The 66,190-nt window shown below is 43.1% G+C and overlaps 1 protein-coding gene across 1 annotated transcript; it reads left to right on the top strand.

The window, feature by feature from the left end:
• Nucleotides 1–19,205: 19,205 nt before the first annotated feature.
• On the top strand, nt 19,206–26,676 carry pgap3 (post-GPI attachment to proteins phospholipase 3). Its single transcript, XM_084163394.1, has 8 exons — nt 19,206–19,661; nt 20,131–20,228; nt 22,652–22,804; nt 23,040–23,102; nt 23,647–23,708; nt 24,064–24,200; nt 24,424–24,628; nt 24,952–26,676. The coding sequence occupies exons 1-8, from the start codon at nt 19,409–19,411 to the stop codon at nt 25,013–25,015; spliced, it is 1,035 nt and encodes a 344-aa protein (XP_084019520.1). The 5' UTR covers nt 19,206–19,408; the 3' UTR covers nt 25,016–26,676.
• The last annotated feature ends 39,514 nt before the right edge of the window (nt 26,677–66,190 follow it).

Below are 66,190 nucleotides of genomic sequence, written 5' to 3'. Positions count from 1 at the left end.
AGCTAATTGGCCAGATTTGTTGCCACTCAAGACCGTTTCGCGTAGCTGATTGGGCTGCACTACGAGTCGATAAGCCGGCGACCAGTGCACGGTGATGTATCGCGGTGCCTGCCAACCTGAGGCACTTCCCACTGGACAGCTGTATCATGATGTCGCCGGCGGTAACTAACGTGGCCATTTTTTCCCCCTCCCATGATTTTATTTCAAGGAGGATAGCAGCCTACACAATAAATAACAAATACTGATAACCTAGATGACACCTTGATACATACAGTCTACTCAATGGGGAGGGCATGAACGGCAACAACACCGGGACACAGTGTCCTTCGCCAAGCACTACTGTCCCGCAAGGCGTGGGAAGTAGCTACCTAGTAGCCAATATCAGGGTGACCGTCACAGTAAACACGTGCATACAACGAATACAAGCAACAGTACACCCATCATCAGTACTTTCATCAAAAAGAAACAATCGTCAGTTTGATAGGCTAACTGAAAATGTACAATTATTTTTGTAATACTAACAGTGAAATACGACTCAGACTCCTCCTCTGGCTTCAAAACAGAAGTCCAAACTCTTGCAGTATGGTAGTTGCATGGCAAGAAACGGAAGAAAAAAAACACTGCTCAACCCAATCCTTTCAACACACCCACTCCTTTCCGCCCATACTCCTTCTCAATGCTTCTGGAGTAGTGGACAGCAGAGGACGCTATACTCAACTCAACACTGATGCATATGATGTGACACTGACACCTCTGGGGGCAGAAGTTAAACAACCAGACTGGCCACCACATGGGATATAAGACAATTTCAGAATTGGGTAATAAGGCAAAATAGCAAAGCTTTGGACATTATGTTGGGCAATGGGCATTGTGGTCCAAAAGCTCACACTGACCAATTCAACTTCAACTCTAATCATTGTTAATGACACTAAAATGTTGACATGACTATCACCTACACAAAACTTTAGGAAAAATACACATCATACTTGTTAGAGAATGTCCAATATTTTGTACCTCAGACCAAGGTCATCAACACATTCTCAAACAATGTGAAGATATGGCCTACCTTTGTCCTGTAACAATCAGGCAGACTATGGGGCTTTATCTAGGGCCAGCCATATATTACGCCTAGTGAAATCCTCCTCATAGTAAAGATCTGTATTTGCCAGAACGAGGCTTATGAAATGTCACTTGACCATGAGTACTGTGCTGTTTAGGCAGCCATATCTATCCAACACACTTACTTCTTTGCACAACTTTTAGGGCAGGGTATTTAAGTGTATTTAGAAAATGTATTTTGGAGAGAAAAAAAGTATTTAAAAAAAGTTTCTTTCAAATAGCATTTGGTAGAGCATTTGGTTTTACAAGAAGACATTTACATACCTTGAATAGGCAGTGTATTAGAATATATTTATACTGAACAAAAATATAAACGCAACATGTAAAGTGTTGGTCCCATGTTTCATGAGCTGAAATAAAAGATCCCTGAAATGTTCCATATGCACAAAAAAGCTTATTTCTCTCAAATTGTGTGCACAAATTTGTTTACATCGCTGTTAGTGAGCATTTCTCATTTGCCAAGATAATCCATCCACCTGACAGCTGTGGCATATCAAGAAGCTGATTAAACAGCATGATCATTACAAAGGTGCACCTTGTGCTGGGGACAATAAAAGGCCACTAAAGTTTTGTCACGCAACACAATGCCACAGATTTCTCAAGTTGAGGGACTGTGCAATTGGCATGCTGACTGCAGGAATGTCCACCAGAGCTGTTGCCAGAGAATTTAATGTTAACTTCTCTACCATAAGCCGCCTCAACATTGTTTTAGAGAATTTGGCAGTACGTCCAACCGGCCTCACAACCGCAGACCACGTGTAACCACGCCAGCCCAGGAGCTCCACATCCGGCTTCTTCACCAGCGGGATTGTCTAAAACCAGCCACCCGGACAGCTGATGAAACTGTGGGTTTGCACAACTGAAGAATTTCTGCACAAACTGTCAGACGCCATCTCAGGGAAGCTCATCTGTATGCTCGACGTCCTCACCAGGGTCTTGACCAGACTGCAGTTTGGCGTCTTAACCGACTTCAGTGGGCAAATGCTCAACTTCAATGGCCACTGGCAAGCTGGAGAAGTGTGCTCTTCATGGTTGAATCCCGGTTTCAACTGTACCGGGAAGATGGCATTGTGTGGGCGAGCGGTTTACTGATGTCAACTTAGTGAACAGGTTGCCCCATGGTGGCGGTGGGGTTATGGTATGGGCAGGCATAAGCTATGGACAAGGAACACAATTGCATTTTATCAATGGCAATTTGAATGCACAGAGACACCGTGAAGAGATCCTGAGGCCCATTGTCGTGCCATTTATCCGCCGCCATCACTTCATGTTTCAGCATGATAATACACGGCCCGATGTCGCAAGGATCTGTACACAATTCCTGGAAGCTGAAAATGTCCCAGTTCTTCCTTGGCCTGCATACTCACCAGATTTGCCACCCATTGAGCATGTTTGGGATGCTCTGGATCGACGTGTACGACAGCGTATTCCAGTTCTCGCCAATATCCAGCAACTTCGCACAGCCATTGAAGAGGAGTGGGACAACATTCCACAAGCCACAATCAACAGCCTGATCAACTTTATGTGAAGGAGATGTGTCGCGCTGCATGAGGCATATGGTGGTCACATCAGATATTGACTGGTTTTCTGATCCACGCCTCTACTTTTTTTTTTAAAGGTATTTATTTTTTCATTTGGAGTAGTTCGTAGATTGACTTCGCGATTCTTGAGAAGTCCTGTATATAAGTGCGGTAGTAACTTAAGAATCCGAGTAGTTTGCGAACGTTTCCAACAGTACCAGGCTTTTTGTCTCTCAAGGCAAAGACTGCTTCCAGGTCCTTAAGGTCGATCTGAACTCCATCTGCAGAGACCAGACGTCCAACGTACCTGACTTTTCTCCAGAACAGTTCACACCAAGTTGGTCTCAGCTTCACTTCGTGGCGTTGAAGGGCTTTCAGTACTCTTCGGAGTCCTTGCACATGCTTTTCGAACAACTTGGCATAACAGAGGACATCGTCCAGGTAAGGAATGCAACATTCGTCTTGCAGGGTATCTAGTATCTCCTCCATGCTCCTCTGGAATGCTGCAGGGGCATTTGATAAACCAAACAGGATTCTCATTCATACAGTCCCCAAGGGGTGATGAACGTGGTCAAGTGTCGTGATCCTTCAGCCACGAACCCTTGGTGGTAAGCTTTGCCTTGGTCCAGGATTGAGAACCAGCTATAACCGCCTAGAGTGTCCGTGAGGTCCTGAATCCGAGGCAGTGGGTGCCTATCTGGGACAGTCTTCTGGTTCAGCAACCTGTAATCGATGCATAGTCTGAGTGTCCCATCTTTCTTGTGGACGCATACGACTGGTGCAGAGTAAGGCAACTTGGACTTGACGAACCACCGTCTAGCCAGCAGGTCTTGGACGTATTCTTTCACCTCCTTGTAGAGCGGCTTCAGGACAGAGGTGTAGGTTCTCTAGACAGGGATGTCATCCTTAAGGTTGATGGTCATCTGTAGGCTCGGGATACATCCAATGTCGTCATCATCACGGGCGAATGAAGCACATTCTTCATAGAGCATCTGTCTCACCATCTTCTGTTGTTCCTCCTCGAGGTAACTGCCATCAACTTGGGGGTGCCACAAAGAAGCTGCGTCACCTCCGATACTTTTTGGGTTTCCTGCAGAGTCCACACTGTTGACTCCCACGCCTGGTTTTCTCTGGTGGTCTGCTTGGTCTGTTTCAACTATTTTTGCAATGGGATGGATGATGCCGATGGCAGTTTTCCGAGGCATGGTAACTTCATGCTTGGTGTGATTTCCGATAGGAACTTCAACGTAAGGGTTCTCGGTTTTGTAGATCTTAATCAGCCCCTCTCCAACATCCAGCTGCTCCAGCTGTGTGCTCACTTTGTTTGGTTCAAACAGAACCACTTGGTTAGATAAATCAAAACTGACTGGCACCTTACACTTGACATGAGTGACTTGGCCTGGGCGGATGGCAACATCCTGGAACCCTACTTTCACCTCAGCATGTTCATCGTCAGTGTTCTGGGTCTGTATGAAACTTACTATTGCATTAGCTTGTTCTCCCTGGATCTCCAGAGCTGCACCGAGCAGGCTGGCTATTGTAAGCAGCACCTGTGCTCCACTATGTTGTCCCTTTATCAGCTATTGGATGACATTTAACCTTAGGAGTGGTCTCTCTAGTGTCATGTGACTAACCAGAAACGGTACCTGTATTGACAGATCTGGATCACCATTTCCCGGTAGGTCCATCCTCACCTTGACCCAACCATCGAAAGGAATAGCATCTCCGTTGACAGCTATGACATCAAGGGGCTTTGTTCCCATGAGTTCGGTCAGCGGTCAGTTTTTTTGATCAGGTAAGTATTTTTCCTTCCATTTGTGGAAGTACTCTAGTAGAACGTTTACAGAATAGCCATTCATGTAACACTTGAGTATGCATTTTTCCCCCCAACTAGCTGAGCTACTCCTTTACAGGAGATGATTTGTCTGGTGTGGCAGGTATTACTTTACACTGAAGGAGTTTTCTGCCTAGCTCCTCATAACTGGTCAAAAACTCCTGTGTTTCAGTATCAGCAGTACAGTGGGGAAAAAAAGTATTTAGTCAGCCACCCATTGTGCAAGTTCTCCCACTTAAAAAGATGAGAGAGGCCTGTAATTTTCATCATAGGTACACGTCAACTATGACAGACAAAATGAGGAAAAAAAATCCAGAAAATCACATTGTAGGATTTTTAATGAATTTATTTGCAAATTATGGTGGAAAATAAGTATTTGGTCAATAACAAAAGTTTCTCAATACTTTGTTATATACCCTTTGTTGGCAATGACACAGGTCAAACGTTTTCTGTAAGTCTTCACAAGGTTTTCACACACTGTTGCTGGTATTTTGGCCCATTCCTCCATGCAGATCTCCTCTAGAGCAGTGATGTTTTGGGGCTGTCGCTGGGCAACACGGACTTTCAACTCCCTCCAAAGATTTTCTATGGGGTTGAGATCTGGAGACTGGCTAGGCCACCCCAGGACCTTGAAATGCTTCTTACGAAGCCACTCCTTCGTTTCCCGGGCGGTGTGTTTGGGATCATTGTCATGCTGAAAGACCCAGCCACGTTTCATCTTCAATGCCCTTGCTGATGGAAGGAGGTTTTCACTCAAAATCTCACGATACATGGCCCCATTCATTCTTTCCTTTACATGGATCAGTCGTCCTGGTCCCTTTGCAGAAAAACAGCCCCAAAGCATGATGTTTCCACCCCCATGCTTCACAGTAGGTATGGTGTTCTTTGGATGCAACTCAGCATTCTTTGTCCTCCAAACACGACGAGTTGAGTTTTTACCAAAAAGTTATATTTTGGTTTCATCTGACCATATGACATTCTCCCAATCCTCTTCTGGATCATCCAAATGCACTCTAGCAAACTTCAGACGGGCCTGGACATGTACTGGCTTAAGCAGGGGGACACGTCTGGGACTGCAGGATTTGAGTCCCTGGCGGCGTAGTGTGTTACTGATGGTAGGCTTTGTTACTTTGGTCCCAGCTCTCTGCAGGTAATTCACTAGGTCCCCCCGTGTGGTTCTGGGATTTTTGCTCACCGTTCTTGTGATCATTTTGACCCCACGGGGTGAGATCTTGCGTGGAGCCCCAGATCGAGGGAGATTATCAGGGGTCTTGTATGTCTTCCATTTCCTAATAATTGCTCCCACAGTTGATTTCTTCAAACCAAGCTGCTTACCTATTGCAGATTCAGTCTTCCCAGCCTGGTGCAGGTCTACAATTTTGTTTCTGGTGTCCTTTGACAGCTCTTTGGTCTTGGCCATAGTGGAGTTTGGAGTGTGACTGTTTGAGGTTGTGGACAGGTGTCTTTTATACTGATAACAAGTTCAAACAGGTGCCATTAATACAGGTAACGAGTGGAGGACAGAGGAGCCTCTTAAAGAAGAAGTTACAGGTCTGTGAGAGCCAGAAATCTTGCTTGTTTGTAGGTGACCAAATACTTATTTTCCACCATAATTTGCAAATAAATTCATAAAAAATCCTACAATGTGATTTTCTGGATTTTTTTTCTCTCAATTTGTCTGTCATAGTTGACGTGTACCTATGATGAAAATTACAGGCCTCTCTCATCTTTTTAAGTGGGAGAACTTGCACAATTGGTGGCTGACTAAATACTTTTTTCCCCCACTGTAGCTACCTTAGCGGATAAATCTGGTGGCTGTGCTGGGACCTCAACCTCTGTGCTAACTTGAGTAGTCATTGGACTCGCTTCACGCCCTTAGATAACCTTGCCAATAGCATCCTTTATAAACAGTAGCTGAGCCATACCTCTATCCTCTAGCTCAAGCAGGGTCTCACAGCACATTAATTTACACACAGTCAAAACAACCTTCCTCATCAGACTGGTTTAACTTAGCTGGGTCTAGCTCTGCTACCACATCAAGACATTCAGACAACTGGAAAACTTCATCAGATGTCAGCGTAGGGATAGATCAGCTTTAATATTGCAGATAGATTGTAACTTCCATCAATGTAATTGTCTGCATCACTTCCAATCGCCCATATATTTTCAACGCATATATATATATATATATATATATATATATACAGTTGAAGTAAGAAGTTTACATACACTTAGGTTGGAGTCATTAAAACTAGTTTTTCAACCGCTCCACAAATTTCTTGTTAACAAACTATAGTTTTGGCAAGTTGGTTAGGACATCTACTTTGTGCATGACACAAGTAATTTTTCCAACAATTGTTTACAAATAGATTATTTCACTTATAATTCACTGTATCACAATTCCAGTGGGTCAGAAGTTTACATACACTAATTGACTGTGCCTTTAAACAGCTTGGAAAATTCCAGAAAATTATGTCATGGCTTTAGAAGCTTCTGATAGGCTAATTGACATAATTTGAGTCAATTGGAGGTGTACCTGTGGATGTATTTCAAGGCCTACCTTCAAACTCAGTGCCTCTTTGCGTGACATCATGGGAAAATCAAAAGAAATCAGCCAAGACCTCAGAAAAAAAATTGTAGACCTCCACAACTCTGGTTCATCCTTGGGAGCAATTTCCGAACGCCTGAAGGTACCACGTTAATCTGTACAAACAATAGTATGCAAGTATAAACACCATGGGACCACGCAGCCGTCATACCGCTCAGGAAGGAGACGCGTTCTGTCTCCTAGAGATGAACGTACTTTGGTGCGAAATGTGCAAATCAATCCCAGAACAACAGCAAAGGACCTTGTGAAGATGCTAGAGGCAACAGGTACAAAAGTATCTATATCCACAGAAAAACAAGTCCTATATCGACATAACCTGAAAGGCCGCTCAGCAAGGAAGAAGCCACTGCTCCAAAACCGCCATAAAAAAGGCAGATTACGGTTTGCAACTGCACATGGGGACAAAGATCGTACTTTCTGGAGAAATGTCCTCTGGTCTGATGAAACAAAAATAGAACTGTTTGGCCATAATGACCATCGTTATATTTGGAGGAAAAAGGGGAGTCTTGCAAGCCGAAGAACACCATCCCAACCGTGAAGCACGGGGTGGCAGCATCATGCTGTGGGGGTGTTTTGCTGCAGGAGGGACTGGTGCACGTCACAAAATAGATGGTATCATGAGGAAGGAAAATTATGTGGATATATTGAAGCAACATCTCAAGACATCAGTTAGGAAGTTAAAGCTTGGTCGCAAATGGGTCTTCCATATGGACAATGACCCCAAGCATACTTCCAAAGTTGTGGCAAAATGGCTTAAGGACAACAAAGTCAAGGTATTGGAGTGGCCATCACAAAGCCCTGACCTCAATCCTATAGAAAATTTGTTGGCAGACCTGAAAAAGTGTGTGCGAGTAAGGAGGCTTACAAACCTGACTCAGTTACACCAGCTCTGTCAGGAGGAATGGGCCAACATTCACCCAACTTACTGTGGGAAGCTTGTGGAAGGCTACCTGAAATGTTTGACCCAAGTTAAACAATTTAAAGGCAATGCTACCAAATACTAATTGAGTGTATGTAAACTTCTGACCCACTGGGAATGTGATGAAAGAAGTACAAGCTGAAATAAATCATTCTCTCTACTATTATTCTGACATTTCACATTCTTAAAATAAAGTGGTGATCCTAACTGACCGAAGACAGGGAATCTGTACTAGGTTTAATGTCAGGAATTGTGAAAATGTATTTGGCTAAGGTGTATGTAAACTTCCGACTTCAACTGTATATACATATAAATACATACAGTGGGGGAAAAAAGTATTTAGTCAGCCACCAATTGTGCAAGTTCTCCCACTTAAAAAGATGAGAGAGGCCTGTAATTTTCCTCATAGGTACACGTCAACTATGACAGACAAAATGAGAAAAAAAAATCCAGAAAATCACATTGTAGGATTTTTAATGAATTTATTTGCAAATTATGGTGGAAAATAAGTATTTGGTCAATAACAAAAGTTTCTCAATACTTTGTTATATACCCTTTGTTGGCAATGACACAGGTCAAACGTTTTCTGTAAGTCTTCACAAGGTTTTCACACACTGTTGCTGGTATTTTGGCCCATTCCTCCATGCAGATCTCCTCTAGAGCAGTGATGTTTTGGGGCTGTCGCTGGGCAACACAGACTTTCAACTCCCTCCAAAGATTTTCTATGGGGTTGAGATCTGGAGGCCACTCCAGGACCTTGAAATGCTTCTTACGAAGCCACTCATTCGTTGCCCGGGCGGTGTGTTTGGGATCATTGTCATGCTGAAAGACCCAGCCACGTTTCATCTTCAATGCCCTTGCTGATGGAAGGAGGTTTTCACTCAAAATCTCACAATACATGGCCCCATTCATTCTTTCATTTACACGGATCAGTCGTCCTGGTCCCTTTGCAGAAAAACAGCCCCAAAGCATGATGTTTCCACCCCCATGCATCACAGTAGGTATGGATGCAACTCAGCATTCTTTGTCCTCCAAACACGACGAGTTGAGTTTTTACCAAAAAGTTATATTTTGGTTTCATCTGACCATATGACATTCTCCCAATCATCTTCTGGATCATCAAAATGCACTCTAGCAAACTTCAGATGGGCCTGGACATGTCCTGGCTTAAGCAGGGGGACACGTCTGCACTGCAGGATTTGAGTCCCTGGCGGCGTAGTGTGTTACTGATGGTAGGCTTTGTTATTTTGGTCCCAGCTCTCTGCAGGTCATTCACTAGGTCCCCCCGTGTGGTTCTGGGATTTTTGCTCACCGTTCTTGTGATCATTTTGACCCCACGGGGTGAGATCTTGCGTGGCGCCCCAGATCGAGGGAGATTATCAGTGGTCTTGTATGTCTTCCATTTCCTAATAATTGCTCCCACAGTTGATTTATTCAAACCAAGCTGCTTACCTATTGCAGATTCAGTCTTCCCAGCCTGGTGCAGGTCTACAATTTTGTTTCTGGTGTTCTTTGACAGCTCTTTGGTCTTGGCCATAGTGGAGTTTGTAGTGTGACTGTTTGAGGTTGTGGACAGGTGTCTTTTATACTGATAACAAGTTCAAACAGGTGCCATTAATACAGGTAACGAGTGGAGGACAGAGGAGCCTCTTAAAGAAGAAGTTACAGGTCTGTGAGAGCCAGAAATCTTGCTTGTTTGTAGGTGACCAAATACTTATTTTCCACCATCATTTGCAATTAAATTCATTAAAAATCCTACAATGTGATTTTCTGGATTTTTTTTCCTCAATTTGTCTGTCATAGTTGACGTGTACCTATGATGAAAATTACAGGCCTCTCTCATCTTTTTAAGTGGGAGAACTTGCACAATTGGTGGCTGACTAAATACTTTTTTTCCCCACTGTACATATATATATATATACGAAAACAAGGACATTTCTAAGTGACCCCAAACTTTTGAACAGTAGTGTATGTGTATATGTTTGTATTTATATGTGTATGTATGTGTATGTATGTATATGTATGTATTTATATTATTATTATTATTTATATGTGTATGTACAGTACATACACACATAAATACAGTGAGGGAAAAAAGTATTTGATCCCCTGCTGATTTTGTATGTTTGCCCACTGACAAAGACATGATCAGTCTATAATTTTAATGGTAAGTTTATTTGAACAGTGAGAGACAGAATAACAACAAAAAAATCCAGAAAAACGCATGTCAAAAATGTTATAAATTGATTTGCATTTTAATGAGGGAAATAAGTATTTGACCCCTCTGCAAAACATGACTTAGTACTTGGTGGCAAAACCCCTTGTTGGCAATCACAGAGGTCAGACGTTTCTTGTAGTTGGCCACCAGGTTTGCACACATCTTAGGAGGGATTTTGTCCCACTCCTCTTTGCAGATCTTCTCCAAGTCATTAAGGTTTCGAGCCTGACGTTTGGCAACTCGAACCTTCAGCTCCCTCCACAGATTTTCTATGGGATTAAGGTCTGGAGACTGGCTAGGCCACTCCAGGACTTTAATGTGCTTCTTCTTTTGCCACTCCTTTGTTGCCTTGGCCGTGTCTTTTGGGTCATTGTCATGCTGGAATACCCATCCACGATCCATTTTCAATGCCCTGGCTGAGGGAAGGAGGATCTCACCCAAGATTTGACGGTAAATGGCCCCGTCCATCGTCCCTTTGATGCAGTGAAGTTGTTCTGTCCCCTTAGCAGAAAAACACCCCCAAAGCAAAAAGCACCCCCAAAGCATAATGTTTCCACCTCCATGTTTGACGGTGGGGATGGTGTTCTTGGGGTCATAGGCAGCATTCCTCCTCCTCCAAACACGGCGAGTTGAGTTGATGCCAAAGAGCTCGATTTTGGTCTCATCTGACCACAACACTTTCACCCAGTTCTCCTCTGAATCATTCAGATGTTCATTTCAGACGGGCCTGTATATGTGCTTTCTTGAGCAGGGGGACCTTGCGGGCGCTGCAGGATTTCAGTCCTTCACGGCGTAGTGTGTTACCAATTGTTTTCTTGGTGACTATGTTCCCAGCTGCCTTGAGATCATTGACAAGATACTCCTGTGTAGTTCTGGGCTGATTCCTCACCGTTCTCATGATCATTGCAACTCCACGAGGTGAGATCTTGCATGGAGCCCCAGGCCGAGGAAGATTGACAGTTCTTTTGTGTTTCTTCCATTTGCGAATAATCGCACCAACTGTTGTCACCTTCTCACAAAGCTGCTTGGCGATGGTCTTGTAGCCCATTCCAGCCTTGTGTAGGTCTACAATCTTGTCCCTGACATCCTTGGAGAGCTCTTTGGTCTTGGCCATGGTGGAGAGTTTGGAATCTGATTGATTGATTTCTTCTGTGGACAGGTGTCTTTCTGATTGAGAGGGGGTCAAATACTTATTTCCCTCATTAAAATGAAAATCAATTTATAAAATTTTTTACATGCATTTTTCTGGATGTCTTTGTTGTTATTCTGTCTCTCACCGTTCAAATAAACCTACCATTAAAATTATAGACTGATCATTTCTTTGTCAGTAGGAAAACGTACAAAATCAGCAGCGGATCAAATACTTTTTTCCCTCACTGTATATCTTCTAAGAGTTTAATTCGGGAGATGGTAACTTGTTAAACAACTTATTCTGTGGTGCCCCAAATTCCTAATGAGTTAATTGTTACATTATTAATTTAATAGAGTGACAATTAAACATAGTTAGGTGATTCGATAAATAACAGTCATACATTAAAGTAAGTCACGTCACTACAACTGTCAACTGTGGGGCCTTATATAGACAGGTGTGTACCTTTCCAAATCATGTCCAATCAATTGAATTTACCACAGGTGGACTCCAATCAAGTTGTAGAAACATCTCAAGGATGATCAACGTAAACAGGATGAACCTGAGCTCAATTTCGAGTCTCATAGCAAAGGGTTTGTTATTTTATTTGCATAAATGTCTAAAAACCTGTTTTCACTTTGTTATTATATGGGGTATTGTGTGTAGATTGATGAAGAAAAAAAGTAATTTGATCAATTTTAGAATAAGGTTGCAAAGTAACAAAATGTGGAAAAAGTCAAGAGGTCTGAATAATTTCCGAATGCACTGTATATACAAATGTATGTGGACACCCCTTCAAATTAGTGGATTTGGCTATTTCAGCCACACCCGTTGTTGACATGTGTATAAAATCGAGCACACCGCCATGCAATCTCCACAGACAAACATTGGCAGTAGAATGGCCTTACTGAAGAGCTCAGTGACTTTCAACGTGGCACCATCATAGGATGCCAACTTTCCAACAAGTCAGTTTGTCAAATTTCTGCCCTGCTAGAGCTGCCCCAGTCAACTGTAAGTGCTGTTATTGTTAAGTGGAAACGTCTAGGAGCAACAACAGCTCAGACGCGAAGTGGTAGGCCACACAAGTTCACAGAAACGGACCGCCGAGTGCTGAAGCGCGTAAAAATCGTCTGTCCTCGGGTGCAACACTCACTACCGAGTTCCAAACTGCCTCTGGAAGCAACGTCTTCACAATATCTATTCGTCTGGAGCTTCATGAAATGGGTTTCCATGGCCGAGCATAAGCCTAAGATCACCATGCGTAATGCCAAGCGTTGGCTGGAGTGGTGTAAAGCTTGCCACTAATGGACTCTGGAGCAGTGGAAACGCGTTCTCTGGAGTGATGAATCACGTTTCACCGTCTGGCAGTACGACGAATCTGGGTTTGGCGGATGCCAGGAGAACACTACCTGCCCGAATGAATAGTGCCAACTGTAAAGTTTGGTGGAGGAAGAATAATAGACTGGGGCAGTTTTTCATGGTTCGGGCTAGGCCCCTGAGTTCCAGTGAAGGGAAATCTTAACGCTACAGCATACAATGAATTTCTAGACGATTCTGTGCTTCCAACTTTGTGGCAACAGTTTGGTGAAGGCCCTTTCCTGTTTCAGCATGACAATGCCCCCATGCACAAAGCGAGGTCCATACAGAAATGTTTTGTCGAGACCGGTGTGGAAGAACTTGACTGGCCTACACAAAGCCCTGACCTCAACCCCATCGAACACCTTTGGGATGAATTGGAACCCCGACTAAGAGCCAGGCCTAATCGCCCAACATCAGTTGTCCAACCTCACTAATGCTCTTGTGACTGAATGGAAGCAAGTCCCCGCAGCAATGTTCCAACATCTAGGAGATAGCCTTCTCAGAAGAGTGGAGGCTGTTATAGCAGTAAAGGGAGGACCAACTCCATGTTAATGCCCATGATTTTGGAATGAGATGTTCGACGAGCAGTTGTCCACATGTAGTGTATCTCCACAGGATTGTGGGAACTAGGTTGAGGTGCCTCAGTCTCTGTAGCAGGTAAGTGTAAAATGTACTTAGTCCCTAATTATACACTCTTTAAATATAGCTGAACCTCTCTACTTGTTCTCAATTGAGGGTCAGCTGAGGAAACGAAATAAGCCTTCTTTCTGAAGTCAAAGAGGACCTCCTTTGTTTTCTCCACACAGTGATTTGTAATGTTTCATATTGATGTATTTTTTGTGTCTTATGTGAATGGTGTATAACTCTTTAATAGAAGCCATTGCTTATTACATGTTTATCACATGTTTATTACCAATTTGTTATGCGTCTTTATTTTTTAATTTCGTCCATGTTTCCAGACACTATGCTGATGATCATCCATTACCATGTCTACCTCCAGCTTTTAAATATAGTTTCAATCTTCAGCTATAGCTAGAGGACTCCTGATACTGTATCTCCAGGAGTGATACGTATACTTTTTGTATTAATCTGTTGTTGTCTAGGTCCATCTACTTAAAGTGACTCCCTGAAGCTTGTGTGCGTCCTAGAGCAGATCAACCGACACCTTCGTGTTCGTGTGAGTCTCCCCTTTCGTTATTGCTGGCATAATAGTTGTAGCTCACACGGTTCCGGTTTTACAGACAATTTAATGACGATTATCTTGTCCGGATCTTCTCAAACTTTATAACGGCGGAAAGAGGGGATTGAGTTGCAGGCTCTACAAGATATGGTAAGTCTCTAGCATAGACACACAGGGAGCTATTTTAGATTCAAACTGACCTCACCATTTGATGCTGTGGAGCATCAATCGACTTTAGGGGGTTAAAGTCCTGTCTGCTTTCCCAGTAGCCTACTTGGTATGTGAACTGAATCGCTGCTGCAATCCCATTTCTCCTTTGTCAAGATATTCAATCCACCTGACAGGTGTGGCATATCAAGAATCTGATGAAACAGCATGATCATTACACAGGTGCACCTTGTGCTGGGGACAATAAAAGGCCACTCTAAAATGTGCAGTTTTGTCACACAACACAATGCCACAGATGTCTTATGTTTTCAGGGAGCGTGCTATTAGCATGCTGACTGGTGCCCCATGGTGGCAGTGGGGTTATGGTAGTGGCAGGAATAAGCTACAGACAAGGAACACAACTGCATTTTATTGATGGCAATTTGAATGCACAAAAATACAGTGACTAGATCCTGAGGCACATTGTGAGGCATATTTCTTTTTAAAGGTCTTTGACCAACAGATTCCCAGTCATGTGAAATCCATAGATTAAGGCCTAATTTATGCATTTAAATTGACTGATTTCCTTATATGAACTGTAATTTTGTAAAATCAATGAAATTGTTTCATGTTGCGTTTTATATTTTTCTTCAGTATAGAATAGTGTACAGCTGGGTCGACAATAGGTTTGGCCTTGGGCAATAAAAACGCTCAGCTAATAGTTGTGGAACAGAACATAATAGCAGCCCAATTCATATGCCTATACTACAAATTAAACAACAACAAAATTACACATCTGGTTAGTAGGCTATGTAATCAGTTCAATGTCAATAACATATCCTAATATTTTCAATCTGATTACACTGATACAATCACCAATGTCTCTATTAAATTCGTTTTTTATATTTCTTTGTGCTTTGATTGGAGAAAACAGCTTGCAATAAAGAGAAAATGTAGCTCTGAAAAAGTCTCAAAAGAAAGATGAATAATGAAAATAGACGTTTCAGGGAAGAATGGACAGAGAAATAGGCATTCTTACTATATTTCTCCAATGCCAAACCAGTGTCTTGTTTGCAACGAATCGTTGCTGTTTGCAAATAATTAAATATTAAACATCATTATGAATCTATGTTGTGTTGTGTTGGAATCAAAGCATGGCACTTTCAAAAGTTACCTTTCCACCCAGACAGAGGCTCGAACGACGCAGAACATTTAAAGTTTCAACTGCTGGCTATTCGTCCGTTGCTTAACCCAACAACAGAAGTGCTTCCCTAAAAGCTACCTGGGTTTAAACATCTTCTCTTTTCAGAAAGTGAAAAGCTCAATTAATAGGGACAGAATAGTAAATGTTTTGTGTCCTCGAATTTTGAAGGCCGCAGCTCAGCTTCGGAATGTTATAGAGACTAATCAATATATCCCCATATGCATCAGTCACATCCTTTGTGGCCATTTTAAAGCTTATGCTAGATAAGGCATCACGGAGTTAAGTATTGTTATAGAACACTTTATATTATCTGGATACTTTTAATTTATGTATTTATTTCAAAAAATAAAGATAGCAATAGGTATCCTTTTGCCCTTTTCTTTAAGGAAGGTTATGGTATACCCTCACTCAATTTGAGCCCTGGTTTTAACCAAACACACCAAGCCCCTCGCAGACTATACATGTGGTGACAGTATTGGATGATTTGGCTATACTGATAAATCTATCGATAGCATAATTGCGTCTGTCAAACAGGTAGGCCTACCTCTTCTTTTTTTTTTTATAGGAAGAAATAGGCTCCAACAATGCCCTCTTGTTGTTAGTGAAGTCGAATTAAAATGAAAACAATTGTTTAAATGAATTACTTTCAGCACCGTTTGTTGTCCACCTCTGTTTGATTATGCCGTAGCTGCTCCAAAGCTGATGTCTGCCCGTTTTTAGTTGAGATTTTCTCCTGCACTCTCTCTCTTCATTAATAAGTTAACGATTTCAAAAGTGTCTGTCTGATGACATTGTAATACATTTGGTCTCCAGTGTATGGGCTACAGAAAAACCTCTTTCTACCGTAGGCTACATAATTTATTTTAAATGAATTTGATGGAGCGTTGGTAGAGCGCCGCAGCGCTGCGTCTCTCCAACAGCACCCTGGAGAGGTGCGCTGGGCATAGATAAGCTACATATTTTTCACCCTCTTTGGCAAAGTGGGCACTGGTTATCATGGGGCGGCATCAGCGCTCACCTATATAGCTTTAATGCCACTGGGTGAGAGAAGTTATCATTGTTTTGGGACAGAATAATTTGAGGTATGTGTTGTTGGAGGTGTGTCTTGATCAGTTTAGCTCAGAAAATGCCGCCCTCATCAAACTGCTGCTCTATGCGGCTGCCTAATCCTACCTAATGGGCGGGCCGGCCATGGATCTAATCCTTGAATTATATTTAGAATCCCTATTAATTCAATAGCATCTCTGTAGGCCTAGTCATAAAAATGTGTCATTTGACTTTTATTGTGGCATGAAAAGTGACCAGTCATTATGTTTTCATCTGATTGTCAATCACTTCAAAGGGCTCCTTTACTAGGCTACCTGCGCACGTTCATCCACTCGCAACATATTTCAAGCCTCCAAACAAAGTGGTGAATGGAAAGAGACATTGGTTACACAAAACACCAAAAAGTGTAGCCTAATGACATTTGGCGATTGTCATTAGGCCAGAATGAATGCCTCCCCTGCTATCTGCGCGCATCTCGGTTTCGGCCACTCATCTCTGCCTTGGCAAAATGTCAGTGTTCTCCTCTAACCACATCGCATTTTGGAGCGTAGGATATACAACCTGTTTTCAAGTCCATTCTTCATGCCTCTGACATGCAGTAATGATAAATAATGGTGTAATAGGTGTAAATGTTGTTTCATTAATGTGATAAGCTCATGTTTTGCCGGTACGGTAAGTGAGCATTTCTCCTTTGTCAAGATAGTCAATCCACCTGACAGGTGTGGCATCTCAAGAATCTGATTAAACAGCATGATCATTACACAGGTGCACCTTGTGCTGGGGACAATAAAAGGCCACTCTAAAATGTGCAGTTTTGTCACACAACACAATGCCAATGTCTCAAGTTTTGAGGGAGCGTGCAATTGGCAAACTGACTACAGGAACGTCCAACAGAGCTGTTGCCAGAGAATTGAATGTTAATTTAGTTTTAGAGAATTTTGCAGTACGTCCAACTGGCCTCCAACCGCAGACAGGACCAGAGGAGGACCTCCACATGCAGCTTCTTCACCTGTGGTATCCTCTGAGGAGGGGGTGCTGCTGAGGAGTATTTCTGTCTGTAATAAAGCCCATTTGTGGGGATAAACTCATTCTGATTGGCTGGGTCTGGCTCCCCAGTGGGTGGGCCTGGCTCCCACGTGGGTGGGCCTATGCCCTCCCAGGCCCACCCATGGCTGCGCCCCTGCCCAGTCATGTGAAATCCATAGATTAGGTCCTAATGAATTTATTTCAATTGTCTGATTTCCTTCTATGAACTGTAACTCAGTAAAATCTTTGAAATTGTTGCATGTTGCGTTTATATTTTTGTTCAGTATTGTTGCATTGACTGTGTCACCAACGAACTATCATGGTCCAAACACACCAAGACAGTCGTGAAGAGGGCACGACAAAGCCTATTCCCCCTCAGGAGACTGAAAAGATTCAGCATGGGTCCTCAGATCCTCAAAAAATTCTACAGCTGCACCATCGAGAGCATCCTGACTGGTTGCATCACCGCCTGGTATGGCAACTGCTTGGCCTCCGACCGCAAGGCACTACAGAGGGTAGTGCGTACGGCCCAGTACATCACTGGGGCCAAGCTTCCTGCCATCCAGGACCTCTATACCAGGCGGTGTCAGAGGAAGGCCCTCAAAATTGTCAAAGACTCCAGCCACCCTAGTCATAGACTGTTCTCTCTGCTACCGCACGGCAAGCGGTACCGGAGTGCCAAGTCTAGGTCCAAAAGACTTCTCAACAGCTTCTACCCCCAAGCCATAAGACTCCTGAACAGCTAATCATGGCTACCCGGACTATTTGCACTGCCCCCCCACCCCATCTTTTTACGCTGCTGCTACTCTGTTAATTATTTATGCATAGTCACTTTAACTCTACCCACATGTACATATTAAAAAATACTTCAACTACCTCAACTAGCCGGTGCCCCCGCACATTTACTCTGCACCGGTACCCCCCTGTATATATAGCCTCCCTACTGTTATTTTATTTAACTTCTGCTATTTTTTTTCTCAACACTTTTTTGTTGTTGTTTTATTGTACTTTTTTATTAAAAATAAATGCACTGTTGGTTAAGGGCTGTAAGTAAGCATTTCACTGTAATGTCTGCACCTGTTGTATTCGGCGCATGTGGCCAATAAGATTTGATTTGATTATGAAACTCGGGTTAGAATCGGGAAAACAAGACCTGTGCAATGCTGTACACCTTTTTTCCTTCATAAAGATCAAATAGTTCATGAGTTATTGAAGTTTGAAGGTCCGAATGTCTGGCGAATATCGAAACTCAAACCAATTTTACCACAGTGAAAAACGATTGGAACCATTTCCCTGTTTGACCGCTAGGTTTTATGGGTATTATGACTCATACTGTGGTACTCAGCACAGATAGAAAAAGACGCCAATATTTCACAGGATGTATAAATGTGAAGCATCCGCTTGGTGTTTCAACTTACTACCAAATATGGTAGTGAGAGGAAGCCCACTGGCGAGCAGTGGCAGAAGATGGATCGAGATGGATTTTGGCCGACATTCTGCAAATGTTCTCATCGATGAAACATTTGATCTCAATACAGTTTTCTGTTCCCAAAACTAGAGTCTGTTATGAACAGAGTGGAAAACGTTTTCTAGATTTTGCCCTTTGCAAACGTTTTTAAAAATCGCGTTGTTTAGAAGGTGCGCAAAGGCGAATTTAGTTATTGCACACGCGCACTTCACAGATTAGGCGATCCCTAACGGAAATATGCAGATGTTACTCCAATAGGATCTCATAGCTCGTGCTTGGCTCTGCCCACCTTCTTGCTTGTTCTGCCCACTATGAATCATTTGTTCCCATCGAAAACGATAGGCTGTGGTCTATCTTGGTTTAGTTATAAAAAAATATTTGACTCTGGTCTGTTTTTCTTTATCAAGCACCGGCATGCGCAGTGCGCATGTTTATTCACACTTCCTGTTCCGGAATTTGGAAAACTGCACGGCAGGAGCGGGGGAAAAGTACAACAGTGCACAGTGGACCCATAGGACAGTGAATCGCAAAGACTCTTCGGGACCTACCCAACTACTTTTGGTGGAAAGATGTTCTAGTGATCTGGGTATGAAAAGCTGGGCCTTTGTCGTCGGCTCTGGGTGACATGAAATGCGGCTACTGTCGCTACCCCGTGCCGACTCTACGACCATGGCCTCGCCACTGCCCCCCTGCACAGCTGTCAGATACTCTGCCCTGGCAATCGTCGCTCTTCTCCTGCTCTCGGCGACTGCTGTGAAGGCCTCCCAAGGCGACAAGGAGCCAGTTTACCAAGGCTGTGTCACGCAATGTGTTCGGACCAACTGCACCGGAGCTCGGCTCAGAGGTTTTCAGTCTACACAGCCGCCTTACATGGCGCTGACAGGTGAGAGTTTTCTGCCGCCGCCACGTTCTGTGAAGTTTAAAAGCCTGCTAGCTCGCGCTGGGGAACCAGTCGCCAGCCAGCTACTACTAGAGCAGCGTCCACTGATATGGTAGCTAGTTAACCAATTTAGTAATCAGAGTGGAAATTAGAAATGCTTAAAAAACATATTGCTGTCATTAAATGCATGTTTGGCTGTTCTGCATTGTTTAGCTGTTCGTATACTCAGACAGTGTTTTTTTTGGGTGATCACTGCATGATGTTTTGAAGCCAGTTGAGCATTTGAATTGGTGCTGCTAATGAATTATTTGTGATGCAACAAGCCTTAGCCCCATGGCTTCTGTCAAATCAATTAGCTACAGACAGTCAATGACCACTATGGTGTTGTTCCATCAGATAAGTTGGCTTACTGCTGTAGATTGTCAGGAACGACCACTAACTGTCTAACTCCAGCTTTCTGTCCCTTGTCCAGGCTGGACGTGTCGTGATGACTGCCGGTACCAGTGCATGTGGCAAACGGTGGGACTGTACCAGGCTGAAGGCTACAGCATCCCACAGTTCCATGGAAAGGTATGTGCCTTGCATTCTATGGTCAACCTTACCATGAGATCCTTAGTGCAGAGTTATCCAATATCAATAAATGGCTTTCAGATAACAAACTTTCTCTGCATCTTGGAAAAACAGAATCCCTTGGTTTTAGTGTCAGTGGGCAACTCTGTGGTTACACCGAAAACCTCAGTCAGCTACCTTGGGTGTGAATTGAATAGGTACCTGACTGGTGAGACTGGTCCTGAAGGTTTTAACAAAGATAAACCAAACATTTAAATTCCTAGCTCGGGACCTCAAAATATCTTGATAGTGTCACACTAAGGACTCTGGCAGGTGTGCTAGTTCAGTGTCACTTTGATTATGCGTGCACATCATGGTTCACCAGCAGACCCAAACATCTAAAGAATAAGCTACAGACCAATCAAAACAAGCTGGTGAGAATTATACTTAAACTTAAGGGTTTTATGCAGCTAGGCTGGCTATATGTAGAGAAAAGGGTAATATTAATTCAACTGGTCCATAGAATTATTACTGACTCAGCCCCCAAATACTTATCTAATTATTTTACTTATATTAGAGATTTCTACCAATACAACACCAGAGCCAGAGACTCTGTTGCCTGTTTTATATTTAAGAACCTAACTGGTAAGAACACCATTTTATATACCAGCACTGTTGAGTGGAACAAACTACCACAGCAACTCAAATCCATGCCGACCATAACATTGAAAAATAATGTAAAAAGCTGGCTAATGATCGAGCAATATAACAATTGTTTCATGTCTGTATCTATGGAATGTGTCTGTATCTATGTACTGTATCAGTATTTATGTAATGTTGTAGTGTTTTTGCACCATGGAATTTAGGGACCACAATTGAAATGCAGTGCCTTCAGAAAGTATTCACACCCTGTCTTTTTCAACATTTTGTTATTACAGCCTTCATTTAAAATGGATAACATTTAGATTTTGTGTCACTGATCTACACACAATACCCCATAATGTCAAAGTGGAATTATGTTTTTAGAAATGATTACAAATTAGTAAAAAATGAAAAGCTGATGTGTCTTGAGTCTAAGTATTCAACCTATTTGTTATGGCAAGCCTAAATAACTTCAGGAGTAAAAATTTGCTTAACAAGTCAATAAGTTGCATGGACAAACTATGTGTGCAATAATGGTGTTTAACATGATTTTTGAATGACTACCCCATCTCTGTACCCCACACATACAATTATCTGTAACGTCCCTCAGTTGAGCATTGAATTTCAAGCACAGATTCAACGACAAAGACCTGGGAGGTTTTCCAATGCCTCGCAAAGAAGGGCACCTATTGGTAGATGGGTAAACAATTTTTAAAAAGCAGACATTGAATATCCCTTTGAGCATGGTGAAGTTATTAATTACACTTTGGATAGTGGATCAATCACAGGAGGCTGCTGAGGGAGAACGGCTCATAATAATGACCGGAATCTAGCAAATGGAATGGCATCAAACACCTGGAAACCATGTGTTTGATGTATTTGATACCATTCCACCAATTCCGCTCCAGTCATTATTACCACAAACCCGTTCTCCCCAATGAAGGTGCCACCAACCTCCTGTGGAATCAATACACCCAGTCACTACAAAGATAGACTTCCTTCCTAAGGAAACTGCTCAGGGATTTCACCATGAGGCCAATGGTGATTTTAAACCAAAGAACTGAGGATGGATCAACAACATTGTAGTTACTCCACAATACTAACCTAAATGAGAGTGAAAAGAAGGAAGCCAGGATACAAAACATGCATCCGGTTTGCAATAAGGCACTAAAGTAGTACTACAAAAAAGTGTGCAATTTTTTTTCCTGAATACAAAGTATTCACTGAGTACCACTCTTCATATTTTCAAGCATGCTGGATAATGTGCAAATATTGTAAAATCCAGGTTTGCAAAGCTCTTAGAGACATACCCAGAAAGACTCACAGCTGTAATCACAGCCAAAGGTGATTTTAACGTGTATTGACTCAAGGGGTTGAATACTTATTTAATCAAAATATATTTTGTTTTATTTTCCATTAATTAAAATAAATGTTAGAATTTTTCATCCAATTTTACATCAGAGTTGTGTGTAGATCGTTGACTACAAATGACAAATACATTTTAATCCCACATTGTAACACAACAATGTGGAAAAAGTCAAAGGGTGTGAATACATTGAAGGCACTGTAAGTCTCTGACTCTTTTGTGATATTCCTGTCACGTTTTAAAAATGTGTGTGTGTGTGTGTGTGTGTGTGTGTGTAAAATAAAATCAATCAACCTCTACGGTTGTGGAACAGTTTGGGGGTACTCAAGGAGAGGTTTGGAAATTAACCACTAGGCTATTTATGGGGATAATGAAATACTAGGATTCACTTTATTTAGTCTCACTCTTTCCTTCTTTGTCCTGCTGTCTTCTACAGTGGCCATTTGCTCGGTTCCTGTGCTTCGAGGAGCCGGCGTCTGCTCTGGCCTCTCTGCTCAACGGCCTGGCCTGCCTTCTGATGCTGCTGCGCTACCGCAGCTCTGTCCCACGCCAGAGCCCCATGTACTACACCATCACCGCCTTCTCTCTGGTGTGTTTGAATGTGTTTGTTTAGTGAGTGTGTCGTGTGTGTGTGAGTAAGACAGAGGTCCATCAAGTCTTACACCATTGTAGCATTTTCCTGTACATTGTAATGTGTGCATTTGAGTGTCCAGAAGTTTAATGAATTTAAGTTTTCAGAAACGTAACTTAAACTTTTTGCTTATTCATATTAAAATATACTTATGTAAACTAGTTTTTAATAAGATCTCTTTCTCTTTATTCAGGTTTCTCTCAATGCTTGGTTCTGGTCCACAGTGTTCCACACTCGGGACACCTATCTCACTGAGGTAATGGTCAAAGCCTATGTCATCCTATCATTTCATACAGCAAGTGGTTAATACAGCATGTGTTACAATTAGGGTATAGCAGTCTGTGATGCATAGCATACGTTGAGAAACCAGCGTAGAAGTCAATTCCACTTCAATTCCTGTTGAATTGGACATAGAATTTCTCCATAGAAATGCAATTTGTTTTCTCATTTGAGTAAAATTTAGATAACTGTATGATCCTCAGATTACATCAGTCCGATTCAGTTAGACTGCTCTCTGCCACTCACCAGTCACCACTCTTTGTGGTGTTCAATTCATGAATTGAAAACTACCTATTTATTTTCTATGAACATTTTTCAATTCATGAATTAGGATGCAGAATAATAATTCAGATGGAACTGTTAACAGGCATTTGCCATGGATTATTGTCAATAACTAACACCTCATCAGCAATCCCTCGAGGTTGAGGGTGATCTCTTCTTCACAGTTATTTTTTGTTGGTCAGAACTAACCGTTTTATAAACAAAATATTTGCCAATCTGTTTATTTACCTTTCTTCAAGAAAATGGACTACTTCTGCGCATCTGCTGTCATCCTCTACTCTATCTACCTATGCTGTGTGAGGTAAGCTTAAAAACAGGCTTTTTTCTCATACTCTTCCTCAATAATATTGTTGATTTAACCCCTGTGGCATACAGTAAAGACACTGAAGGATAATTGACAAAGACAAACTGCATCAGTATAGAACACAGACCTCAATAAGCCATGAGTGATAATATTTATGTTCATCTATGTTTATATCACATACATAACTCTTGCGGTTGGCAACAAATATTTCCTTCCATAAAGTACTTTATTCCTGGGTTTGTTAATAGATGCCTCTTAAATACAAGGAACATATGAAGGGTGATTATTAACCTCTGTATGGTTACATTTTAGGACAATGTATGATATGACATTGACCCTTATATCTCCCCAGGACGTTGGGGCTGAAGAAGCCGGGGGTGTCCAGCATGGTAGGGGTCCTGCTCATCCTGGCCTTCACCTCCCACGTGTCTTACCTGACCTTCGTTAGCTTCGACTACGGTTACAACATGGCTGCCAACGCCACCATAGGTACAGTTAACCGTACCTTAGTCCATAACAAGCAAAGAACACAAATATTTAATGTTAGTGAATTGTTCCCATGGTAACATTCACTTTAGCATTTCCCTGCTTGCAGTCAGTCTCAATCTCTCTCGTTTTCCCTACCACACTATCCCCTACCCCCTCCACCCTCTCTCTCCTCATTCCCGCCTCTCTCCACCACCTCCTGTTCCCTATTCCTCCCCTTCCACAGGCATAGTGAACCTGCTGTGGTGGCTGTGCTGGTGCTGGCAGAACCGGCGTACACTGCCCTACTGGTGGAAGTGTGGCTTGGTGGTGGTGCTGCTCCATGGCCTGGCCCTGCTGGAGCTGCTTGACTTCCCGCCACTGTTTTGGGTCCTGGATGCCCATGCAGTCTGGCACCTCAGCACTGTGCCGGTGCACTTCCTCTTTTACAGGCACGTAGACCTCTTGTCTATCGACCTACACCAGTGGAGGCTGGTGGATAGAGAAATGGGGAGGACAGGCTGATTGTAAATACTTGCTCCCACTTACTCTACAGAGCACTTTTTCACGTTTTTGAAAGCTATAAACAGAGTGCTCACTCAAGTTCTTCTACTCCAAAAGTAGTCCTCATAGATAATCCATAAGAAAAGGACAGCACTTGAAACCTTTCAACAGCTTCCCCTCAACCTTTACACAACCATCATCCAACATCTAGGCTTGCTTTCGTTTTGCACCTCTATTCCCTAACCAACTTAGTCTCTTTTTTCCTCCACAGTTTCTTGATAGACGACAGTCTCCATCTACTCAACACAGAGAAGACTGGTGTGAAACTGGAGTAGCAGGAGCTCATCACCACTTCACCCTGCCTCTTTCCTCACTCACCAATCAAGGCAGCCGTGCACCAGAATGGGGTGGAGCTCAGTCGCAATGGCTACCTGCATGGCACCTGTGCATCCATGAATTCCATCAAAGTATATACTTTTTTTGTTGATTTTATTTCATGTTTTTTGGGGGGTTGATGAAATTATTTCAAATAATAATTTTTCACATGAGATTTTTCTTGACTTGATGTTTGCATTCAGTAAGCTTTGCCTTGTATAGAGTGAGAAATAAGGCCCCTTTGTCATTAAACTTGATCTAAATATTAATAGAATACTGGACATTTTACACAGTAGACCAGATGCACATTGGGTATCCACCGGCACGCATGCATATCGATTTGATCAAAGTCCTCTACAGAATAGGCTTCGTAGGCTTGAAGTTAGCCCCATAACAGACACGGAATGCATTAGCTGTCAAAATCGGGCAGTCCTTTGAAAGTGATCGAAAACGGGGCCTTAATCCCTGGGTCATGTTCAATAGGCACGAAATGGAAGAAAGTGGTCTGAAACGAAGAGGTTCCATCTGAACTCGTCCAATGAGAAATGGTGTGCCCTAATAAACGCAACCCTCTTGTACATGAGGGCATGGTTTGAGTTTACATTATAGAAACTGCAGCTGCATGTGCCCAAGTCCATCTGTGCCAAAAGTGTCCCGACATACAGAGTGAGAGAGGTGCCCCCTGTCAGGGTGGGGATGCCAGCGGATTGTTCTGGAGTGGGGGGAAGGGGACCAGGGAGCATGTTTGGAGGCCATTCCAGCTGACTATTTTTTTTTTTTTTTCGCCATTACCTTGATTTTTGCGCCTATGCTATTTCCATTGCTGCTTCTTTTATTTGATATTCTTTTAAATGGATTTTCAAATTAGATTTTGTATTTGTTGCCATTTAAGATTTATTTGACATTGTTGTGTTGATAGTTTTTCTCGGTTATGACCACTTGTGGTTTTGTTTTAGGTTATCATGTAATGGAAGTCTTATTTTTATTCACCTTGATTGCCTTTCTGTGTGAGGAAAAGGAGAGATGGGAGTGGGACAATAGGATAGAAGTATAGAGTTGTGGACAGGGGGAGTGTACTGTGCAGTTAACCTATTGTACTTAACAAAAGTGAGGGTCAGACACAGGGGTGACCAATAACACCTGGTTTAGTGTGTGTGTGTGCCCTGCCCCCAATTTTGGATGTGTTTGGATGCATTGCACCCATGGTCTCAATATCACACACTACTCGATGCTGAGATGCTACCACAGCACTCTGGAGAATGTGTTCTCTCCACTTTTGCCTTACATGTAACACCCTGCCTTGTCAATTTGTTGTTTGTGTACGTACATTACACTATCTGTATGCTTGGTAACTTATTACCATTTCCTTTGCCACATTTAACCATCTGCCTTTCCTATGTTGCTCTCTAGAACTAAACATTGGCAACTAAATTGTAATAGCTTGAATTCATACAAAGTATAACTTTATTTCCGTTTGTTTGCTGTGCCATAGTTATGTGCACTGTGTGTGTGTGTGTATGTGTGCACTGCATGCATGTAACCATGTGTGTACATTTTAAATTCTGTCCATGCCTTTGTTGTATGTGAGCATGTGAACAATGAAGAGTATGTGTTGCTCGTGTTTCTCCTCAAGGTTCTGTTATTACTGCGGATGACCATCATGAACTGTCTCAACTTGTGTGTGTGTGGGTGAGAGAGCGCACGTGGGGGTGTGTGTGATAACACTACCCCTGAAGTAGACCCCCAATGCGTCAGCTATGTGAGTGTGTGTATGTGTGTGAGGGTCGCTGTATGAAAGCATGGCTGACCGTGTGTGTGTGTATATATATAGCTTCACTGAAAGCCAGAGGGGGGAGAGATGGCGTGATATGTGGGGGAAGAAGGCTACAGGAAAATCAGGAATAGTGACAGAGAGGACCTAGATTAAAAAGTTTTGTTCTGAATCATATTATTTGCTTTTATTTTCCATCATGTACTGTTTACAAACCATTGACATTCACCTTATGATATTGCCTGAATCCACAACAAGGCAAATCTACCCTTTGCTTTAGTCACTGTGGGAGTTATTTTAGTTCACTGGAAGTTAAAATGAAGGCAATGCAAAAAATTGACTTCATATGGTATAGAAACAATCTCAAAATGGGGACATCTGTTATCAACAATACAGACACATATATTGTTCCATATTCAATTTGTCTCCATATTTCATAGCCCAACTGGCCGCATGATGGCAGTATTAACGACGAAAAATGGAATAATACCGCCATCTGGTGGGTAGTTATTATTTATAAATGACAACAGTGTACTAATACTTCTGCTCAGTCCAGGAAGCAAGTTTATAACCTCTTTGAACGAAGATATCTCTTCCTGGTGTTAAATAGACCTACCTTAGAAATTAAGGATGTTCCAGAAAAGAACCCTGGCCAATATTCAGAAAGTTGAAATGTTTAGAACATATAAATTATGTAGAAGAGATTGTGTCAGCTGTATTAGAAACATTTTTATCTGAACAGATTTCTATCTGAATGTTCTATAACATGGCACCAACCTGAACAGGCCTCTGATGTACTACTGTAACTCCAGGAACTGTTCTAATGATCCCTGATGACTACTCACTAAAGCCCTTCTTGTGTCCCAAATGGCACCCTATTCCCTACACAGTGGACTACTTTTGACCAGGGCACGTTTTTATCTGAGATTTACCCCAGTTGTTTACCCAAAAGGCTCATACATTTCTGCAGTAAGACGAGGCTCATTTTCTGGTTGATGATCGTCAAGTCGATCGCCAGTGCTCAAGAGTGCCCCACTGACAAGGGTATGTATGGTGAGGTATTATACTACTAGACAGTGTCTAGTGCAGGGCTCTCCAACCCAGTTCCTGGAGACATAGAACTCATAGGGCCTCCCGAGTGGCGCAGCAGTCTAAGGCACTGCATCGCAGTACTAGAGGCGTTACTACAGACCTGGGTTCGATCCCAGGCTGTGTCACAACTGGCTGTGATTGGGAGTCCCATAGGGCGGCGCACAATTGGCCCAGCGTCGTCTGGGTTAGGGAAGGGTTTGGCCGGGGGGGCTTTACTTGGCTCATTGCGCTCTAGCAACTTCTTGTGGCAGGCCAGGCGCCTTCATAACCACCTTTTCTGGCCGTGATGGGTTCATATTCCCGAATGAGCCACAGCCTACAATAAATGACCATGCACATCTCTCATTTAATTGGACCTAGTAGTCTAGTAAATAGATAGGCTAGTTCAAGTTTATAATACCGGTATAAAGTTGAATTTAACAGCTGATCTTTTACATTGAAGTAGGCCTATGTTTCAAGTTTTTATTGTCATGTGCACAAGTACAGTGAAATGCCTGTTTTGCTTGCTCTTTCCCAACAATGCAGTAGTGAATATCAGTAGTACTAAAAAAATAAATACAAAAAGTCAAGTAGAACAAAAACACAGTACTGTAATTGCATCTTTTGGAGTAGCCTGCCCTACAATGTTTCAGAATTCATGGACAGTCCATCACATTTAGGTTGGGGGGAAAAGTCTATATTAAACATTGTTGAATTCAAACGTTCTGCTGACAGGTCCACAACAATTTGCCGTTGTTTAGAAACCATAGCCGCGGGAAGTAGGGGTAGTAGTGTAATACCTCGCCATAAGCTAGTGGGCGCTCTTGAGTTCAGCACTAGAAAATGGCGCATTGGTTTCATTCCAGAAGACACAGGGCTGTACTTTGGAGGTACGTTTTATTTGAATGAATGGTCTGCTAGTTAATCGATGTCAAGACATTTAAGTGGCAGTGTTAGCATGAATTATCTGTAGAAAACGTTACGCTTAGCTATGCAGCTAACGTAAATGTGAAAAGAAGTGTGCATGAACATTACTTAGGCCTACCTGAACCAGAGACGTTGAATATGGTGATTCTCCTTTAAATCTAGGAAGCATCCATTCAACTTGCCATTCACCAGCTTTTCAAGCTTAATAATTTCAAAGTATGTTCGGTACTTACCAAAGAATGGCGTTTGGCTGAGCAATTATTGTCATTACTGCCATCACGGCCGGTATGTACTTCCAAAAAAGGTCTAAATAGAAAATTACATGCAACCGAAGAAATGCCATTGACAGCCATGTTGTTTTATGCCATTTCAAATAGTTATAATGCGCTGTAAAAATGTTTGGTGGCAGGACTTGGTGGCAGGACAGAAAACCCTGGAAATTAATTTTAAAAAACTATGTTTTAAGTGAAATATTAGTTTTTGTCTGAAGCTGAAAAAGACAGTCAATTCTAAACCTAATTTGACCTATGCACTAACAATGTCACATTCGTTTATAGACGGGACGGACCAAGAAGCAGCGTGATATGCGTACATGTTTATTAAATATTAAACACAAAGACAAACAAAACGTGACGTGACGTGACGTGACGTGACGTGACGTGACGTGACGTGACGTGACGTGACGTGACGTGACGTGACGTGACGTGACGTGACGTGACGTGACGTGACGTGAAGTCCAAGGCAACACAACATACCTTAACTGGAACAAGATCCCACAACCCACTAGTGCCAATAGGCTGCCTAAGTATTGTCCCCAATCAGAGACAACGAGCGACAGCTGCCTCTGATTGGGAACCACACAGGCCAACATAGATCTATACATACTAGAATGTACAACATGGACAAACACAGCAAGGAAAATACACACCCTGACTCAACATACAAGCGTCCTCTGAGTCAGGGCGTGACAAACAAGGCTTTTCCAAAACAGGTTTACAATACCAAGTACATTAATGGGGTAAACCTACTCTAAGAGTATGTATTAGGCTGTTTGAGAGAAGGTTTGAATCCTAATCAACCCATCCAATGTGAGTACATCTGTTGTTGAAGTACAGTAGATCAATAAAGCTACAGTACTCTAGCAGTAGTCAAGCTGCTTATGCTGAAAAGCCTTGATAGTGCATAGGTCTTTCGAAATTTCTTCAGACAAAAGCTAATATTTCACTTAAAATATATTTAGTTTTTTGTATTATTATAATTAAGAGGTAGGCTAAAGGATTTGCTCATTCGTGGTGGTGTGTTAAGACAATAGGAAATACTCGACTATCAAACTTTTATAGGCCTGGCATACATTTGCGTGCAGGCAAATTAGCCTACTTCTAAATGCGTGCTGAGGATGTCTGATCACTCAACATTGACAGGACAGAGAAACCAGACACGTGCTCACATGCGAACAAAAGACAATGAAAAAATTGACAAAACTTATAATGATATGAAATAAATCAAAACTTATTGATCACAAGAATAGGCTAGCAGTTTGAATTGCATTAAAGGTGCAATATGCAGAAATCGCTCCTCCATTTTCCTGGTTGCTAAAATTCTAATAGTTCGCCCATTTCATTTTCATTGTACCACCTAAACTACGGATGTGCCGAGTAGTCGGACAAAACGAGTATCGTAACGGATATCAGCAATTTTCTGGATAGGATTATGATCCGAGATGTTCAGGTGCCAGCAAGAATCTTTCTCATGTCAGTCAGTCACAGAGTTTCTAAACCATACTGTACTGTCTTTCAGTCAGTCATGTGCATGGACTAAATAACTCAACTGGTTAGTTTGGGGCTGTACGTTGATCCTGCTGCTCTGATTGGATAGAGTGAAGCTGTATTTCTCTGTCCACTCGCTTCATAACTTAATCCGATCACTTTTCCTCAAATGTTTTTGGTCTTAGATTGCTGCTCCCTTCTACTATGATAAATCGCATGGCGAGGAAGCTTGCTATCAAGCTAAATGTGCATAATATCTAACAAGTGGGGCAAGGGTAAGGAAAAAAGATGAAACGCTAATGCATTCTGACTGAGTGACAGCAAACTTGGCTGCCCACTGCAAGTTGAAGACACAGACACACACACCCACCCCTCCACGCGGTGCTCCTAATCTGCAACTTTTTTGCAGTGAGAACGTGCAAGGAGGTATTTTGCCAACATCTATTTAGGCATATTAAAACACCTAATCTAAACCGCTGTGAAATATTTTCTCCATAAGCAAAAACATTGTATTTTCAGCTGTTTGAAACTGGTGTAAGAGGCGTTATATACTGTATGAGGCGTTGTACGTGCCATATTGTCAATTGTAACATGTAATATTCAATGAACAACTCATAAGGCAATGTTGTCATAGAGTGATTGTTGGGAGAATCAAACTGCTCATGTAACGAGAACCGGAAGCGCAGACTGCTAGGGGAGGAGAGTGAACGATTGTAAGTGGAAACATCAGTGCAAACTTCTTTGAAAGACTGTTTTTGAGAAGTGGAGGGGGGGAGGGAGGGAGAGGAGACACAATGTATAGCTACAGCGCAGACTGCTATGGAAGGTTGAGTGGAAGCTTATGTGGAATGACTAGCTAGTGTAGTCCAGTGGACGGAATGGAATGGCAGGTAGAGGTCAGATGTTGTGATGGCATGCTGCTAAAATTGCTGAATTGTTTTGGTTGGTTGGTTCAGTATTGTAATTCGTTGGTATTGCTAGATAGCTAGCCAACAAGCTAACTGTAGATAGCTATATGCTAACAGCAGCTAACTAAACTAGCTAGCTAGATTACATGAAATTTGGCTCCATTGTGGCTAGCTAGCTCTTTCTCATAGCGTCAGCTAGCTAGACAAGCTAAACTCAAGTCTATCGTAAATCATGGAGTTGAGTTAGCTTGACTAGCTAGCTATCTGTTTTAGATGCTGACCAGACTACATCGCTTTTTAGCTAATGTAGGTAGCTAGTTAACTATATAGCAAACAAAAGGGCTAATGTTAACACATTGAATGATGTTTCATAAGCTGTTACGTTGAAGCCATCCGTGTGTGTGTGTGTGTGTGTGTGTATGTTTGTGAGAGAGAGAGGAGTAGCTAGCTAGTATGAGAGGGAGCGATCGAATGAATCTGGTGAATAACTTTGCCTCACATGGAATCTGATTATCACAATACTGTAATTTATGCATGGTGACACATCATGACATTCTTATGAGGTATAGCTAAGCTAAGTTATCAGTTGTGTGTCTGTCTCTGTGTTATATCGTTATAGTGGCAGATTCCTGAGATGATTCTAGACCAGCTGGACAGGACATATTCCTATCAGACTTCCAGGGGAACCCATCTTTAGCTTTTGTCAGGTCACACACAAGTTTACACACACAAGCTAAAAAAAAAAAAGATCTGCATCATATAATACATACACACCTGTAACAGATAAGAATCTTTCTCTTTCTCCTTCACTCCTAGTGAGGCGGCAGCCCAGTGTCTTCCCCATCCCAATCTAGTGACCACCGTCCTCTGGACTTAGCCAGCCTAAACAGACAGGTATACATATCACTGGGACATTATTATTACATTATCATTAACAGAAATTACCACCTTACGGAATGGTGGTTGTACCTGCATCGACTGATCTCATCTGATCTTATTCTGTACAAACCTTGATTTCCATCTTTCCAGTGAAATTGTGACTAATTGTATATGTAATGTATTGTGTCTGTATCTGTGTTGTGTAGCAACAGATATGTATGCTGTGATCTGATGTGAGGATGACACCATAAGAACAGGTGGTTTCAAGGAGGATGGAAACCTACACTTCAACATGATAGAAAGAGACAAACACAGAAAGATTACTGTACTTATGATTTGAGTCATGTGTGTGCGTGTGTGTGTGTGTGTGTGTGGTTGATTGATTAAAGAGGAGGAAGTCACTGACAGCTGATGAGATGTGGATCATATTACCTGGAAGGTAACCATTGGTGTTGTGATGGGTGATTTGAAGGAGTCAGGCGCAGGAGGGTAAATCACAGAATACAGAGTTTATTCCGGAATACAGAGTTACGCAGGATAGTGTCAAACAGTCCAGTGCGCAAAACAGGTGCACTGGAACAAAACAGGCACACAAGGAAAATATACCCCGGCAATACAAAATACATGTAGCTCAACCGAGCTACTCTCTCCTCACATTAAACAATCACCCACAAGGACAAGGGGGCAGAGGGAACACTTATACACGTACTAATGAGGGGATATGAACCAGGTGTGTGTAATAGACAAAACAAATGGAATGATGAGATGTGATGCGGCAGCAGCGCCCCGACACCGGCCTCGAGGACGGCCAGGAGGACGCGGAGCAGGGCGAGCCGGATGGCGACGGTGGAAATCCCGCAACAGGGAGTGATCGAGTATATCCCTCACTGGGACCCAGCACCGTTCCTACGGACCGTACCCCTCCCACTCCACGAGGTACTGAAGGCCTCCCACCCGACGTCTCAAACCCAGGATGGAACGGACGGAGTACGCCGGGGCCCCCTCGATGTCCAGAGGAGGCGGAGGGACCTCCCGCACCTCAGACTCCTGGATCGGACCAGCCACCACCGGCCTGAGGAGAGACACATGACACGAGGGGTTAATACGATAATCATGGGGAAGTAATAACCTATAAGTAACCTCATTGATCCTCCTCAGGACTTTGAATGGCCCCACAAACCGCGGGCTCAGCTTCCGGCAGGGCATGCGGAGGGGCAGATTCCGGGTCGAGAGCCAGACCTGATCACCCGGTCAGGCAGCACACTGTACGACCGATACCTGGGTGACCAGAGGAGGGGGACGTGTGTGCCCAGTAGATCAGACAGTCACAGACAAGAGCAGGCACGTACTGCAGCCCAGCTGGACACTGAGGTGGAGATGGCTCTGTGCGTAATGCCTGCTCTATATCCATGTCCATCGCTTATACTACCGGCGCCACAATGCAGGAGGCCAGGAGTATGGGGGTGTTGTCTCTGGGCCTCTCCTCTGTGTCGTACAGCCATGAAAGTATGTCTGCCTACACGTTCTTCATACCCGGGATGTATGATAGAGTGAAATCAAACCGGGTAAAGAATAGGGCCCACATGGCCTGGCGAGGGTTCAGCCTCCTCGCTGCCCGGATGTACTCCAGGTTACGGTGGTCCGTCCAGACAAGGAAAGGGTGTTTCTCCCCTTCGAGCCAGTGCCTCCACACAGTCAGGGCTCGGACAACAGCCAACAGTTCCCGATCACCAACGTCGTAGTTCTGCTCCGCCGGGCTGAGCTTCTTGGAGAAGAAGGTACAGGGGCAGAGCTTGGGTGGCGTGCCCGAGCATTGAGATAGGACAGCGCCTATCCCTACCTCGGACGCATCCACCTCCACTACGAATGGTAGTGATGGATCAGGGTGGGCCAGTACCGGGGCTGAGGTGAAAAGACCCCTCAGGTTACTGAAGGCCCTGTCAGCCTCAGCAGACCAGCGGAGCTGGGACGGCCCACCCTTCAACAGAGATGTAATGGGAGCTGCGACCTTGCCAAAGCCCTGGATAAACCTCCAATAGTAGTTGGCAAAGCCAATAAAGCGCTGCACCTCCTTTACCGTGGTTGGAGTCGGCCAATTACGCACGGCTGAAATGCGATCTCCCTCCAACTCCACACCTGAGGTGGTAATGTGATATCCGAAGAAGGAGACGGACTGTTGGAAAAACAGACACTTTTCTGCCTTGGCAGAAAGGTCATTTTCCAACAGTCGGGCCAGCATTTTGCGAACCAGGGACACATGCTCGGCGCGAATAGCGGAATACACCAGAATGTAATCGAAGTACACCACTACACCGCGACTAAGCATGTCCCGAAACACCTCGTTCACAAAGGACTGGAAGACAGATGGAGCATTCATCACACCGTAAGGCATCACCAGGTATTCATAATGCCCCGTGGTTGTGCTGAATGCTGTCTTCCACTCGTCCCCCTCTCGGACACGCACCAGGTTGTACGCACTCCGGAGAACTAATTTGGTAAAGAAGTGCGCCCCATGCATTGACTCGATCACCGAAGGAATGAGGGGGAGAGGATAACTAAATCGTATTGTCTCTTTGTTCAGTGATCGATAATCAATGCAAGGGCGCAGACCGCCGTCTTTCTTCTTCACTAAAAATAAACTTGAGGAGGCGGGCGAAGTGGAGGGACTTATAAACCCCTGGCTCAGGGTCTTGGTGACGTATGTCTCCATAGCCTCCGTTTCAGCCTGTGACAGGCGATACACATGACTCCTGGGAGGCACAGCGTCTACCCGGAGGTTTATTGTGCAATCCCCCGCCCGATGAGGTGGTGACTTGGTCGAGGTATTCGGGGGGAATGCGCACGGTGGAGGTACTGTCCACCGTGGTTGCACCAACGGAAACACCGAGACACCTACCCTGACACTCTCGCAACCACCCCGTGAGAACCCTCTGTGGCCATGAGAAGGTGGGGTTGTGGAGTGCTAACCAAGGAATACCTAATACAACAGGGAAAGCAGGAGACTCAATAATAAAAAAAGTGACTTGCTTGCGATGAGTCTCGTGGGTAACCATAGTGACTGGTGCTGTAACTTCCCTAACAAACCCGGACCCTAATGGTCGACTGTCAAGTGCTCTGATGGGGAGAGGAATGGATAGATGAACCAATGAAATGCCTAGACTGTGTGAGAATGACCTATCCATAAAGTTCCCAGCTGCGCCTGAATCGACTATTGCCTTCCACTGGGGAACTACAATGTGATCAGGAAAGTGGATGGGTAGGGTACACTGCGCAGCAGAGGGCTTTGAATGAGTGTGGGTGTTCGATACCTGGGGTGACGCAAGAGTGCCCTGACTGCCGCCTCCAGACCCAAAAGAACACTGACGACATTGTGCGGTGAAATGTCCTCTCGTGCCACCAGAGTGACACTGGTGCTGTTGTCTTCTGCTGTCTCGGATCGCCGCTCCACCCAGCTCCATCAGCTCATGATCCGAGTCGGGTGGGGTTGGAAAGGACAGACCCCCTCCAGGACGTCCTCTGGCCACCAGCAGGTTGTCCAACCGGATGGCCATGTGTACCAGTTGCGTGAAGGACAACATGGTGTCCCGGCAGGCTAGCACCCTTCGGACGTCCTCCCGCAGATGGCACCGGAAGTGGTCGATAAGGGCCCGCTCGTTCCACCCAGACCCAGCTGCTAGAGTCCGGAACTACAGGACGAAGTCCTGCGTGGTCCTCGTCCCCTGCCTCAGGTGGACCAGCCGCTCGCCCGCCTCTCGACCCTCGGGCGGGTGATTGAAGCCAGCCGAAAGAGGCGAGCGAACTCCCCGTAGTTGTCCAACCCGGCTAAACCGGCATAAAAAAGCCAGACTACGGTTTGCAACTGCACATGGGGACAAAGATCATACTTTTTGGAGAAATGTCCTCTGGTCTGATGAAACAAAAATAGAACTGTTTGGCCATAATGACCATCGTTATGTTTGGAGGAAAAAGGGGGTGGCTTGCAAGCCGAAGAACACCATCCCAACCGTGAAGCACAGGTGTGGCCATATCATGCTGTGGGGGTGCTTTGCTGCAGGAGGGACTGGTGCACTTCACAAAATAGATGGCATCATGAGGAAGGAATATTATGTGGATATATTGAAGCAACATCTCAAGACATCAGTCAGGAAGTTAAAGCTTGGTCGCAAATGGGTCTTCCAAATGGACAATCAAATCAAATCAAATCAAATCAAATTTTATTGGTCACATGCGCCGAATACAACAGGTGCAGACATTACAGTGAAATGCTTACTTACAGCCCTTAACCAACAGTGCATTTATTTTAAACAAAAAAAGTAAGAATAAAACAACAACAAAAAAAGTGTTGAGAAAAAAAGAGCAGAAGTAAAATAAAGTGACAGTAGGGAGGCTATATATACAGTAAAAAAAAAAAAAAAAAAAAAAGTGACAGTAGGGAGGCTATATATACAGGGGGGTACCGTTGCAGAGTCAATGTGCGGGGGCACCGGCCAGTTGAGGCAGTTGAGGCAACATGCACATGTGGGTAGAGTCAAAGCGACTATGCATAAGTACTTACTTAACAGAGTAGCAGCAGCGTAAAAAGGATGGGGTGGGGGGGCAGTGCAAATAGTCCGGGTAGCCATGATTAGCTGTTCAGGAGTCTTATGGCTTGGGGGTAGAAGCTGTTGAGAAGTCTTTTGGACCTAGACTTGGCACTCCGGTACCGCTTGCCGTGCGGTAGCAGAGAGAACAGTCTATGACTAGGGTGGCTGGAGTCTTTGACAATTTTGAGGGCCTTCCTCTGACCCCAAGCATACTTCCAAAGTTGTGCCAAAATGGCTTAAGGACAACAAAGTCAAGGTATTGGAGTGGCCATCACAAAGCCCTGACCTCATACCTATAGAAAATGTGTGGGCAGAACTGAAAAACCTGATTCAGTTACACCAGCTCTGTCAGGAGGAATGGGCCAAAATTTACCCAACTTATTGTGGGAAGCTTGTGGAAGGCTACCCAAAACGTTTGACACAAGTTAAACAATTTAATGGCAATGCTACCAAATACTAATTGAGTGTATGTAAACTTCTGACCCACTGGGAATGTGATGAAATAAATAAAAGCTGAAATAAATAATTATCTCTACTATTATTCTGACATTTCACATTCTTAAAATAAAGTGGTGATCCTAACTGACCTTAGACAGGGAATTTTTACTTGGATTAAATGTCAGGAATTGTGAAAAACTGAGTTTAAATGTATTTGGCTAAGGTGTATGTAAACTTCTGGTTTCATCCTGGTTTATCACCTGCAACCTGCATTCAGAATTACTGCCAGTTTAGGGAAGATTGAATACTGAGACTACATCAGTCATATAAACCGGAACAACCATCCCAGTAACCAGTGCAATAAGTCCAACTACTAACCAATTGGGTTAGTTTAGAAAAATGTGTTATTTATCTTTGTGTAGCATAACATTAATCAACCAATCAATATACATGTAAAAATACAGATATTAAAACAAACAATACTGAAAATCACCCTGGAATAGAGCATGATGGGAAATACAGTGGGGAGAACAAGTATTTGATACACTGCCGATTTTGCAGGTTTTCCTACTTACAAAGCATGTAGAGGTCTGTAATTTTTATCATAGGTACACTTCAACTGTGAGAGACGGAATCTAAAACAAAAATCCAGAAAATCACATTGTCTGATTTTTAAGTAATTAATTTGCATTTTATTGCATGACATAAGTATTTGATACATCAGAAAAGCATAACTTAATATTTGGTACAGAAACCTTTGTTTGCAATTACAGAGATCATACGTTTCCTGTAGGTCTTGACCAGGTTTGCACACACTGCAGCAGGGATTTTGGCCCACTCCTCCATACAGACCTTCCCCAGATCTTTCAGGTTTCGGGGCTGTCGCTGGGCAATACGGACTTTCAGCTCCCTCCAAAGATTTTCTATTGGGTTCAGGTCTGGAGACTGGCTAGGCAACTCCAGGACCTTGAGATGCTTCATACGGAGCCACTCCTTAGTTGCCCTGGCTGTGTGTTTCGCGTCGTTGTCATGCTAGAAGACCCAGCCACGACCCATCTTCAATGCTCTTACTGAGGGAAGGAGGTTGTTGGCCAAGATCTCGCGATACATGGCCCCATCCATCCTCCCCTCAATACTGTGCAGTCGTCCTGTCCCCTTTGCAAAAAAGCATCCCCAAAGAATGATGTGTCCACCTCCATGCTTCACGGTTGGGATGGTGTTCTTGGGGTTGTACTTATCCTTCTTCTTCCTCCAAACACGGCGAGTGGAGTTTAGACCAAAAAGTTATATTTTTGTCTCATCAGACCACATGACCTTCTCCCATTCCTCCTCTGGATCATCCAGATGGTCATTGGCAAACTTCAGACGGGCCTGGACATGCGCTGGCTTGAGCAGGGGGACATTGCGTGCGCTGCAGGATTTTAATCCATGACGGCGTAGTGTGTTACTAATGGTTTTCTTTGATACTGTGGTCCCAGCTCTCTTCAGGTCATTGACCAGGTCCTGCCGTGTAGTTCTGGGCTGATCACTCACCTTCCTCATGATCATTGATGCCCCACGAGGTGAGATCTTGCATGGAGCCCCAGACCGAGGGTGATTGACCGTCATCTTGAACTTCTTCCATTTTCTAATAATTGCGCCAACAGTTGTTGCCATCTCACCAAGCTGCTTGCCTATTGTCCTGTAGCCCATCCCAGCCTTGTGCAGGTCTACAATTTTATCCCTGATGTCCTTACACAGCTCTCTGGTCTTGGCCATTGTGGAGAGGTTGGAGTCTGTATGATTGAGTGTGTGGACAGGTGTCTTTTATACAGGTAATGAGTTCGAACAGGTGCAGTTAATACAGGTAATGAGTGGAGAACAGGAGGGCTTCTTAAAGAAAAACGAACAGGTCTGTGAGAGCCGGAATTCTGACTGGTTGGTAGGTGATCAAATACTTATGTCATGCAATAAAATGCAAATTAATTACTTAAAAATCATACAATGTGATTTTCTGGATTTTTGTTTTAGATTCCGTCTCTCACAGTTGAAGTGTACCTATGATACAAATTACAGACCTCTACATGCTTTGTAAGTAGGAAAACCTGCTAAATCTGCAGTGTATCAAATACTTGTTCTCCCCACTGTATGTGTATGTTTTCCCCTTCTTATCCCATGCATCCTGCATGCCAGCCTGCCTGCATGTTTGATTCATGACTCATGGCCTTGGAGATGTAAAGGACTTGGTAAAAATGAAGGCTATTGTCACGAGAATTTATATCTCTAATTAATCAAACTTAATGCTTTGAATAATTCCCAGAGGGTGTAAGGCTCTGGTTTAATCATGAATTAAACGAAGGTCCGCAACCAACAAGAATGATCTGTATGTTTTAATCATGGAGAGCTCTGGCGCTAAAAAACATACAGCTTTTATATCCCTTGACACACAAAGGCACTTTTCTCCGCCCACCTTTAAACAGTTTATTAGTCCCCTTTACCCTGGAATGCTTTCTCAACAGTTTCTAACTTCCCCCCCTCTGTTAGTTGGTTGACACTACATTATAACTCTAACACCGTTCACAAATGTATATTGTATTTGGGGTGAAATCCTTTAGTCATTATTCTTAAAATACAAATTAATCTATCAGCTATGCTTCTTGCTATGCTTCTTGCTGGACATTTAATTTAATTTTTTTGTTTATTTAACATTTATTTAACTAGGCAAGTCAGTTAAGAAATAAATCTTATTTACAATGACGGCCTACCAAAAGGCAAAAGGCCTCCTGCGGGGACGGGGGCTGGGATTAAAAATAAATACATAAATAAATAAAATATAGGACAAAACACACATCACGACAAGAGAGACACCACAACACTACATAGAGAGAGACCTAAGACAACCACATAACACGGCAGCAACACAACATGACAACAACATGGTAGCAACACAACATGGCAGCAGCACAACATGGTAGCAGCACAAAACATGGTACAAACATTATTGGGCACATACAACAGCACAAAGGGCAAGAAGGTAGAGACAACAATACATCACGCGAAGCAGCCACAACTGTCAGTAAGTGTGTCCATGATTGAGTCTTTGAATGAAGAGATGAAGATAAAACTGTCCAGTTTGAGTGTTTTTTGCATCTTGTTCCAGTCGCTAGCTGCCGCGAACTGAAAAGAGGAGCGACCCATGAATGCGTGTGCTTTGGATCCTTTAACAGAATGTGGCTGGCAGAACGGGTGTTGTATGTGGAGGATGAGGGCTGCAGTTGGTATCACAGATAGGGGGGAGTGAGGCCTAAGAGGGTTTTATAAATAAGCTTCAACCAGTGGGTCTTGCGACGGGTAAACAGAGATGACCAGTTTACAGAGGAATATAGAGTGCAGTGATACAGTGGGGAAAAAAAGTATTTAGTCAGCCACCAATTGTGCAAGTTCTCCCACTTAAAAAGATGAGAGAGGCCTGTAATTTTCATCATAGGTACACGTCAACTATGACAGACAAAATGAGTAAAAAAAATCCAGAAAATCACATTGTAGGAGTTTTAATGAATTTATTGGCATATGATGGTGGAAAATAAGTATTTGGCCAATAACAAAAGTTTCTCAATACTTTGTTATATACCCTTTGTTGGCAATGACACAGGTCAAACGTTTTCTGTAAGTCTTCACAAGGTTTTCACACACTGTTGCTGGTATTTTGGCCCATTCCTCCATGCAGATCTCCTCTAGAGCAGTGATGTTTTGGGGCTGTCGCTGGGCAACACAGACTTTCAACTCCCTCCAAAGATTTTCTATGGGGTTGAGATCTGGAGACTGGCTAGGCCACTCCAGGACCTTGAAATGCTTCTTACGAAGCCACTCCTTCGTTGCCCGGGCGGTGTGTTTGGGATCATTGTCATGCTGAAAGACCCAGCCACGTTTCATCTTCAATGCCCTTGCTGATGGAAGGAGGGTTTCACTCAAAATCTCACGATACATGGCCCCATTCATTCTTTCCTTTACACGGATCAGTCGTCCTGGTCCCTTTGCAGAAAAACAGCCCCAAAGCATGATGTTTCCAACCCCATGCTTCACAGTAGGTATGGTGTTCTTTGGATGCAACTCAGCATTCTTTGTCCTCCAAACATTTTTTTTTTTTTTTTTTTTTACCAAAAAGTTATATTTTGGTTTCATCTGACCATATGAAATTCTCCCAATCCTCTTCTGGATCATCCAAATGCACTTCAGACGGGCCTGGACATGTACTGGCTTAAGCAGGGGGACACGTCTCGCACTGCAGGATTTGAGTCCCTGGCGGCGTAGTGTGTTACTGATGGTAGGCTTTGTTACTTTGGTCCCAGCTCTCTGCAGGTCATTCACTAGGTCCCCCCGTGTGGTTCTGGGATTTTTGCTCACCGTTCTTGTGATCATTTTGACCCCACGGGGTGAGATCTTGCGTGGAGCCCCAGATCGAGGGAGATTATCAGTGGTCTTGTATGTCTTCCATTTCCTAATAATTGCTCCCACAGTTGATTTCTTCAAACCAAGCTGCTTACCTATTGCAGATTCAGTCTTCCCAGCCTGGTGCAGGTCTACAATTTTGTTTTTGGTGTCCTTTGACAGCTCTTTGGTCTTGGCCATTGTGAAGTTTGGAGTGTGACTGTTTGAGGTTGTGGACAGGTGTCTTTTATACTGATAACAAGTTCAAACAGGTGCCATTAATACAGGTAACGAGTGGAGGACAGAGGAGCCTCTTAAAGAGGAAGTTACAGGTCTGTGAGAGCCAGAAATCTTGCTTGTTTGTAGGTGACCAAATACTTATTTTCCACCATAATTTGCAAATAAATTCATAAAAAATCCTACAATGGGATTTTCTGGATTTTTTTTCCTCAATTTGTCTGTCATAGTTGACGTGTACCTATGATGAAAATTACAGGCCTCTCTCATCTTTTTAAGTGGGAGAACTTGCACAATTGGTGGCTGACTAAATACTTTTTTTCCCCACTGTATGTCCTATAAGGAACATTGGTGGCAAATCTGATGGCCGAATGGTAAAGAACATCTAGCCGCTCGAGAGCACCTTTACCTGCCGATCTATAAATTACGGCTCCGTAATCTAGCATGGGTAGGATGGTCATCTGAATCATGGTTAGTTTGGCAGCTGGGGTGAAAGAGGAGCGATTACGATAGAGGAAACCAAGTCTAGATTTAACCTTAGCCTGCAGCTTTGATATGTGTTGAGAGAAGGACAGTGTACTGTCTAGCCATACTCCCAAGTACTTGTATGAGGTGACTACCTCAAGCTCTAAACCCTCAGAGGTAGTAATCACACCGGTGGGGAGAGGGGCATTCTTCTTGCCAAACCACATTACCTTTGTTTTGGAGGTGTTCAGAACAAGGTTAAGGGCAGAGAAAGCTTGATGGACACTAAGAAAGTGTCACGCCCTGACTCTGGGGACTCGTATTTGTTGATCAGGGTGTGTATTTTCTGTGGTATGTTCCTATGTTGTATTTTCTAGGTTTGGATCTAGATCGTCTAGATCTATGTTGGCCGGTTTGGTTCCCAATCAGAGGCAGCTGTCGCTCGTTGTCTCTGATTGGGGACCATACTTAGGTAGCCTATTGGCACTAGTGGGTTGTGGGATCTTGTTCCGTGTTAAGGTATGTTGTGTTGTGCTGCCTTGGACTTCACGTTTCGTTTTGTTTGTTATTTTGTCGTTGTGTTTGATATTTAATAAACATGTACGAATATCACGCTGCACCTTGGTCTGTCCTGTCTGTAAGCGAACGTGACAGAAGATCCCACCAAACGAGGACCAAGCAGCGTGTTCAGGAGCAAACGCCGGGAATTCAACAGGAGGTTACATTAGTAGATGTCCTCCTCGGTTGGGGGAGGATTACGGAGGAGGAGGCTGTCCGTTACCGGAAGGCGATGAAGGAGGATGCCCAGGTAGGAGAGGAGAAACGGCGCCAACAGTGCCGACGACGGAGACCCGAGAGGCAACCCCAAGAACATTTTGGGCGGGGGCACACGGTGTGGACGACAACGCAGCAGGAGGCCGTTAAAGGGCGGATCTGCAGGTTAGAGGAGGCCACCATGTTACGGGGGCTATTGGTTCAGAGGGAGCAGGAGTTATTCGGTCAGAGGGAGGCGCTACAGGAGGCTATAAGGGAGAAGGAAAGTGTATTTTCCACCATAATTTGCAAATAAATTCATAAAAAATCCTACAATGTGATTTTCTGGATTTTTTTTTCTCAATTTGTCTGTCATAGTTGACGTGTACCTATGATGAAAATTACAGGCCTCTCTCATTTTTTTAAGTGGGAGAACTTGCACAATTGGTGGCTGACTAAATACTTTTTTCCCCCACTGTATATGAATGTTATCTGATGTTAGCAAGTTATTGATTTCATGAACCTTATTTCTAAGGCTACATATATTAATATGGGCTATTTTCAGCCCTTTCCTGGGTAGCTTATCAGAGATATACATAATACTGGAAAGAGCAAACAAAGCAAGAGAAAAATATATACATTCAGCAGTCCATTAATCAATTGGTGTGTGTGTGTGTGTGCTGCAGGGTTGAAGCTACGAACCCATAGGCTTGGCTCTCTCATCCCTTCCAGGCTTCTGCGAGGGAGGGTGGACAATGAGCCTGTCATAGCGGATGTAAGCAATGTCCCCACACGCTCTGGCAGCTTTCATGGCTGTGATAAGTTATTTCCTCTTCTTGCGCACAGCTTCAGGATAGTCCTCGTTAGATAGATATACGTTCCTCTCAAGTTCTTGGCTCTTTCCAGAACAGCTACCTTGTCCTTGAACCTCAGGAACTTGACCACTATCGGCCTGGGCCTGTCACCTGGGCCGGTGGTGGGTTTTCCAGTCCTGTGGGCGTGCTCCACCTCAATCTTCCTGTGGTCCATCTTCAATTTCTCAGAGATCCTTTCCATCACTTTGTCCTCAGACTCCATCCAAGTCTCATGTGGAGATTCTGCAATTCTGTCCACAACCATGTTGTTGCGCCTTGATTGTCCCTCGAGTCTGGTTTATCCGTCATTGTTATCATGGATTCACATACAGAACTGATGTCCTCTCTCAATGACTTACAGATTGCTGTAATCTTGCCGTTCTCCTGTTTCAACTCATCGAGCTGACCCTGGGAGAACTTCAAACTGTTCTTTAGGTCCTGGACCTCTCTGGTCAGGTCGTCCATTATTTTATTAGTCGAATCCACCAGTATTTGGACAAAGCACTTGAAGCTATTTTCTTGTTGTTGTAACAACTACTTGTAGAACAATTTTTGTTAGTTTAAAAGATCCTTCACGTGTGATAGAGAGACACCACTGTCCTCGACAACGGTACTCCCGCCGGCTTGTCTCTTTGTCATGGTAGCTAGCAACGTAGGTTACTCTGTTACTCCTCGCAGTTCCAGACAGGGCAGGTCACAGGGAAGATTGAAAACAACAAACAGCAGGGATCTAGACATCCATAAACCCAGGACAATCCGCGGTCCCAGCCACAATGGCTAACCGCGTCGTGGGCTGTGTTCAAGCCCTCAAGAAAACCCTGTTAGCTTGATATGCTGCTAGCTAGCAGCTAGGCTAGCTGCAACGCCAAATAGCTCCTCATACCCGTCCTTGGTCGGCAGGATCACTGGACAGAGACTAGTAATCCCAGCAACTGATGCCAACTGTGTCACGGGATCCAAACTAAAAAGTTAGCTAGCTACAAAGAACTTCCCAATACACTTTCAAAACAGCAAACTTTTCAAAACAACAAATCCGAGGTCTTCCTCGTTCTGCGTTTAACACAAAATCCAGGGAGGGGCCAGCTGAGTATAAGACTGTATCATCTACATATAAATAGATGAGAGAGTTTCCTACTGCCTGAGCTATGTTGTTGATGTAAATTGAGAAGAGCGTGGGACCTAGGATCGAGCCTTGGGGTACTCTCTTGGTGACAGGCAGTGGCTGGGACAGCAGATGTTCTGACTTTATACACTGCAAACCAGGCCAAAGACCCCTCAGAGACACCAATACTCCTTAGCCAGCCCACAAGAATGGAATGGTCTACTGTATCAAAAGCTTTGGCAAAGTCAATAAAAATAGCAGCACAACATTGCTTAGAATCAAGGGCAATGGTGACATCATTTAGGACCTTTAAGGTTGCAGTTACACATCCATAACCTGAGTGGAAACCAGATTCCATACCAGAGAGAATAATATAGACATCAACAAAGCCAGTCAAGTTTTTCCAAAACGTTTGATAAACAGGGCAAAATAGAAATTGGCCTATAACAGTTAGGATCAGCTTGATTTCCCCCTTTAAATAAAGGATGCACCGTGGCTGCCTTCCAAGCAATGGGAACCTCCCCAGAGAGGAGAGACAGGTTAAAAATGTCAGAGAAAGGCTAGGCGATAATAGGGGCCTTAAAGAAGAAAGGGTCTAAACTATCTGACCCAGATGTTTTTTGGGGGTCAAGTTTAAGGAGCTCCTTTAGCCCCTCGGACTCAGTGACCGCCTGCAGGGAGAAACTTTGTAGCGGGGCAGGGGGAAAAGAGGGAGGAGCATCAGGGCTAGTTGCATTAGAAGGGGTGGGAGATGGGGAAATGTTGGACGGGCAAGGAGGCATGGCTGAGTCAAATAGGAATCCTGACTTAATGAAGTGGTGATTAAAGAGCTCAGCCATGTGCTGCTTGTCAGTAACAACCACATCATCAACATTAAGGGACATGGGTAGCTGTGAGGAGGAGGGTTTATTCTCCAGGTCTTTAACCGTTGTCCAGAACTTCTTGGGGTTAGACCCACAGAGAGAGAACTGCTCCTTAAAGTAACTAACTTTGGCCTTACGGATAGCCTGAATGCACTTATTTCTCATTGGCATTTCGCCAAATGGAATTCTTGAGGTGGAGTAACTCTGGCAGATCACGGTCGAACCAGGGGCTGAACCTGTTTTTAATTCTCATTTTCTTTATGGGGGCGTGTTTGTTAACAATACCACAAAAAATATAAAAAAAGAAGGTCCAAGCGTCTTTGACAGAGGGGATCAGGTTGATTCTATACCAATTTAGAGAGGCCAGGTCATGAACGAAGGCTTGCTCATTAAATTATTTTAGCAAGCGTCTATGACAAATCAGGACAGGTCGTTTCACTGAGCAGCCATTACGAACACAGGCTGTAAAACAGTGATCACTAAGGTCATTACAGAAAACACCAGACTGATACCTATCAGGATTATTTGTGAGGATAACATCAAGGAGAGTAGCCTTTTCTGGGTGTTTGGAGTCATACCCTGTGGGATTGGTAATAATCTGAGTAATATTTAGGGAGTCCCATTGCTTTAGAACTTGGTCAGGTGGTTTAAGCATGTCACAGTTTAGGTCACCTAGCAGGACAAATTCAGACTTAGTGTAAGGGGCCAGGAGAGAGCTTAGGGCATTTAGGGTACAGGCCGGTGCTGATGGTGGACGATAACACCCAGCAACAGTCAACAAAGAGCTATTTGAAAGTTTAATGCTTAAAACCAGCAAATCAAATTGTTTGGGGACAGACTTGGTGGAGATAACTGAGCATTGAAGGTGTTCCTTGGTAAAGATTGCCACTCCACCACCTTTGGAAGATATGTCTTGCCGAAAAAGGTTATAACCAGAAAGGTTAACGTCAGTGTTCAAAACACTCTGTGATGGGTGATTTGAAGGAGTCAGGCGCAGGAGGGTAAATCACAGAATACAGAGTTTATTCCGGAATACAGAGTTACGCAGGATAGCGTCAGGCACACGGGGAAAATATAGGGGAACCAATTAAATGCCTAGACTGTGTGAGAATGACCTGTCCATAAAGTTCCCAGCTGCGCCTGAATCGACTAGCGCCTTACACTGGCGAACTACAATCAAATCAAATCAAATCAAATCAAATCAAATTTTATTGGCCACATGCGCCGAATACAACAGGTGCAGACATTACAGTGAAATGCTTACTTACAGCCCTTAACCAACAGTTCATTTATTTTTAATAAAAAAGTAAAATAAAACAACAACAAAAAAGTGTTGAGAAAAAAAGAGCAGAAGTAAAATAAAATAACAGTAGGGAGGCTATATATACAGGGGGGTACCGGTGCAGAGTCAATGTGCGGGGGCACCGGCTAGTTGAGGTAGTTGAAGTAATATGTACATGTGGGTAGAGTTAAAGTGACTATGCATAAATAATTAACAGAGTAGCAGCAGCGTAAAAAGATGGGGTGGGGGGGCAGTGCAAATAGTCTGGGTAGCCATGATTAGCTGTTCAGGAGTCTTATGGCTTGGGGGTAGAAGCTGTTGAGAAGTGTTTTGGACCTAGACTTGGCACTCCGGTACCGCTGGCCGTGCGGTAGCAGAGAGAACAGTCTATGACTAGGGTGGCTGGAGTCTTTTACAATTTTGAGGGCCTTCCTCTGACACCGCCTGGTATAGATGTCCTGGATGGCAGGAAGCTTGGCCCCAGTGATGTACTGGGCCGTACGCATTACCCTCAATGTGATCAGGAAAGTGAATGGGTAGGGTACAGTGCGCAGCAGAGGGCTCCGAATGACTGTGGGTGTTCGATACCTGGGGTGACGCGAGAGTGCCCTGCCTGCCACCTCCAGACCCAAAAGAACGCTGACGACATCGTGCTGTGAAATGTCCTCTCGTGCCACCAGAGTGACACTGGCGCTGTCGTTCTCCGCTCTCTCGGATCGCCACTCCACCCAGCTCCATAAGCTCGTGATCCGAGTCGGGCGGGGTTGAAATGTTCAGACCTCCTCCAGGACGTCCTCTGGCCGCCAGCAGGTTGTCCAAGCGGATGGCCATGTCCACCAGTTGAGTGAAGAACATCATGGTGTCCCGGCAGGCTAGCTCCCTTTGGACGTCCTCCCGCAGATGGCACCGGAAGTGGTCGATGAGGGCCCACTCATTCCACCCAAACTCCAGGGCGAAGTCCTGCGCGGTCCTCGTCCCCTGCCTCAGGTGGACCAGCCGCTCGCCCGCCTCGCGACCCTTGGGCGGGTGATCGAAGACAGCCCAAAAGAGGCGAGCAAACTCCCCGTAGTTGTCCAACGCGGTTCCTCCTTCATTCCAGACCGCGTTGGCCCACTCCAGGGCTTTCCCCGAGAGGCAGGAGACGAGGGCGGCCACCTTCTCCCGCTCCGATGGGGCCGGGCTGATGCTGGAATAATAGAGCTCCAGTTGGAGGAGGAGTCCTTGGCAGAGAGCAGCTGTCCCGTCGAAATCCCTTGGTCGGGATGCATGGATCCCTCTGGGTGCTGGGGTGTAGGTGGCTGGATCCGGTCACCCTCCCGCTGACTCCATAGTTGGTGGGTTATTCTGTGATGGGTGATTTGAAGGAGTCAGGCGCAGGAGGGTAAAGCACAGAATACAGAGTTTATTCCGGAATACAGAGTTGCGTAGGATAGCATCAAACAGTCCAGCGCGCAAAACAGGTGCACTGGAACAAAACAGGCACACGGGAAAAAATAAAAAAAATAAAATAAATACACGTAGCTCAACCGAGCTACTCTCTTCTCACATTAAACAATCACCCACAAGGACAAGGGGGAAGAGGGACCACTTATACATGTACTAATGAGGGGATATGAACCAGGTCTGTGTAATAGACAAGACAAAACAAATGGAATGATGAGATGTGATGCGGCAGTGGCTAGAAGGCCGGTGACGACGAACACCAAAGCCTGCCCGAACAAGTAGATGATGCAGCTTCGGAGGAAGTTGTGACACAGTCGTTCTTAACCATGTCTTAGTAATGACCAACACATCTGGATTAGAGCTGTGAACGCACACTTTCAGTTGATAAATGTTAGGTAATAAGCTTCTAGTGTTAACGTGCAGAAAACCCTGGCTTTTACGAGAGCAGAAATCAGTGAAGCAGATATCAGAGCACAAGTCAGAATTGGGGCTAGCAACAGTAGATGGGCCAGGGTGTACATGCACATTTCCAGATATCTTCAGCAGTAATACAATCAGGGCACGGCAGAGGACAGGGAGAGCTCTGCAGTGTTGATTTTTTATGACATTTGAATGTGCATCAAATGGCAACTAGATCATAATGTATATCAATTTCATCATGTAACATGAATACAAGGCCGGCGAGAGGTGGTTAGAATAGGATGGGAGGCCAAGAGTCCGTGTAACTAACAGAGAGTCAGAGTCCCGAGTGTGGGAACAAACAAGTTCATAGTCAACAAAGCACGCATGAGTCATGAGGCAAATAGCATAAAGCACAAGAAAAATATATAATGACTTGGGGCTAGCCATTGTAAGTTCAGAGTCACTCGCCCCAACAGTGCGTGTGCTGGAGGTGAGCGAAAGCTTGGGAGAGGGGGGAGTGTGGCGGGGGTACCTGTACCAGACATGGGGAGACAGGCCAGGGTAGATGGTGAACAGATCGCCAGGTGGAATCCAAGCAGCGGTGCAGCAGGCAACGGGAGTAGGTGTCACACCCACTTGGGAGAAGATTTTTTCGGGAGGCAGATTCCTTGTAGAAAATCACAGCTAGCTTGCTAATGTAGCGAGCAAGCCTCTGTCCACCGTTTTTTTCCACGTGGAAAAGGAGGTTGTTAGCTAGTTATAACTCTTCAGTTTCGGCAAATGGTCTTTTACGACGTCCAAACAAAGTTGTCCTGTGGCTGTTGTATTTTGGAGATTGCGAGGAGGATATCTTCTGATGTGATCATTGCAACAATATTGTTTCTTATTGTACAGATGGAGGCGGCTTCAAAGGCCTCTGCATTGTTGGGCTCAAGGGCTTTGACGCCTCTCACTTCACACCTCAGTGCTAATTGAAGTACCAGCTGGATCTGTGCTGTCCTCACAAGCTTGGTAGTCTTAACTTAGCATTCAGTCCTGTAATTAATTTTTCTTCTTGGCTTTAAAAGTAGCTTCAGACTAACATTACTCACTCCGTTCCTGGTTGGATGGTGTTTTCAGGTTTCTTGTGCTTCTTTTGCTGGTCGTTGGTTTGCCAGAACATTTGCTGTATAGACCTTGGAAATAAGAATATTTTGTAGTAGGAATCCTTCCAGGTTATTTTGTCCAAAATCAGGTTGTAGGTTTGGGGTTTTGATTTGGAGTGAAGGTTATGGTGTGGAGGGTAGTATCCTGTATATGTCCTTGCGGAAAAATCAAAGTTTATCTAACTCGAATTCTATCTTTTTGTAAAAACATGCTGAAAAATGCGGGAGCCCATCTGCTCATGATCTCTCGCACTCTCTCCTTTATGTGCTGGAGGTAAATTGGTGTAGAAATCTGATTGGCCCTGTAAATTACTGTACAAATATGATTGGTCAATTGCATTTGATTGGTGTGTGACCAAATGAAAAGCACAGTTCCTACTAATGGTTCTTGCACTCTATAGAATGTAGTCTCCAACCCTTTTCTGTCTGAGCAGAATGTTACATTTTTGGCTGGATCATGACCTCTGCGTGCATTACTGAGTATAATTTGATGGTGTCAAACTATATATGAAAACATGATACATATTTTGAAAGCTGAGAAGGAGCTCTTTCAAATGATATGGCATACAATAGCATCCCATCAATCAAATTGTAATCAGTCAAGAAAAAACACCTGTGAAAATATGTATCTTATATGAAAATCGCTGCTTTTCCCCCAACAACTGCAAATTACACAACATTCTAATGAAGATAGAGATATTTCGAGCATATGAAGTCTTCCTTATGTATAGCCAACTCCTATGGTAACATGACATGTCAACATTTATACAGTTGGACTTGACAAAACAGCATAAACAGATCTGGGATCAGGCTAGCCAAATGTTGATTCTCTGCACTCTTAGAAAAATGGGTTCCAAAAGGGTTCTACGTGGAGGGATAGGGTTCTACCAAGAACCGTTTTGATCTGAAGAACCCTTTTTGGAAGACAAGGGTTCTTTGTAAGGCAAATGGTTCTACCTAGAACTTTTAACATCCTAAGAACCATTTTTGGAAGTAAGGTTTTTTGATGATTCTTTGGAAGGCAAGAAGGGTTCTTTGGAAGGCCAGAAGGGTTCTACATAGAGCCCAGTGGCGGTCGGTGCCGTTTGAGGATGATTCTTTATTTTATGAGCATGGCCATATTTCTATTACAGCATATTGGATGACTGTCATTCATATTCCATTCACCTAGCTCAATGTAAGTTCGATAGGTTTAGGCTACTACATGATACTCTAATTTTCCCTGTTCCCATCATGAGGTTGCTACAACCTAGCCTATGAATGAAAGTTTAAAACGTTGGTTTGATGATTCTTTGGAAGGCAAGCAGGGTTCTACATAGAGCCATGCATCATACAGTGGGGAGAACAAGTATTTGATGCACTGCCGATTTTGCAGGTTTTCCTACTTACAAAGCATGTAGAGGTCTGTAATTTTTATCATAGGTACACTTCAACTGTGAGAGACGGAATCTAAAACAAAAATCCAGAAAATCACATTGTATGATTTTTAAGTAATTAATTTGGATTTTATTGCATGACATAAGTATTTGATCACCTACCAACCAGTCAGAATTCCGGCTCTCACAGACCTGTTCGTTTTTCTTTAAGAAGCCCTCCTGTTCTCCACTCATTACCTGTATTAACTGCACCTGTTCGAACTCGTTACCTGTATAAAAGACACCTGTCCACACACTCAATCAAACAGACTCCAACCTCTCCACAATGGCCAAGACCAGAGAGCTGTGTAAGGACATCAGGGATAAAATTGTAGACCTGCACAAGGCTGGGATGGGCTACAGGACAATAGGCAAGCAGCTTGGTGAGATGGCAACAACTGTTGGCGCAATTATTAGAAAATGGAAGAAGTTCAAGATGACGGTCAATCACCCTCGGTCTGGGGCTCCATGCAAGATCTCACCTCGTGGGGCATCAATGATCATGAGGAAGGTGAGGGATCAGCCCAGAACTACACGGCAGGACCCGGAAAACCATTAGTAACACACTACGCCGTCATGGGTTAAAATCCTGCAGCGCACGCAAGGTTCCCCTGCTCAAGCCAGCGCATGTCCAGGCCCGTCTGAAGTTTGCCAATGACCATCTGGATGATCCAGAGGAGGAATGGGAGAAGGTCATGTGTTCTGATGAGACAAAAATTTAGCTTTTTGGTCTAAACTCCACTCGCTGTGTTTGGAGGAAGAAGAAGGATGAGTACAACCCCAAGAACACCATCCCAACCGTGAAGCATGGAGGTGGAAACATCATTCTTTGGGGATGCTTTTCTGCAAAGGGGACAGGACGACTGCATCGTATTGAGGGGAGGATGGATGGGGCCATGTATTGCGAGATCTTGGCCAACAATCTCCTTCCCTCAGTAAGAGCATTGAAGATGGGTCGTGGCTGGGTCTTCCAGCATGACAACGACCCCAAACACACAGCCAGGGCAACTAAGGAGTGGCTCCGTAAGAAGCATCTCAAGGTCCTGGAGTGGCCTAGCCAGTCTCCAGACCTGAACCCAATAGAACATTTTTGGAGGGAGCTGAAAGTCCGTATTGCCCAGCGACAGCCCCGAAACCTGAAGGATCTGGAGAAGGTATGTATGGAGGAGTGGGCCAAAATCCCTGCTGCAGTGTGTGCAAACCTGGTCAAGACCTACAGGAAACGTATGATCTCTGTAATTGCAAATAAAGGTTTCTGTACCAAATATTAAGTTCTGCTTTTCTGATGTATCAAATACTTATGTCATGCAATAAAATGCAAATTAATTACTTAAAAATCATACAATGTGATTTTGTGGATTTTTGTTTTAGATTCCGTCTCTCAGAGTTAAGGTGTACCTATGATAAACATTACAGACTACATGCTTTGTAAGTAGGAAAATCTGCAAAATCGGCAGTGTATCAAATACTTGTTCTCCCCACTGTATATACACAATCTTTATTATTTGCATCATGTGTTGGTACATATTGACCCATCTGCTCGTGGAATGCCTTCCTCAGGATCTCAGTGTATTTGACAGCCAGACCTCTCACATGACCCAGCTCCTCTGTCAACTCAGTGTAGGCCAATGCCAGGTTCACCCTGCAAAGGGGGGATAATAGTTTATCATCTTTCAATGCTAGGGCTACTTTTCAATGATAGGGCTGCACCCTATTCCCTAGACGGGGCATCAGTGTAGACATCATTGATAGCGACCTTTTTTGGTCTATTTGTGCCAGATGGCCAACTCCTATGTATAGCCATCTCCTATGGTAACATGGCACGACAACAATCATACAGTAGGACTTGGCAAAACAGCATAACAGATCTGAGATCAGGCTAGCCAACTGTTGATTCTCTGCATTCTTAGAAAAAAGGGTTCCAAACGGGTTATATGTGGAGGGATAGTGTCCTACCAAGAACCGTTTTGATCCGAATAACCCTTTTTGGAAGACAAGGGTTCTTTGTAAGGCAAATGGTTCTACCTAGAACTTTTAACATCCTAAGAACCATTTTTGGAAGAAAGGTTTTTTGATGATTCTTTGGAAGGCAAGAAGGATTCTTTGGAAGGCCAGAAGGGTTCTACATAGAGCCCAGTGGCGGTCGGTGACGTTTAAGATGAGGGAGGATGATAATTTTTTTAATGAGCATGGCCATATTTCTATTACAGCATTTTGGATGGCTGTCATTCACATTCCATTCACCCAGCTCAATGTAACATTGATAGGTTTAGGTTACTACATGATACTCTAATTTTACCTGTACCCATCATGATGTTGCTACAACCTAGCCTATGAATGAAAGTTGACAACATAGGTGCACAGATCGAGATAATTTTGAGTAATCAAGGAGACAGACAGTGACATATTCAATACCGCCTTGCATACTCTTGCCTGCATCTGGCTGATGTAAGGGTGTAATCATTATTCCAAAAGTTGCAGATGACAGTTTCTATTGGACAAATTCAGGTATGTTTATTCCCTTTTCGTTCCGTTTGCTTCAGTTTAAGAAACGTTTTCCAACAGAATCGGCGGAATGAATACACCCCTGATCACACACAAACACAGTTCACTTTCATAGCAGCCACATAAAAACAGCATGATCCCTTTGCTCATTGTATATATAATTCCTTCTCACAACTATCTACGCACTCTCCTCCTTTCACCTTTCCCCTTCGCTTGTGGACTTCAGTGCACAACACATCCGCTGTCTGTGATCAGGCGAAAAAACCTTTCTAAGCCAAACCTTCATATCACGACCGCTAAGCACTGCACACAGCCTACATCGTTGTTACATTATAGTCAACTATAACTACTATAACTAATGGGTCAGTAAACCCACTAAGATCATGCAGTACAGTGTACAGTCAGAAAGCAGTTTAGCAGTTACACCGGTGGGCCCCAGTGGCAATAAATTAATACAACCAAAAGCTTACCTTGATTTGGAAGAGTTCCAGTGTTGGATAGCCATAGCCAGCTAGCTAACATAGCATCCCTCTCTGTTTGAGCCAGGTGTCTGAGTAGGCTAAACTAGCAAGCTGCATTTGCTAGCTAAGTGAAATATAGCTAGATCTCTCACTCTCTCTCTCTTGCTTCTCCTTAATTTTGTCTTTCTCGCTTTAAGTCAACTATTCACCACATTTTATGCACTGCAGTGCTAGCGAGCTGTAGATTATGCATTCAGTACTAGATTCATTCTCTGATCCTTTGATTGGGTGGACAACATGTCAGTTCATGCTGCAAGAGCTCTGATAGGTTGTAAGACGTACTCCGGAAGTTGTCATAATTACTATGTAAGTCTACGGAAGGGGATGAGAACCATGAGCCTCCTATGTTTTGTATTGATGTCCATATACCCAGAGGAGGACAAAAGCTAGCTGTCCTCCAGCTACACTATGGTGCTACCCTACAGAGTGCTGCTGAGGCTACTGTAGACCTTCATTGCAAAACAGTGTTTTAATCAATTATTTGGTGATGTGAATATATTTAGTATAGTTTTATCTAAAAAGGATAACTTTTTTAATGTTTCACTATTTTTAATTTTTATGAAATTCACTGAGGAGGATGGTCCTCCCCTTCCTCCTCTGAGGAGTCGTAACTGATAGAGCCATATATCATATTTCACAGTATGCTCTATTGCAGGGTGAATTTCAGAATTGTTTGTTTTAATATCTGTATTTTTACATGTACATTGATTGGTTGATACATTTTAAGACAAATAACAAATTTTTCTTAACTAATCCAATCTGTTAGTAGTTGGATTTATTACACTCGTTACCAGGATGGTTGTTCCAGTTTCGATTATTGATGTAGTCTCAGTATTCAATCTTCCCTAGCCTGGCAGTCATTCTGAATGTTGCAGGTGATAAAAAATGTCACTTGTTGGATATCTTAATTCTGGCTGGATTTCAGTAGGAATTACACATTACTTTGCAAGCCAGCATAATGTGACTTGCAGGTCTGATGTGGCCTGTAAACCAGGAGTTTCCTAACACCCCTGTGTTAGGGTATGACTAGGACCTCAAAGAAATGCCTTATGATATATGTAATTATTGTCATAAGCAATTTAATTTTAAAGGCTAATATGGTTGGTGTAACCTTTCATAGACGGTTCTAGGAGGAACCCTCCAAGGATAAAATGGTTCTTGTTAGAACCCATCATAGAGGGTTCTAGGCAGAACCTTTCATAGAGGGTTATAGGTCAGGGGTGGCAAACCTTTTGGCTCAAGGGCCACATAGAACGTTTTTGAAACCAAGTGAAGGGCCACATACTATATGTGTGACAAAACATGTGAAGCCTTTATTCATTTTCACATTGACATGCAACTACTAGTGTACTGTAGGTGTACATATGCTTGCAGAACAATTCTACCCTCACAGTATCATCTCTATCCTTGTTTTTTGTGAACACATTTTTCACTCACTTTTCACAAAATTGATATAATTTATAACATCACAGACACAGTCAAACACACACACAGATCCTGCATCTCTACCCCTGTAAAGTACAATCAAACTTACAGTCACAATATGCAAACTTAAAAATAAATATGTATTATATGACTGGAGACATGCAAAATGTAACAGCAGATTTGAGGGAAATATATGGTAAGAGCATCCGTTTCATTTGGAATGGTCTGTTTTTGAAAGCATATTAAGGAACAATTCTCATCTCCATTGTGAGCCATATTTACAAATCTGACTGATGAGTTATTACCTGTATCCAAGTGCATTGCTGGACAATTCTCACTGCATAACCATTACCATGAAAAAGCATAATCCTTGCCTACCCCAGTCACGGTTATTCGAGACTTAATGTGAACAATGGGTCTGGTCACCTCTCTTGGCAAGGGTATCAAAGTCTGGTGTCATCTTTGATGTAGAGATTCTCAGAACAGCTGACAAGTGGTAATTTGTTAAATTTTACCTGTGACGGGATTTGTTGTAATTCATGACTGAGAACAATTGTTCACACACATATGTGGACCCGAATAAAACAAGCATCCTTTGGGCATGCTTTTTAATGTTTGGAAACTTTGTTTCATTCAGTGAGCCATAGAACTGGTCTATTGTTGCTGTTTTGTACTTCTCCTTTGATATGATGTTTTTATGGTATAATGATGTCATGTCATAGTATCGTGGGGAACAGGTTAGAGTTACTAGATAAGTGGTTATGAGACAGAAAGTCTACATTCCATTATGTCAAGGTAGATTAGTGATGTTTAGGATAGCATGAGTGATGTTTAGGAGAGTGACTTGGGATAAAGAGTGATGAACATCAAAGACAGGGAGTGCACATGGAGACTTGCCAGATGTATGTCAGGAAGATGGTAATAGAAGGGTATATAAGGTAGAGTGTTTCCTTTGTTCAAGAGTTCAACTGACGAAGGGCAAAGCTATGTCCGTTGGTTAGATGAACCCATGAGCTCGTGATTCAAAAAATACTTGGTTTGAATTCTCCACAGAATGTCTAAGTATATCCTTGCATCCTTGATTCTTTGATACCTGAGAAACTCATCATAACATCCTTCAAAGCACTGTCACATTGGATGTCGATGAGCTCCAATTGTGTGTCTGGTGGTGCTTTCTCACTGTTGAAAGACAGGGGTCATGATACAAGCTCCAGCTCAGTCTCAATCATGGTGAAGTCTGAGAAGCGGCGGGAAAACTCAGCATGCAGGTCGATCAAAGTGCTACTGTATGTCTCAGTGCGGCACTGTGATGTGGGCGCGTTCAGTACGGCCAGTGTCGGAAAATGAGCAAGAGACCGGCTGCTCATTTGTCTGGAGAACAACATAAGTTTGGCCTTGAATGCTTTCACGTTGGAATACAGTTCATGCACAAAAACACAATTTCCCTGCAGTTTCACATTTAGATCGTTCAGATGCCCCAAGATGTCCACACCGAAAGCAAAGTCGCCCAGCCAGTCTGTGTCTTTCAACTCTGAGAAGTCGTCAGCTTTACCAACCGTATCAAGGAACATACCTATCTCCCCTTTCAGTTCCCACACACGGCGAAATACTTTTCCCAGGCTTAGCCAGCACACATTTGAATGGTACAACAAGTCCTGGTGCTCTGTCTCTGTGTCATTGAGCAGCTGAATTAAATAATAATAATAATAATAATAATAAATAATAATATAATATAATATAATAATAATATAATATATAATAATAATAATAATAATAATAATAATAATAATTAACTGACGATGGTTAAGCCCCCTTGCCCGTATAAAGTTGACAAGTTTTACAACCACTTTGACAACATTTTCCAGCTTTAACACACTTTTACACAGGGCTTCCTGATGAATAATAATAATATAAATTCCTCCGAGTTAGGGCTTTCTTCTTTTACTTTGTCTTGTAATCTTTTTAGTAGGCCAATGTTTTTACCGGTTAGATTTGGTGATCCCATCTGTTGCGACGTTTGTCAGTTCACGTCAAAAGTCGTCACGCAATGAAGTGGCTATGATGACTGAGCGCATTCCGAATCTGAAACTGTAGGCCCAAATACAGAGCGTGGTGCCAGGCTACAGCGCCATCTATTGGAGGTTGTTTGTATATCATGGAATTAGTCATTTTAGGCCAAAGATCGTAACTCAAATATAATAATATTTAATACATTTTTAAAATGTCTCGCGTGCCAGATTGAAGTGCCCGGCAGGCCAGATACTTTGCCCCCCCTTGTTCTAGGTAGAACCATATACAGGGGCTTCTATGAAGAACCCTACATAGAGAGTTCTAGGTAAAACCCTTTGCAAAGGGTTCTACCAAGCACCAAAAAGGGTTCCCCAGTCAATATTCACCTGCCTGTCCTGTGTGTGTGTGCTGTTACACTGGCCTATTGTTTTGTGCTCACCTGGCTAATAACATCCCTACGGTGAAGCATGGTGGTGACAGCATCATGCTGTGGGGATGTTTTTCAGCGGCAGGGACTGGGAGACTAGTCAGGATCGAGGGAAAGATGAACGGAGCAAAGTACAGAGAGATCCTTGATGAAAACCTGCTCCAGAGCACTCAGGACCTCAGACAGGGGCGAAGGTTCACCTTCCAACAGGACAATGACCCTAAGCACACAGCCAAGACAACGCAGAAGTGGCTTTGGGACAAGTCTCTGAATGTCCTTGAGTGGCCCAGCCAGAGCCTGGACTTGAACCTGATCGAACATCTCTGGAGAGACCTGAAAATAGCTGTGCAGCGATGCTCCCCATCCAACATGACAGAGCTTGAGAGGATCTGCAGAGAAGAATGGGAGAAACTCCCCAAATACAGGTGTGCTAAGCTTGTAGCGTCATACCCAAGAAGACTTGAGGCTGTAATCGCTGCCAAAGGTGCTTCAACAAAGTACTGAGTAAAGGGTCTGAATACTTATGTAAATGTGATATTTCATTTTTTTTTTTTTACATTTGCAAACATTTCAAAAAACCTGTTTTTGCTTTGTCATTATGGGGTATTGTGTGTAGATTTATGAGGGGAAAAACAATTTAATCAATTTTAGAATAAGGCTGTAACGTAACAAAATGTGGAAAAAGTCAAGGGGTCTGAATACTTTCCGAATGCACTGTATATATAAATACATTTGTGACTCAAATCATTAGTACTGAAACCTTTATGTGTCAACCCAGTAAACGGTGTGTGTGTGTGTGTGTGTGTGTCTTTCTAACATCAATACAATTGTGTGTGTCTGTGTAGCTCCTGTAGAAAATGGCCCTTATGTTGAACTCTAGGTTTCCATCCTCCTTGAACCCATCTGTTCTTATGGTGTCATCCTCACATCGGATCACAGCATAGAAATCTGGTGCTACACAACACAGATACAGACACAAGACGTTATTTATACAATTAGTCTCAATTTCACTGGAAAGATGGAAATCAAGGTTTGCACAGAATAAGATCCGATGTGATCAGTCGATGCAGGTACAACCACCATTCCATAAGGTTGTAATGTCCTTTAATGATAATGTAATAATAATGTCCCAGTGATATGTATACCTGTCTGTTTAGGTTGTCCAGAGGACGGTGGTCACTAGATTGGGATGGGGAAGACACTGGGCTGCCACACTCAAAAGGAGTGAAGGAGAGAGAGACAGACTTATCTGTTACGTGTGTATGTAATATATGATGCAGAGACGTTTTTTTAGCTTGTGTGTGTAAACTTGTGTGTGACATGACAAAAGCTAAAGATGGATTCCCCTGGAAGTCTGATAGGAATATGTCCTGTCCAGCTGGTCTGAAATCAGCTCAGGTATCTGCCACTATAAATATATAACACAGAGACAGACACATAACTGATAACTTAGCTTAGCTATACCTCATAAGAATGTCATGACGTGTCATCATGCATAAATTACAGTATTGTGATAATCAGATTCCATGTGAGGCTAAGATGTGATCAAATCAGAGTTTATTGGTCACATGTGCAGGATACAGCATGTAGGATAAACGTTGTAGTGAAATGCTTACTCATGGGCTCTTCTCAACAGTGCAGTACACATCCACCATTACATAAGATGTAAATGTCCATTATGATAATGTAATAACAATGTCCCAGTAATGCGGACAGCCCATTACATCACTGGGGCCGAGCTCCCTGCCATCCAGTACCTCTATATAAGGTGGTGTGAAAAGAAGGCCCGGAAAATCGCCAAAGACCCCAACCACCCAAGCCGCAGACTATTTTCTCTGCTGCCGCACGGCAAGAGGTGCCGGTGCATCAAGTCTGACACCAATAGGCTCTTGAACAGCTAACAAAATAGCTACACGGACTGAGTTTACCTTGTACCTTTATTGACCTTTTATTTCAATATTTGCACTGTCTCTATGCACACTCATAGGGCCCTACAAACTCACACACACTGTCACTCCTGTAGTGTCGAGAACGATGCTGAGATGCTGTGATGACAAGGAATCCGCTGACACTGTCCTCGATTATAATAATTTATTACATTGAAGATTTCAGCACCAATTTACAGACTTCTGCAGACATCTGGAGAACAACCGGCCCATCCTAATATGTTGTTACTACCCGTCCTTTGTTTCAACCATGGTATTTATAATCTGTGACATGATATGGGTGGTTTCCCATACAGACCAATCCCAGGACGCCACATAACAGACTTCCTCTGTTTTAGGGTGCCCCTATAGAAATGCTCTCCAGATGCTTCCACAAGCTGAGTCAACTTCCTCTAACACCATTTGCAAACGTCGGCAAAGTCATAAATTGTCTAGATACTAAATATTTCCCCCCTTCGAGACTAATTAAGTCTCGAAAACAAAAATAATAGGATTATGACAAATAACAATTTCTCTTATTGAGTAACTTTAACAATAAACCACATTTTATGGAGAGTAAACACATTTTTCTATGAGTGTAAATAAATGTATATGAAATATGAACAAATCTTTATGGAGTGTGAGAGCGAAAAACCTGTCTGGCAGCTTTCTTTCCAAATATCCATCAATCAATCAAGACAGTAAAATTCTCTCACGGCCCCTCTGCCCCAGGCAACCACTTAAGTACTCCAGATCAATTCATAAATCTTTATCAATGCATTTTAAACTATGATACAATTGAATACACATGAAAGCCTCAGAAAACAAAATACAATCAAATTTGTCCACATTCAGGCTAGTCGACCCATCGGACCCTCCTGTGGATTCTCTCTGTCCCTGCCTAGACCCAATATCCCTAAGCATCCACGAAATAAACAAAAACATCTGAGATCCCCACATGTACCCAACAACAGCAAATATCATTCTTCAAAAATTAATACAGAAAGAATATGACACAAATTATGTATTACACATGCAAATATGTCTATATATCATTGCAGACACTGGAATGTAGTCCACTACACTTCATCTCCTCAGCAGTTTCGACTTTCAATGCATCGTCGATGATGGAATCTGAACATTTCCACACCTTCCTTGTTCCACTTCCTCCAGTCCATTCATATTGTCCATGTTTGAGTATTTGAATCCCCTCTACACATTCCCCCATATGCTTCTGGAAGAAAAGAAAAGACCAAACAGTATCTTTTGCAAAACAACACATGCAAATTAAAACATCAATATCAACAATAATATAAAAATGATATATAAAATGAATCACATTCCATTTCCCCCCTTTGATTCATAACAAAAGACTAAAACCACAATAATATGTAAAAACGTGAAAAATGATCGGATATTCAAAAATGATATCTATCCATCAATACTCCATCCAGTCCCACTTGTTTATCTCCATCTAGATCAGTAACAGTTAACAACTGCATCTGAGTGTTTTCTCCAGGCATCACAACTCCAACCCATCTCAATATCATAGCCTTCGCAAAAGTCAATAACAAAGTACAAAAGCAAAACATCACACACAGCGCTATAAGAGCTGCCACTAAAATCTGAACTATCACTGCTCCCACTGGGCCTAACTGATCTTGCAACCAAGCCTTCGCTGACCATCCAGCTCCTTCAGATCTACCAAACGCATTCCTTATATTCTTCAATGCATCTATAACACTAGTGATATTATCGGAACTATCGGGTATCAAAGTATAACAATCATCCCCCGTCAAGTTCATAGCCAAACATAAGCCACCTTGTTTTGCTAAAATATAGTCAAGAGCCATGTCATGTTTCAACAGCGTCAGTCTGTGACTTCTTTGAGTATTTGACAGAAGGTTAAACCCTCTTATCGTTTCATTTGCAAAACCCTGCAAAGTATAGGTAATATTATCAATGTGATCTGCCAAAAATTTTACACCATACCATGGAAAAAGTCCAAGTCCCCACTTCTCTCCTAGACTTATCCTCCAATGGTAGGCTTCCAGACTATGAAATTTCTTCATTACCCTTTTCACCCTATTTCCAAACCTAGAATCAGATTTATCTGTTTCCGGTGCTTCCCCTCTTTTAATGGTAAAAACCTCATATGGAAGCTTCAACTTCAACATGTAACAACATCCTTTCCATCCATAGGGTAAGAATATATATGCTTTATCACCACAAACCCCAGATGTTTCAAAAAAATCCCAATAGTCACATTGCCATGCAAAAGCTGATCTTTCACCATCAAAGTCATGCTCTTCTTACTAACTGGAACATAAAAAGTTACATTATATTTCTCATTACTAACCTTATGTTCATGCTTACCCAAAGTCATCATATAATCATCACAATCTGATATTCCCATAAACATCCTCTTTCCATCATACGTTTTATTTGAACAAAAACTGCTTTTAGCCCTCACGGGTTTCACCTCCAATGCTTCAGGAATCGCTGTTAACTGATTTTCCTTCCGATCTAACAAATTCACATAGGGTAATTCATTTAACCAAGAACACTTAAATCTAGGCCTAAACAAATGCTTCGACAACGACATTATTGTATCTGTTAATGATTGTTGCTGATACAACAGCCATGATAAAGCATAAGATTGACACGTACTTGATAGAGGATTGAGCCACCCATATGCCTGGTGCTGGAATTCTCAACAGACATGGACCCTCAAGATTCCTCACTGTTCTTACAGAATGAGTTAACTGCTGGAACCATAGATTCCTACCTGCTCATCCATCTTTAATTTGCAAAACAGAAGAATCAAATCCATATGCCTTCCATTTAGTTTCTCTCTTCCCTAACGAGCGGTATTGATCAGATATATCTTCTTGTCTTCCATCAAAATCAAAGAACTCATCCTGTACCTCCATGATAGTATTCTCCCTGATCTTCCCCTCTAACATTACGCAAAATAAGTGAGCAATCACTCATGACCCTCTTCCACTTCATATCGTTTTACAAAATATACTTCCTTTGACTAGGGGGCACAGCTTCTACTTCTGGTCCTGATAACAACACTTCTTCTCACTTATATTTCCATCTATCACCACTAGTCTCACTACATTAACTCTCACTCCCAACTCTAATCCCTCACTTTCAAACTGTGGATTATAAAACAAATACATGTATAATCACCTTGATCCTCCTGCTGGGAATTGTACACATAGAGACTGCAATCACCCTCAATCTTCAGTCTTCTCTTATCATTCAGCAACGCATACTTTCTCAATGCAACTGATCCTAACAGATCTAAACTCCTACCATAGCTATCTTCCCACTGAACTCTAAATTTCCCTTCACCACTGTTCTCTCTCTTGCCCTTACATTGAAGCTGAGCTGACTGTCCTAGAGTTACTTCAACCCTAGTTTTCGTAACGTATTGGTTTGACTGTTCTCCTAATTTTTTCAAAAACCATTTCACTGATTTATCCACAAAACTCTCTCCCACTAATTTGAGGATATTTCGATCGGGTAATCCCCACCTGCTTATGACTTCTTTACACAAGAACTTGGCAAACGATAGAGCATATTTTAGCTTAGTTGGACATCCTATGCACCTCTTGGTGTAGGAATGTAACCAAGAATAACAGTCACACCCCTGCGAACATTATTTTTCAGACAGATTGTGCACCTGCCTATGACATAGTCAACCTGTTCAAGCAAATATGGTTCCCAAAAACCATACTCCTTTGTGATCTTTCTCCTAACCTCCCCCCTTGCAACATGAGCTAACCCATGTGCTTCCTAAGTCATCAGACCTAATAGATCTAGAGGCGCTACTATCAACCCCTCATGGTTTCTCCAAAGACAACAATGGATTGCTACTCTAAGGATTTTTTATTGTCTTCAAAACACCTGCTTTCGAAAGTCCTTCAATTTCTGGTTCAATCCCTTGGATTGCTTCATCTTTCAATGGATACTGATTCTTCCAAGGAGGTCTGGCTCCTCGTCGAAGTTCAACTTTCACCTCAATTGGGCTGATTTCACAAGTCCAATATCGGTACTACTTTGAGACCACAAACATTCTTGAACTTTTTGCAACATCTCCTCTTTCATAGGGTCTTAATCCATCTTCACACTGCAAATATGTGTCATCCGTACAGCTTATGACTCTCCTTGTCCTTGAGCCAAAATCATTATTTTGAGAAATCGCTGATCTTCACTCCTCCAAATCCCCAAATTCTCTTTCATCAGTACGAAAACAGCTTTCTCTGCTTCTGTCTTCATTTCTCCTATTTGCTTCTGCTCATAGCCTTCAGAAACCAACAAGGTCACATGTGGCACACTCTTCTCAATCTCAAATTCTTTATCCAGATAATCGTCTGTGTTTATCTTCATAGCTGCTCCTTGTGGTCCTAAAATTATGCAACATAAGCTGAGTTGAACTTTCTTTGGTTGATGACTCAACCATTCCTCTGAGTTCGATTGGGCAGCATTCTTGAAATACTTGAGCTGAGTTGAAATGGATATTCCAGAACCCTCGCATCTGGCATATTTTCCCCAATGAATTTCTCCCATATCTTAGCCTGCTTCAAAAAATCTTCACTGAGATTTCAATCCAGAATACTAAAGACGAATCCATCTACAGTGGGGGAAAAAAGTATTTAGTCAGCCACCAATTGTGCAAGTTCTCCCACTTAAAAAGATGAGAGAGGCCTGTAATTTTCATCATAGGTACACGTCAACTATGACAGACAAATTGGAGAAAAAAAATCCAGAAAATCACATTGTAGGATTTTTTATGAATTTATTTGCAAATTATGGTGGAAAATAAGTATTTGGTCACCTACAAACAAGCAAGATTTCTGGCTCTCACAGACCTGTAACTTCTTCTTTAAGAGGCTCCTCTGTCCTCCACTCGTTACCTGTATTAATGGCACCTGTTTGAACTTGTTATCAGTATGAAAGACACCTGTCCACAACCTCAAACAGTCACACTCCAAACTCCACTATGGCCAAGACCAAAGAGCTGTCAAAGGACACCAGAAACAAAATTGTAGACCTGCACCAGGCTGGGAAGACTGAATCTGCAATAGGTAAGCAGCTTGGTTTGAAGAAATCAACTGTGGGAGCAATTATTAGGAAATGGAAGACATACAAGACCACTGATAATCTCCCTCGATCTGGGGCTCCATGCAAGATCTCACCCCGTGGGGTCAAAATGATCACAAGAACGGTGAGCAAAAATCCCAGAACCACACGGGGGGACCTAGTGAATGACCTGCAGAGAGCTGGGACCAAAGTAACAAAGCCTACCATCAGTAACACACTACGCCGCCAGGGACTCAAATCCTGCAGTGCCAGACGTGTCCCCCTGCTTAAGCTAGTACATGTCCAGGCCCGTCTGAAGTTTGCTAGAGTGCATTTGGATGATCCAGAAGAGGATTGGGAGAATTTCATATGGTCAGATGAAACCAAAATATAACTTTTTGGTAAAAACTCAACTCGTCGTGTTTGGAGGACAAATAATACTGAGTTGCATCCAAAAAACACCATACCTACTGTGAAGCATGGGGGTGGAAACATCATGCTTTGGGGCTGTTTTTCT

This window comes from Coregonus lavaretus (assembly GCF_964263955.1).
Source record: "Coregonus lavaretus genome assembly, chromosome: 1".
Lineage (NCBI taxonomy): Eukaryota > Metazoa > Chordata > Actinopteri > Salmoniformes > Salmonidae > Coregonus > Coregonus lavaretus.
The sequence above is the reverse complement of the archived record's forward strand: the minus strand, read 5'-3'. Positions and strand labels throughout refer to the sequence as shown.

Coding starts and splice junctions, on each gene's coding strand:
- pgap3 (XM_084163394.1), top strand. CDS start 19,409: ATGCGGCTACTGTCGCTACCCCGTGCCGACTCTACGACCATGGCCTCG. Junction 19,662..20,130: donor GCCTTACATGGCGCTGACAG/GTGAGAGTTTTC, acceptor TCCCTTGTCCAG/GCTGGACGTGTCGTGATGAC. Junction 24,201..24,423: donor GGCTGCCAACGCCACCATAG/GTACAGTTAACC, acceptor CCCCTTCCACAG/GCATAGTGAACCTGCTGTGG.